Below are 72,089 nucleotides of genomic sequence, written 5' to 3'. Positions count from 1 at the left end.
TGCCTGGCATGTCCAGATATGCCCCCTCCACTCTGGGTGGGGAGCCAACGGGACGGATGGGGATGGGGCAGTTGCTGGATCAGGCTCAGTAAACACCATCACTCACTCCTGACCCTGCGCTGTGCAGACGCCCCTTCCGACCGTCGGGGGGGCTGCGGCCTCATGCTCAGCTTGCCCCCTCGAGCCGTTCCTTTCTTATAACTCATTCCCTCCCGAAAACCAAGCCAACTTCACATTTTCCTTTTTTCCCCCTCTCACACAAATTATTGCAAGTCATGGCAGGCTAAATATAGCCCCCAGTCTGTTTTCCAGATGCCGGGGCCTCCAGCCGCCTCAACATTTTCCTGATGTCCTTCCAGCGGCCTCTTTCTCTTGCTTTCCTTTCTCCTCCTGTCTCACCTTTTATATTTTATTTTTTGCTTTTCTGATATGCCTCTATCCCCCGCTTCCCAGGCTCCTCTCATCTTTCCTGCCCTTCCAGCTCAAAGGAAAGTTCTAGAGCAAGGCCAGAAGCCAGAAAACCTCCTCCCCAGCCGTCCACCAGGGCTAAAGCTGGAATAAGGACATAAATAACCTAGAAGAGAGGCAAGAGACACTGGGGTCTCCAGGACCCTCAGGAATGAGCTCCCATGGTTCACGCCTAACCCTCCCTTACTTGCTGATCCAGAGTCATTTAACCTCTTTCCTCCTCGTCTCTTTCTTCCTATTGGGTCCTGGGTGCCAAAGAGTGGCTGGACATTCCCCCCTTTTGACAACTTCTTGGGTTACTGGAAAGTATCTATTGGGACACGTTTGAAGCCATCACTTTCTTGAGGTTAAATACTGTCAATTCCTTTTGCCTTTCTTCATCAGACCTATTTGTCCAGAGTTTAATTGTTTTCATGGGTTCTGTCCATGCCGTGTCCATCATAGGATGGGGAGCCGGGCCTGCAGCCTCTGCACCAATAAGGGCTTGATTCCTGCTGCGTGAGTGTGTTGGAGGATTTCCCTGATACTTCTTTCTCACAGACCCTAATTTAAAAAGAAGTGCTCTGGTGGGGATGTGCATTCATTCCTAATCTTGGGGTCTACTCTAATGATAAATATACCATTTTTGTTTTCTGCATTGAAAGTAAGGCGTTTGGTTCTGGAACCTATTTTATTTTATCCTCTTTGATACACATGTTCATTATTGGTCAATATACTTAAGAGCTAATTTGGTGAACCAAGTCCTAGAGGTAGAAAATAGGTCACCATCAAGTAGTTCTGTTTGTGTGTGCGCTTTAAAAAATAGATATTGGACACCTCTGTAGACCAAGCCCTGGAGATACAAAGATACAAATAAGAATTCACCGCAAGAGACATGCAGCCTAGTCTAGGACTTCTTAACCTCAACCTGATTAACATTTGGGGACATATAATTGTTGGAAAGACTCTCCTGGGCATTTGGGGTGTTTAGCAGCATCCCTGACCTCCATTCACTAGATGCCAGTAGCACACACACAAGTTATGAAAACAGAAAATATCTCCAGACAGGGCCCAATATCCCTAAAGGCTAGCCTGGTGAGATAGGCAGACTAGCAAACGATTGTTACCATTCAAAGAAGCCCTACAATAGGGGCAGGAACACAGGACTGCGCATGAGTCAGAGGGAATTTGAGTTGTTCTGAAGGGTGGATCTCCCACAGAGAGACAGCGTTGGAAGGAGGACTTTCCAGACAGAAAGAGAAACATGTGCAAGGGCACTGGGGTGTCACAGAAAAAAACAACTCAGTTGCCTGGCATGGCAGGTATCTGGGCAGGAACAAGAAATGAGGATGAACTGGGTCTGTCCCCACTTCATAAAGGGTCTTGTGTGACTAGGAAACAGGGAGCTTTTTAAGCTGGGGAGCCTGACAAACCAGATGCATTTTTGGCCTGAAGGAACGGAGAGAAGGGAAAGGCAATTGGATAGCTCAGGAAGATGACCACGTGCATTGAAGGCAATGGTGCTTGGAAAGGGAACAAAGGGGACAAGGTTGGAGAGCTCTTTCTGAGACGCAACAGACAATAGATGTGGGGAAGGAGACAGAATAAAGTTGAAGGTGACCCCCGTGCCTCGGAGTTGATGGAATCCTGCTGGGCCGGTTTTGGCATGGAGGCCTTTTTCCACCCTGGAAATGTTGTGGATTTCGGGCTGCGTCCACCTCCTCTGAGGCGCTGGGATGTTTACGTTGGGGAGAGTCTGTGCTGATCTTTCCTCCTTGTTTGCTTTTAGGTCAGGCTCATGGGAGGCATCTGGTGGGCAGAACCCAACCATTAGGAACTGGGTTCAGGAACTGAATTTCTAGTTTTTCCACCAACCGCCTCCGGCATTCGAGTGCCTGAGCCTCAGTTTATCCATCTGTGATTGAAGAGAAACTCCCACCCCCAACCCGCCAGGATGTGGTGAGTGTGAATAGGGCTGTATCCGTGGGTGGCTCAGACCCCTGTGGGTACTTGGCATGCAGAGCCTGCAGTTGGCAGGGGCCGTGCGTGGTTGTAATCAGGCCTGATGGGAAGGCCCCGACTCCACCGCGGCCTTGAGCGGCTGCCAGCTCTGTGACCAGGCCTGCTTCAGAACTTGCCTGCAAGTTATTTTTTTTTTTCCAGTGTGTCTGGTTCCTACAAATGGGCTTTCTAAAATCTTCTCAGGCTCCAAGAAGCCCCTTGGGCTATGCATCCCCTGTCCTTCATGTCCCCTGGCTCAGTGGGAAACCTGGAGATGATTTCACTCCATTTGGCTGCATGTAGATACTCCCCTTCCTTTCCTCACTGCCTTCCCATTTATTGTGAAAGGAAAGAATAGGAGGTTGGAATGGAGGCTCTGTGGAGAGGCTGGCCTGGCTAGCCAGTCACAATGACCTTGGGCCTGCTAGCTAACTCCTTTCCCCAGTGTTTACCCTGGACGGGCAAGGTGAGTGGATGGTACCCAGAGGCAAATGGTGAGTGCAAGTGTGCGTGTGTGAGTGTGTGTGTGTGTGTGTGAGTGTGTGTGTGTGTGTGTGTGTGTGTGTGTGTGTGTGTTTACTGCTCCTCGCTCCCAGGAGCCTGGCGCTGATGGTGATCTCTCTCTCAACGCAGGAACAAGGGGTTGCATTGTTAGCTTGCCTATCTCTTGGTTTCTGATTCACCCTGGGCCACTGCAGCCTGAGCAGGTTCACAGCTGCTCAGGGATATACTTTCCAGCACATTTAGGACTTGGAACAGCCCCAGGTTTCAGGAACACATGGTGATGGGGGAGGGAGTGGGGCTCAAATAGACCAGGAAGGGGGAAGCAAGCTCCTTCTTTCTTTCTTCAAGATGAATCTCCATTTTCATCATCTGATAGCAGGAACAGCATGTGAGGACGGCGGATGAATTGCAAACCTGTGCAGGTCGGGGGAGAGGGCAGGCAAGTGGGGGGAGATGGGCAGATTCAGTTCATCCTGGCTGAGGTCTTCTTGTGCAGCCTGCTCCCCTCTGACTCACAGCTCTTGCTCCAGTTACAGCCTCCACCCAGCCCCCCAAGCCAGCCAGGGACGCTCCAGTGTACCCCAGAAATCGACCCCTGGAGTGAGTTTCCATAGCAATGCCAAGGGGGCGAGGGAGGAACTGGGGACTGTCCCTAAGATCTGGGGAGCTGGGGCTCATGCAGATCCCATCCCACAAAGTAGTGGTGTCCTTCCTCTTTGTTCCTGGTGGCTTTTTTAAGGAGGACACAGACATGGAACTTTCTCAGCCTCTGCCATCTCCTCTCTTTCTCTGAGGCAAGTAACTGCCTCACAACTGACAGGAACCAAGTGATACGGCTGTCTCTTTCCCATATTCAACCTCAGTCATGGACCCCTCCACCTAATCTCTGTTCACCAGGCATGGTCCAGGTGCGGGTTTTAGTTAGAGCAGAATATGGTCCCTGAACTCTGAGACCCCCCACGTTGATGGTGAATCCAAAGGAATGGGTAAGTCTTTAATGCCTGTGTGAAGGGAGCTGTTGCAGGACAAAACCTGACCTGAGCACTCTCAGTGGCTCTGAGGGACCTGTGACAGGGACACGTGGCTACAGGCAGCCTTCCCCTCTGTCAGCATCTACCTGGGCAACTTGGAGCAGGTTTCTCTGTGTGCCACAGCCCACCCGTGGGATGACTGTGGATGTTCATCTGCCTGCCGGGGTGGCTGCAAGATGCAAGGTAAACTGTGTGCACTACCCCAGGGCAACATAGAAAGCCTGTCTGACTCTCAGATTGCTCTTCTCCCCCTTTTCTCGATGTGGTGACTGAGGATGGAGGACTGTCCCATAGGAGCCAGGATCAGAACAGGAAGGCTGATGTGCTGCTGGAGCTGGCTGCCCCTTCCGGTCCTGCCTGCCAGGGGCAGTGCTGCACAGAGCTGGCTTCTGTGTGGGGCTCGGAGCAGCTCCCGGCTCCCACCCAAAGCCCCTTTCTCCTGCGCTCTTGTAGAGCTTGCTCACAGGCTCCCATTCAGAGGCTGACTGATTGAAGAGGCGGCTGTGGGTCGGCAGTGTGACCTTTGGGCCCGCCTTGGTGGGTGAATGAGTTAAGCCCCCCGAGGCCCCTCCACCCCAAAGGGACCAGCCAGGCCCTGATTCTGCACAGATCTAGCTAGGAAGGTGCCATATGGCAGGGAGGACGGGGCTGAGGTCCTGGCTTTCAGCCCCCATGGGTCACCCACCCCTTCTCTTCAATGTGCCCATTCAAAAAGCCAGGCAAATAATCACCCTTCTCTCTTCGTGTGGATTAGAGGAGGGGAGGGGCTGAAGGTGAGTTTGCAACTGAATCCATGTGAAAACAGGAGAGAGCCTTGGTACCATCCTGTTGCCTTGTTAACAGTTTTTTGGTTTGCTTTTTGTTTTTGGTACAAGGGACTGAACCCAGGGGCACTTAACCACTAAGCCACATCCTCAGCCCTTTTTATATTTTGAGTCAGGGTCTTGCTAAGTTGCTGAGGCTGGCTTAGAACCTGCAATCTTCCTGCTTCAGCCTCCTGAGCCACTGGGATTACAGACCTGCACCACTGCACCCAGTGGAACAATTTTTTTTGCAAAGATGGAATGTTCCATAGGATGCACTGCCCAACTGGACAGTCACTAGCCACAGGTGGCTATTAAGCATTGCAATGTAGCTAGTGTCACTAAAGAATGAAACTTTTAATTACTTAATTTAATTAGGTTTAAATAGCCACATGTGGCTAGTAGTGACATTTTATTGGACAGTGCAGGTCTAGTAGAGAGGGAATGCTGTATCTTTGAGGCCACACAAACCCAGGTTCAAAGTGTGACTCTGCAATATATACTTGTGGCTGCTTAACCTCTTAAGACTCAGTTTCCCCACTATTTAATATACAGTTGAGTAAATAATACTAAGTGAGCCTGGTCGGGGACAGGCTACTGTGCAGCCAGCCTCAAAACCAGGGTCCAGGTCACCAGCTCCAAGATGCACTTACAGCCAATCCTCCTTCCCTGCCTCAGCCAGTGTGAGGGTGCAGGCTGCAGAGACTGGAAGGAGGATACAGATCCAGACTTCTTCCCTGGCCTTGGCTGAGGGAGGCTGGTGTGCAGGAAATGTCTCCTCTCTCCAGTGCAAGGAAGAGTTGGCAGACCAGGTCCAGAAGTCTTGGGTTAGGCCGTCAGGCCTTCAACTCTGTGGCCCCCAGATGAATCTTCCATGAGCAAGTGTTCCAGTGGGCGAGCCTGGACCCAGGCTGGATGGCGATGCTACCAGAAGGAAGTGCCCTGCCCTTGTCCTCAGCTGCCAGCTTTTCCTCCTAGACTTCTGCCCCTCCTGCTTTTCTTCCTCCTATACCTGAGCCCAAACTTATCTGTCCTATGTCCCATCCTGGTGAGAATCTGCTCATTATTTTCCCAAATGATATCTGCATCTCCATGGTCCCAGGTACTGATGTCCTCCTAAGATCTGGTTTTGGTCTTTCCAAGAAGTGTGGACAACAGGGTAAAGAAAGGGAGGTCCTGAGCCAGGTCAGCAGGTGAGAGTGGGGAGGGAGCGCTTCCCAGGCTGCTCCGAGGGCAGTCACCCCCCCACCGTCTTGCTCTCCAGAGCCTGTGAGGCAGCTACCTGCAAACCCTGTGCCACCATGCCAGGTAAGTGGGGGCTCCCTGGAGCAAGGATCTGGGACCAGGACACTCAGCCCAGCCAGCACATGTTGGTCTGTCCTCAAGGTGCATGGCACCAACAGTTCATCTGGATGACAAGGTCCCCCTTCCCCAGTGAGGGAGAGTTGGCACAGTGCCAAGCATGGGTTTCCCCAACACACCTTCATCTCCCAGGGCCCACATGTCCTTGCCCAGTGTTATGTCACAATCCTGTAGTGAGAGGGAAAGAGCTCTGCCCCATCCATGGAAGGGGAGATCAAGTTTCAAAAAGCTACCTAGTAACTCTGCATGAGTCTCTCCCTCCTACCCACACTGAATTATTATCATCATCATCATCACCACCACCATCACTTTCACTTAATAAAGGCCAGGTTCTGTGTGTGGAGCCTGCTTTATTACATCATCCTTACTCTGGCTCTGAGAAGTAGGTATCATGGTCCCTATTTTATAGATGGAGAAACTGAGGACCAGAGAAGTCACTAACTTGTCTAAAAACCACACAGCTCCTTTGAAGCAGGAGAGAGAAACATGAGGCCCAAGATATCACTCTGTGCCCTGCACAACTGCCCAGGATGGAGGGGCTGGAGCGGGGAAAGGCTGGTGAGGTGGCCATCACAGGCCACTCCGTAACATGCCACTGAGCCCAGAACATGGAGTCTGCCGCCTGGAGCAAGAGAAGAGTGGATCTCGGTGGGAGTCGGGCCTGCAGAGCTTCAGGAAAACCCCCATAGAACCAGCTGCAGATCTTCTTTCCCTCCGCTCCACCCTCACGGAGACTTTTCCTCAAGGCCAGCCTGTTCTGCTGGAAAAACAATCTCCCCTGCCTGGGGACCCGGGCCGGCTGGGCCACCTTCTGGTCTGTCTTCATTCAGATCCATTTCTCTCCTCCCTGGAGCCGGGGGAGGGAGTCATGCTGGGGGAGGCACGGGTGGGGCTGAAGACTTCATCTGTCCCCCTTTAAGCCAAGCAAAGAAAAATAGCCTTTTGCCAAGATCTTTCATCTCAGTCATTTACTCTCGCAGATGTTTTCTGCAATATAAACAAGAAGCAAGGAATGTCGGGGAGGAAAGGAGGACGGGAGGCGGGCAGGAGGGAAGGAGAAGAATCAACAGCTTTGAAATCTGGGCCTGCAGAGGGCAGGAAACAGGACCTCAGCAGGGTCCCTGCTGCCCTGAGAGCATGGGCAAACCCGAGGTCACTGCACCAGGCCAAGCAGAGGGCGGCTGCTGGGGGTGTCTTTGAAAGAAGGCTCTGGAGAAGTGGGCCAGCCCTTCAGTGAGTGGTCACCCCAAACAAGCTCCCCCTGTCTGGAAACCTGCCCATGGGGAGACACTGCCGGGGCCTCGGCTTACCTGGAGTGGCACCTGGCTGGGGCACACCCTTGCCCACCTTAGCACACCCCAAAAGCTGTTCTGGACTTCAGAACTCTGTCGACTGCCCCAGATCTGCCAGCAAGACCAGTGGGAGGTGCGGCACCCACAGTGGCAATAAGGATTTGGTCATAGAGGGAGGAGGAAGAATCCTGAGCTGGGGGGTGGAGGGCAGGAGAAGCAGATCACACAGTGGGTCAAGAGCTAACCAGGAAGGCAGATGGCTCCCAGCTCCACATTTTGTGGGATTCCTACTAGTGTCAACAGCTAATAAGCCTGGGGTTGGTTGCAAACTCAAATGTCTATGCGGACTGACCAGGAGCCCAAAGGAGTGACGCTGAATGGGGACAGTATGAAGAAGAAAAGGCATCTAGAAGGGTGGCCACCACTCAGCTTTGCGCTACGAAAGATTCAAGAGAGCCCAGAAATCCACAGCTGTGTATAAAATTCCTGTTTTATTTTTGTTGTTGTTGTTGCTTTTCTTTTGGGGGGATACCAGAGATTGAACTCGGGGGCACTCGACCACTGAGCTACATCCCAGTCCTATTTTGTATTTTATTTAGAGACAGGGTCTCACGGTGTTGCTTAGCGCCTTGCTCTTGCTGAGACTAGCTTTGAACTGGGGATCCTCCTCCCTCAGCCTCCTGAGCCGCTGAGATTAAAGGCATGTGCTACCACGCCCAGCAAAACTCCTCTTTTTAACAACATCAGAAACACTATGTTGGCCACACGTAGAGTAGCTGTGAGCAGATTTTAGTTTATGAATCAATATTTGCAAAAAGTTGGTTGAGTGAATAAATTCTGTTTTCCTTGCCCTGCTCTCGACTTCACAAAAGGAATCGTGAGAAGAAGGTTGAAAAAGAAAAAGCAGGGGCTGGGATTGTGGCTCAGTGGTAGAGTGCTCGCCTATCACGGGCGGGACCCGGGTTCGATCCTCAGTACCACATAAAAATAAAAGCATTGTGTTGTGTCCATCTACACCTAAAAAAAAAGAAAAAGAAACAGCAAACTATCTTCCCACAATGGAGCTGGATATTCAGATGGATTCAGAGAATCAGAGCCTGGTCCCAGCCCTCAAGGATGTATGCTGTAGCTGGGAGAACTGAGACCCAGCCTTGACATTGGCACAGGATGTTGAGGGGAAGGGGAAGAGGAAGCCAGGCAGTGCTTCCCACCGGAAGTGGTGTTTGGGCTGAACCTTGAAAAGTGGATAGGAAGAGCTGCTTGTTGCAGGCTGGAAGTGAATTCTAAAACTGGGAGACGTCTCAGGACACTGAGATCTCTGCAAAACTAGGACCTGGGACCCCTGCCTGCTGAGGAAGAGTGCCTACCCTACTCTTGTCACCAGCTTCCCTCACTCGCTCTCACCCACTGCCACGAATTGTATGTAGGGTCTCTAAGAAACAATCACTTAGGGTCTCCAAGAGAAAGTTAGTGAATGGGTGGCACAGGCAGAGTTGCAGACCGTGTTGGAGGGCAGCCATTCAGGAAGGAGTGACAAAGTGTTCCTGATGGTCAGCAGCCTCATATTTCACATAAGGGCCCATGAGGATTGCTGGTGCCCAGGATTTCCTAGAAATGCCCCAAATATTGAGCTCCTTGCAAAGAAAAGATTGGGAAGGGAACCAACTCTGGGTTAGCCCCAGCTTAAAGTTCATGTATTTCTTACAATCTGCTGCATGGCAGTAATAATCATTCCTGCCTCAGAGAACAGGAGATAGACCAGAGCAGTGAGGTCCGTGAGGACAGGACGCCCCACTGACTGCACAGGGTCTGCACCTCAGAGCAGATGATGCTGAATGTCAGTGGCTCATCTGGGGTCGTGTAGCCAGAAGTGGCCAAGAGAAGACGCAAACCCAGATCTGCCTGGCCCCAAGGCCCACACTCTTCCACTATGCAAAGATTCCCAAAGGTCACTCATAGAGGAAGGTCCTGCCCTGGGTGCCTAATTACCCAAGTGTTGAAGACTGGCAACTGGGCATGCTCCATACCCCTTGCCACGGCTGATGGATCGATAGAGAAGGTGGTGCAGTGTGCAAACGTTACTCATGCGGCCTGCCTTTTGGAATGATGGGGATCCTCTGAGGCCGTGTGGCCCTCTTATTCATTCGATGCTGCTGGGTACCTCCAGGAAGAGTAGGCCCAGCTCTGCACATGCCACTGTGACCGCCCACGGGACAATCTCCACCCAGTCTCCCTTTAGCTGTCACCCACTGGTCTTTATTTCTGCTCTATGGACAAGGCTCTTCTTCATAACCATTTTTCACATACTCAAAGACCAGCCTTTGCCCTCTCTCTTATTTGTCTCTTCTGCGTTTCCTTCACATGTTCCCAGGTGACACACTCTCAGATCCCCTCAATATCCCTATGCCTCTCTCCAAACGGAGTGCAGTTTCTTTCTGCTGCTTCTTCAGAAGTGACACGGTAGCATCCCAGGTGGAACAGACAAGCGAAGAGTCCAGCAGGAAGACACACTTTCCTCATCCTCAAAGCTCTCTGTCAGTTAATGTCACCTCAAATTGTTCTTCAATCAATGTCACCTAAATCACACCAATTTTCTTGGTAATCATGGGCTGACTCACATCACATTTACCATCAGTACATGCCCCCAAGTCTTTCACATCTCCTCCATCCTGAATGTGTAGAGCTCCGTATGATTCAGCCCCAAGGTCCCGACATTATTTCACTGTGTTACATTTAGCCGCCATTAGTCCAATCATCGTAACCGTTAGGGATTCTAATTCTGATAGCTAAGGTGTGAGCTTCTCCTGCTAACAGCCAGTGGCTAAGCCTGATCTCTGATGGTTCTTCCCAGTTTCTGGTTGAAGTACTGAAAGGGAAGGACCATGAGAAAGTTACAGAATGTAGATGGGATCCTCTGTCCAGGTGGGACATCGTTTGTCAGCAACTTTAAGGACAGTCACTTAGCACCTCCCCTGCCACTCCACTTAGGCTGTCTTCCAGCTCTCGTTGATCTCAGCAGTGCCATCAGGTGCCTGAGATATTGCCTAATGCAATGCTATAGCCCCCAACGTAGGCATCCCATCCATTCCCTTAAAAACGTGCATCTGGTAGTCGCCTCTTTTCTTGGTGAATCCATGCTTATTCCTAACGATCAGCACTTTCTTTCCTAGGCCTTCAGAAGTCCTTCCTTTGTCTGTAGATGAAAAGCTCACCCCTGAACCCAAAGCCCAAGCCCTCAGACAACTGGACTTGTTAATTCATTATTCTTGGCATGCCCACTTCCCCTCCAGATCCCCTCTCCATCCTTCTCCCTCCGGCACTGTACCCAGGGGACTGACCTGGACTCCATTACTGGGCACCTTTGTCCTCTGGTCTCATCTGGGTTCAGCCAGTGGGGAACACCAAGACATGGCAGGTAGGACAAAGTCAAAGTCAAGAAATTTATTCTCTTGGACCCCTCCTTGACTGTCTCTCAACTGCCCCTTCATCTAAGGTCATAGGCCCTGTTGGGTGGCTGTCTCCTGCATACTTTCTCTCATGCCTCTCTGACTGTACCCTCAGGGTCCTCACCCCTGTGGCCATAGAGGACCTTATCATGCTTTGTTAGCTTTGTTTAACCTTGCCCATATCTTGTAAGTGATTCAATTTCTAAATTCTGCTCAGTCACCCCATTTAAGTGTGCCATCTCTTCCTGCCAGGATGCTGACTGGTGTGCTCATATTTTGAGTCATGCTTCCTAAAGACAAGCCCCAGCTGTGCTCAGGTGTGGGAGGGAGTGGAGGTGTTGATGAAAACAGTGCAGAGTTTAAGTGCACAGGATCTGTGGTCTCACTGAGCAAGAGTGAATTCATTCCCATCAGTGCTCTAGCTGGGGCCATTTAAGTTCTCTGAAACTCTGCTTTCTCTTCCATAAAATTGATGCAGTAACTCCTCCTCACAAGTTCTTCATCAGGATTTGATGAGATTATATTTGAAAAACACTAATTGGCATCAGGTGTATTGTACACCCTTAATAAATGTTAATTATCGATTTTTATTAAGAGAAAAATCTAACTATTGAGGGTATTGCTTTAGTGCTAGAATATGCTAGCAAGAAGCTACAAGGTCTGACTCTATGGCTACCAGGTAATCTGCCCCACCCTACAGGAGAAAGAAAAAAATGTGTTGTTGTTATTATTATGTTAGCTAGAGAAGAAGTCTATTCTATTACTTATTTTTAAAAAAAAAAAATTTAACAATGAATACTTTTAGGAGGCTGTTCTTACATTCTACCTGATGTCCCTTTCCTATTGATTTTCTGTGTGGCCTTAAAAGTCTCCCAGCCTCACAGCTGTGCATGATGCCTACTTGTTTAAACTAAGAAAAAATGGCACCCTTCAGCCTGCCCTAACAGAGCTCCTCCCACTCCTCCTTCCTCCAGATGATGTTCTTACCAAAATAAGGTTCAGAACAGAGTCTCTTAACTTGGTCCAAAAGCTAAATCTGAAAGAGGTCAAAGATTCTCTGGTCAGTCACATTTCACCCAACTATTTTTAGCTGGGGTAAGGCGAAACAAGATTCCCCAAAGATCTGGGTCCTGTCAAAGTTGGAAATCGTGCCAAGATGGAGGAATACAGCTATCTGTGTTGGAAAAGACAAAACAGTTCCCTTCTTCATAGCCGCAGGATGGCTGTTGGCTGCCAGTGAATCTACCTGCTCTGTCTTGCTTGCGTTCGATCACATTGGGTTCGTCCACTTATTTGCTATTTGTCCCCACCTTTACTACTGAGCTTGTCTACCAAATGATCAATGTGTTGACCATCCCCTGGTCCATCTCATGTCATACTATCCTCCATCTCCTGTGTCAGAAGCTTGGCAGATCTTTGGCTATCTATCCTAATAGAAATGCACTGCAAAGCATCATGGATTCTCCATCTGGACAAACTCCTTTCCCAGCCTCTTCTGCCAGTGCCCCTACTCCTATTTCTCTCTACTCAGAGCACAAACTTTGCCATGCTCTTCCATCCTTTTGCTCCTTTCTTCCTCACTCACGTCGCCCTACCAAGTAGCAGTCTTCATGCCCGGAGACATCTGCCCTTCCCCATTCTCCTACATGACCCTCCACTCTCTGACCTCTTGCCAGAATCCCTTGAATTAGAAAACCGGAGATATTTCCATGACTTTTAAGGCTGTATTGACAAAACAGCAAAGAAAAGGGAAGAGGGACCAAGCTCAGAGTTTCTGCCTGACCCCGAATTGCCGGCCGCTGAGGGCAATGCCATGGGAAGGTGACCTCCCCAAGTCCCAGGACCATCCCAATGGGCTGACACAATTGGATACTCAATGGCCAGCTCTTCTGCTGCTCTGCTCCTCTGGCAGGACACCAGGCAGATGGAAAGTGAGTTACAAGTTCAAAGATGTGGATAGAGCATCGTTCAGTGATTTATGGCCTAGGTCATGCTTTCCAAAGCTATATAAAAAGAGTTATTCCTGGCCGAGTTTCTTACTGGTCACATGTGTGAAATGGAAACATCAGCTTTGTCAGAAATATACTCCCTCCTCCCATCCCAATCTGTGTCTATAATCAGGTTCTGGGTGGAAGATACTGGAAATTCGAGCTGGGTGCTGAGAGACGAACTCAAGGGAAGAACACTTTACAATAAAAATATATCACCCAGGCAGTGGCAATTACCAAGCATGCTCAGAGGGGCCAAGCCAACTTCATATAAGCTCCCAGAGATGCTTTTCCATAAATGACTAGATTATGCATCTTAGGCTTTCTTTCTTTCTTTTTTTTTTTTTTTTTTTTTTTTGTTGTTGTTGTTGTTGTTGTTTGTTTTTTGGTTTTTTTGTTTGTTTCATTTTGTTGTTCTTTGTTTTTAGTACCTGGGATTGAACTCACAGGCACTAGACCACTGGGCCACATCCCCAGCCCTATTTTGTATTTTATTTAGAGACAGGGTCTCACCAAGTTACTTAGCACCTCACTTTTGCTGAGGCTGGCTTTGAACTTGCGATCCTCCTGCCTCAGCCTCCCGAGCCCCTGGGATTACAGGTGTGCATCACTATGCCCAGCCTCTTAGGCTTTCTTGTTTGTCATTTTAACTATTCAGCACTCATTCACTCTCTTCCGGTATCCATGCCCCCACTTCTTCTTGGGGTCCCACACTGTTCCCTGTTCTCAGTCTCTGTAACTCAGTCCAGCAACTTCACCCCCACCTCAGGGTGAAGCATGTGATCATTTCTAAGCCAATAAGAGCATTACATTCTCTACTGCATGGTGATTGGTTTAGGAACGGATGTTGGATAAATCAGACAACGAGATACCTTGAGTTTTTCCCTAGGACTTCTGGGAAGGAGACTCATTTTTTTTTTTATCTTTGAACCTCATACCTAAGAGGTTTAGAGACGGTAGCTATGGTCCTTTTTCCATCACGTGAAACTTGAGTCTGAAGCCAGCATACCACAGAGCAGGGTGGAGAAATGGAGAGTAACCAAGTCCTGGTAACATTATTTTAGCCCTGAATCCAGTTTCATCTGATGCTAGCTCTAATTTGAGATCTTTCCATTGCATGGACCGCTAGATTTGCCTTTTGCTAAAGTGGTTTTCTGTCTTGGGTGACCAAAAAGTCCTCGTTTACAGCTGTTATTTAAAAGTACACGTGTCGTTTAAATGGAACTAAGAAGAAGGAGACAGGCCCCCACTTGCCCTGGACTTTGCAAGCTCAGGTGTACAGAGGGAGGCATATCACCTACTTTAATGTCAGGGAGTTACACCAGGAGGCCCCCAGACAGGGAGAGGGAGAACTCCAAACAGGAAATTCAACCAGCCAGCACCATCTTTTAGAACTGAAATTGCTAAAACACCAGTTTCTACTGAGTTTAGTTTTTGTAAAAACCCACTTTGTGTATTTTCCACAATAGTAAGCATTGCTGCTGTAGTGAAACCCCATTATTTATACCATCACAACGTGTACTTCCCTGTTACTCCCTTTCCTATAAATTAACAAAAATATTTATTAATAAGGTGTTAGAGAAATGACTTTCCCTAATGTAGTCTGCTTCCCCCAGTGTATTACTCTAACTTCCCCAGAGACACAGAGTCTTTGCCTGTTGTTTAGATCTATATATCTACACATGAGCAGGCCTCCTCTGAGGCTGCTACCTGGCATCGTTGGCCATCGCCCCTGACACCTAGGAAACATTCTAGAAGAAAACTCTCCAAGTGCTCTGGGAAGAGTGGTTTGTAGACTGACAGGGACTGAGACTTGAGCTCATAAGAAAGGAAGGAAAGAGAGGGTTTCAGGCCCTGAACAGTGCTGGATCCCTTCCATTTTAGTTAAAGTCAAAAAGGAGATATCCTTACTTGGGTCCAAAAACAGAGTCCTCTCTGTTGAGAACGTGTACAACTTAAAGTTTCCTTCATTACAGAGAGCCCGCCGGGCCCGCCGCGTAGCATGACCCGTGGCTGTGGGTGGGATGGCTTGGTATTTTCATACTGATGGAAACAGTGGCCTTGTTGATCTCAGAGAGTCCCAGATTAAGCTGATCTCGCTATTTTTAATCTTTCCGGAAATAAGCAAAGAAGAGAAGTCTAATTGCAAACAGACTGAACTTTACATAGGAAATATGTAGGTCCCTCGAGACACCTAGAAAGTGTCTGAAACCCTAACTGCCCCGTGCCTCCCTGCTCCCCTCCTCAGAGCACCCAGGGAGGGCCTGCGGCTGAGAGAGTTTGCAATCAGGAGTCCAGCAGTGGCCTTGGACTGGCCAAACCAGCCCATCCAGTCAGTGCACAGGGCCTGAGGGCAGGGGCTCTGCATGAGAAACCGGAAGACGTTTTGCCCACAGCCAGCAGCATGGCTTTGGGAGAGTTCTTTGTTCTCTCATCCCCATTATTTGGGGTTTTCTGGTCTTTCTCTATTCTGTGCCTGTCAAATTCCAGGCATGGAAGGATTTCAAACACTAGTATCAAGCCCACCACACACACACACAAACACACACACCCTTCCCACCCCATTGCATTCCCACCACAATCCCATTTGCCACAGAGCCCTGAGATGTGTAGCCAAGAGGGGCCCCAATGAAAGCTTTGAACCGTTCACATGGCCCTGGGCCGTCCATGAGCGCTCCAGAGTTAAAGTCCCAGCCAGAACCCTGGGCCTTACTGGCAGCTGTGCTACTGGATCTCTGTGGGAGGTGAGACAAGGCCCTATGGCCTGCTGTGCCTCAGTTTCCCTGCCTGTCAGTTTAGACAACCATGACCACAGCTAATTCTGAATTGTCTGCCTGCTGGTGGGACCAGGCACTGGGGGGGCTCAGATTTATGGCACGGAAGTCCCAGAATGAGTCAAAGAAGAGAGAGACCAAAATAGATCGGGAGCCCAGCGCCCAGAAAGGCAGCCAGAGATTAGACACGCTGCCGAGAGAACCATCCGATGACTTTATTGAGGGTTCTTACTCATAAACAGCCACTGTGTGAGTGTAACTTCCACAGACCAGGCCGACCCTGCCTTGTGACGGGAAGTTTGGGGTTGGAGCCGTCCATGGGCCCTGCTGTTGCTGAGGTCACCCTGGGAGCTGGGGCTCTTCCAAAGGAAATCAGCATGGGGCTCTGGGGTTTGGCGTAATGGCTGGACAGATGGACAGTCTTTGAGTGAAAAAGTCATGGTTATGAGGCAGGGAGGAGCTGCGAGGGCCCCCTGCTGTAGCTCTGTTGGTGGGAATAAGTCTTTCATTATGCGGCATTTCTGCCGCAAAGCACTCTATCCCTTGTGTCTGCTTCTTGGTCTCATGAATCCACATTCATGGCAGTAGGCCAGGAGCATGGACACAGAAAGGGCCCAAGATCTGCGACCACGGTTCCCATCACTGGGAGCCCCCAGTCCCCAGCAATCCCCAGCAATGGGTCTTTGGCTCACATCTTGACCCCTCGCATCCTCTGGTTATAGAGTCCATCTTTGTCCTTCCGGCCATTCGCTCCTTTTAATCTTTCTTTCACATACAGAGCAGCTCAGTTGGATTCTTTCTACCCTCACCATCCCTTGGAGTACTTCTGGCAACCGTAGAAAAACTTGATTTTACATTTGCTAGCAACACTGGTCTAAGGCCGGAACATGTGCATTAATAGATAGGGGCTCACGCATGTCACCATACTGAAGACCCTTTCATCCCGACCACTGATGCCTCTCAACCACCCATCCATCTCCTGCTCCTCTCTGCTGGAAACACCACCAACCAAGGCGAGCCAAGCCAAGCAGGTGTCTGTGGGCTCTCAGACCCTCCAAGGACGAGGGTCTCTTCTGTGGCTACCAGATTGTACCCTGATGCCAGCCAGCTCCTGGCGTCTGCCACTGGCCCTCCCAAGATGATTGCCTGTGGGGACACAGCCCGAACACTTGATCTAGCCTTTTCCCAGGCCAGCTCCATTGGCAGAATGAAACTCCCTGCCCTGGGAAAGCCAGCCTGGACTGTCTGTGGGGCATTCACAGTAACTGGACTAACCACCCATCCTGGGTTGGCCCATGTGCTGTAAGACTTACCCTCTGTGGGCCAGTGTGAGGAAGGAGATGGGACAATGTGTAAGGAGGTAAATGTCCAATTTTTGGACAAGCCATTGCTGACAACATATTTTTATCTAGAAAATAGCACACAGGAACTTAGAGTGAAAAAGAAGCTTTTAATACCTTCCATAGTGTAACTCTTAACTATTCCCCCATTTGCTCTACCATGAATTTCCCTTAGCCACACCTACCAACCCAACACATCTCCTACTTCACCCTTGCTCATTCCTTCCCTTTGCTTGCAATATCTATCTAGATTTCACCCATCTTCTGAGAGGTCCAGCTCCAATAAGGCCCTCTCTGAAAACTCACCCCACTTCCCAACAGACTTCTGGGAAGCCGGGAGCCTGTGTTCCGGCCCTTCTCCACTCCCTGCACTTTTTCTCTACTCTCTCCAGATCGCTTCTTAATTGAAGACCATCTTACAGGTTCTCTGTCGAACATGTGTTAGCCTCTGTCTCTCTAATGGATCTGTATCCCCCAAACTTGTCCAGAATTTTTTGTATGCCCCAAGGGCACCTCCACAGTGCTCTGAACATTGTTGGGTCTTAGGTAATACTTACGGATTTGATTGGTTATCCAAAAATGAATTTAAATGACCCAAACCATGGATAGCCAGGAAGGGCTATAGAAATGTTTAATGAAACTGAGTGTAGGCCCAGGTGGTTCCTTTTGGGGGGCAGTGGTGTGACTGGTTTTCCTTTCTAGGCAATTCCCCTGATAGTCCTAGAGTGCCACAGAGGTCAGGGAAGGTGGTGGCTGGGTGAACAGTGTCCTGCAATCAACAAGACCATAAAGACAACACCAGAGAAGCTAAACAATGTTAGCTTCACAACTCCAGGTGATGAGAATGGTATTTATAGACTCGGTGACATGTTTGAAGCCGTGAGTCCCAGAGGCTAATATTTTAAGCTGAACATCCTGAGACCCTGGTGTTCTGTTTTTGTTCTCCTCCCCATCCTTCCCTCCTGGAGCCCCTGGAACTTTCCATGCCATTTAGACAAAAGCATGAATCCTCTATTGTTTCTCAATCCTTATTCGAGCTAGGGAAGGATTTAAAAAACTGCTTTGTGAAAGGGTGATTTGTGATGAGTGGAAAACATTCTGACACCTCAAAAATGACATTTGCCATTACACCAAAACTTCCATCAGAAAATTTCAAAATTCTAAGCAGAGACAGAGGCAGAGACAGAGTGGTGAAGCTAACATTGTTTAGCTTCTCTGGTGCTGTCTTTAAGGTCTTGTTGATTGCAGGACTCTGTTCACCCAGCCACCACCTTCCCTGACCTCTGTGGCATTCTAGGACTATCTGCCCTCAGAGAATCCAAGGGCAATGGGGCTGGGAATGCAAAGTGAGTCCCCACCGAGAGATGGACCCATGTTGGTCCAGAGGTTCTGGAGAATTCAGGTCCACCTATTTAGAACTTTCTTCCTCTTAATATTGGATAATAGTGCCTGAGGCAAATCTATAAACAGAGGGTGGGAACCTAAAACTTTGCTATTTATATGGCCCAGGGAAAAAAAAATCAGTGTTTTCCTTCAGCGCAATCTAGAAAGTACTAGCCAAAGAACAAATTACAAACAGCTACACAAGCATCAGGGAAGTCCCGTAGATCATAAGAGATGGAAAATAACCATGAGATCATCACGTTCATCTCCCTCAGGGCCTAGACAGCCAGGATACAGCTTCGCAATCCCATTACCTCTCTCTTGCTTTGCACTGTGAACAGCACTCCTGATTAATCTCCCATGCATCCCCCAAAGACAAGACAGCACCTACAAAACATGTTTCTCATGCAAGGGAATTACGTCCAGAACATTCTCCACTAAGTGCTTTTTTCACTATTTATAAACAATTCTAGATACTCATCCACAATTCACCTAACCGTGCTGACCAGTTCTGAGCACTAGCCAGACCCAGCAAAGCTTAAATGCACATCCAATCCTATAGTGACCGGAGAGGCCAAGCCCAAATTTTAGAAGTTATCAAAGCAGGAAATCAGCTGTACCTTTTTTCATGTTAGGAAAAGTACATAGCTAGCCAGGCGCAGTGGTGCATGCCTGTAATCCCAGTGGCTCTGGAGGCAAAGGCAGGATCGTAAGTTCAAAGCCAGCCTCAGTAACTTAGGAAGACCCTAAGCAACTTAGTAAGATTCCGTCTCAAAATTTAAAAAATAAATTAATTAATTAATTAAAAGGGCTGGGAATGTGGTTCGGTGGTTAAGTACCCCTGGGCTCAATCCCTGATGCTGAGAGAGAGAGAAAGAGAGAGAGAGAGAGGGAGGGAGAGAGAGAGAGAGAGAGAGAGAGAGAGAGAGAGAGAGAGAGAGAAGCAGATGGCTAATCCACATGAGGAAAACAAATGAAAGTAATGAGTTAGTTATAAGTAACTTGAAAATTTTTGTTTTCACCAAAGAAAGCATACAGAATAACACACACACATACACACTGTACATACACTCATACACATAACACAGGTTTTTTCCCTCTTAATTACAAAAATAATAATCAATGCAAAACACTTAGAAAATACAGAATAAATACAACTAGAAAACTGTTGATAATATTTTGTTACATTTTCTTTCCACTATTTTTCTATGAAAAATCACCTATATATTCTAATGCATGGTATATGTTATACATATTACATTCACATTATATGTTATATAATGTAATATATAAATGAAGAGGAATATAGAATTATTTTCATATATACTTATATATGAATATATATTTGTTATATTTCATTCAAATTTTCACATAAAATATATGAAAACATCAATTTTGTCTTTTAATTTCTATTCTAAGGTAACATTAATTATAGAAAAAAACAGAAGATGTATATGCACTAAAAGAAAAAGATGAAAGTCACATTCATTCTTACCATTCAGAAAAGGGCACTTTCACTTACTCTATGCCCTTCTCATTGATTCTAAGTACATACACATTCATATAAATGATATGTTCAGTTATACAGAAATGGCACCAGAATCTATGTTCCATCTTGTAAGTATCCTTAAACTACGATACCTCCCTTCTCCTCTAAGTCATCCTGTGCCGTGTCTTCACAGCCATGGGCTCACCCCTCCCACCCTGCTGTGGAAGGGGACCCTACCTGGGATGATGGGCCACCGCTCAACCTTGAGGGTCCACTCCCACTCTCTTGAATTTCTAGAAGCTTTGAGGGAAAAAAGACTCTTGCAAATTTAAAAATCTTCCTTTTACGTAACAAGTGCAAAGCCAGGCCATCTGATAATGGAAATTCACTATAAACCACAGTATAGAAAAGACAGTAGGTAGCCTCAGGAAATTTCCCTCCAGATGGAAAGGGAAAGGGGGATGTTCTTCCAAAAGGAAGAAAGCAGAAGAGGAGGAGCAGTAAGAAAAACAGACCTTTGCTGCCCCTCTTCCTGGGGATCACACCTTAGGGATCTGGTGTTATTAATATCCAGAGAGAGTTGGGGATCTAAAAGAACCTGGGTTGGGCCCTGCTTTTCTGCAATACAGTTTGAGGAGATTTCAGGTCTCTTGGACTTTCCCGTCACAGAACCCAACATGGTACCATGGGATGATTCTGAAATGATCTCTGGGAAGTGGCTCAATGTTTAGACAAAGTGACATGGGACAGTAATCCAAATCTCACAACAGGACTGGGTCTCTAGGGGATTCCTTATTCCTTGATGGGCTTAGCATGGCAACAGAAGTACGGAGAAAGGGCCTGGGGAAGAAATAGGAAGCACAGTTACTCTTGACCTTCTATCCTTCCTCCAGGGAGGAGGAATACAGTTAATACACTAATTTTCAAATGCAGTTCAATTCAATTCAGTTCAATTTAATCCCATTGTGTTCCCACCTGACATCAGCAATGCAAAGTTGAAACCCCCTTTTTAATGAACTCAGTATCTGCAAAGTGGAATTCATTCTATAGCATTGTGATATGTGGTGATGTAGCTACTGGGGGAACCCAGATATGCAGGAATTCCACTGACTACTACATTGGGCTGTGGGATCTCTGAGGGGGTTAGCGCAGGCACTATTTCTGCAGCCTGTTTTCTATGGCCTTTATGTTCTCCCTGCCTTTAACCCAGCCCAGCCATGTCCTCTTCTTAATCCTCCATCCCTACCTGTGTCCTATAGCCCCTCGCCTACATCTTGCTCCCTTGAGTCTTTCAGTGTTAATGACAGTAACAAACATAGGCCAGACCTGGCTGGACTTATGATAAGAAAGTAAGAAAAATGGGACCAAAATGATAAATGGGGTGGTAAATTGATAGTAATACCTCTCACTATTACTATCATTGATCACTTAAAATTTCACTCTGCGTCAGGAACCGTACAATATAGTAGGATCTCCCACATTTGTGTAACTCCTAACTCAATTGCATGAATTCATACTGTGTATGTCACAACTTTTAAGGTGGATGCAATTCTGATCCTTCTTTAGAGATGAGAAAACCTGGGCACAGAGAAGTTAAAGTGACTTTCCTAGGGTCACACATCTACCAATTGGAAGCCAGAACTCCCATCCTGGCTTACTGTCTCTAGATTCTCACAGTGGGTCACAGTTGAGGACACCAAACACTCTGACCTAGAACAAGGCTAGTGCTATATTTGGTCTGGGAACACAGGCTGCCCCGTAGAGGCACCAGAGAATCTAAAACCACCCGTAGAGTTTTCAGAAGATGCCCCAGTAGCCAGGGGTTGAGAGAGTCTAAGGCTCCTGCTCGGCTGCGCTGGAAAGTAAGACCTGGGGAGACTGGGACTATGTGACATGTCACAGAGGTGGCTACAGGAGAGTGGAATCTGCACCTGCCTGCTCACTGTCGGGGCAGAGCCAGCTGGGGAAGCTGTACGTGTCTGCACCTGCACAGGTGCTTCTGAGGAGCCGGGTGTGGCGAGCCCCCTGCTGAGGAATGCAGGCACGGAAGGCAACCTTTGTCTCGCTCTGGTGGCTTTCAAGAAAAGAACCCAGAGTCCTTTGCAGGCAGCCATTCATGCGCTTAGTGCCTGAGCTGCACTGACAATGACAAGCCTCTCCGCCCAGCATCCAGGGACTGTGTCTCCACATGCAGGCAGGGCCAGCTGGAGGTCAGGATTAACCTGAGAAGCTGCAGCTCTTCTCCTGGGGCCACACTAGGCCAGGGGGCCTGATGAAGCAAGTGGTCTTGGAAGCACAAAATGTGGAGCAAAGTTCCTCTTAGAGTAACCCTTGAAAGTCCCTCTCGTACCATGGGACCACAGCTTTTCATGGAAGGAAAATGACAAAGCCCTCTCCACTTGCCCTGTGGTTCCTCCTGGGTTCTCAGCCCTTCTGCCTCTTATGTTGGAGCATGGCTTTGGCCTTGGTACCCTCCCCCTACTATGTTTTCCTACATATAAAGGTGCATTTGTAATTACTTTGCCAAGGGAAGAAGGTTGTTGGACACCACACGCACCCAAACGCATTGGTGTCATTCCAGCAGCTTCTAGATCCAGCTACAGCTGTGATGGTGACCGCCAGGCCTCAGCCAGGTCCTCCCAGATCAGCGTTTCTGCAGTGAACCCGTTTGCACTGTCTCATGCCACCCTGAGGGGACTCGCCTGTGAATGCAGAAGCAGAGCTCTGGCTTTTTCCTGTCCCCAGCTGTGCTCTTGCGCCTGCTGGAACTCTCCACCTCCACCTCCACAAGGTGATGGAGACTCACTCCCTTCCCCCATGCCAGGCTCTGAGCTGAGCACTAAGCACTAAGCCATGCTTTATCTTATTCATTCGCTCTACAACCTTCTCAAGTGGGTATTTTTATCCACATTTTACAGATAAGAAAAATGAGACTCAGATAAAATAACTTGCCCAAGGTTACATAGCTAGTAAGTGGCAAAGCCTGAATTTGAACCACCAGGTTCTTAACCACTGAGATCTGTTCAGTTCATATCAGTAAGTCAAGATCATGCTCAGGGACACCTGTTTCTGCAGGCAGCTCTGCCCTGGATCTATAACTCCCTCATTGCCATGGTTCAAACCTGTAAGAACTGAATCAAATCTTAGTTTGTTGAACTTGATTAAAAAAAAAAAAAAAAATATATATATATATATATATATATATATGAAGTAAAATTTCAAGAGAAAGTGAGAATAATGATCCATTTCACTCTCTTGGGCAACTACTTACTGAGAGCCCTATGCATTCCCAGCAGTTGCCTAGATCCCAAATGTAATAATAAAAAGCCCTGCCTTCATGGAGCTTACAGTCTAGTAAATGATACAGCATGCCCTGTGGTGATAAGTGCTTAGGAGAATGATAAATCTAGAAAGGGAGGGCAAGAGCAAGTTGGGTGTGGAGCTGCCCCTCTGTCCTGCTGAGGAATAGCTTGAGGCCTCTGCTTTCTGTGGGGTTGGGTGTTCCCCCCAGGCAGAGAGTGGTGGTGAGATTGTGAGAGGTTTAGGGGACAGGGGTGCCTCTGGACTCCCTCATTTCTGCTGGTGATAATGCAGAGGCCCAAGTCTGGGCAGGACAGCTCATCTGGTAGTCCAGTTCCTGTTGCATGGAATGGCCTTGCTGAGCACCATCATGCATACAGATTATTCCAGTTACCACGGGCAAAGGCGCTCTTTACAAAATTTTCATGCTAGGCTTCCATCCTCTTCTGGCTCCCTCCTTCCATCCTCCCTGCCCCTACCCTTAACCCCTCCAACTAGTTTGGCCTAAAGCCTTGCAGAGTAATTTTACTTAAAGCAAAAAACACAACTAGACAAATAAATAGTTGAGCCAAAAGAATCTTATACTCAAATTCAGTGTAAGAAATGTCGAAACTTCCTAGTGGGAGGGAAAAGGAAATGAACTTTCATGGACAGCCTCCTAAGAACCAGGTCTTTTACACCTGGCATCTCATTTCAACTACCCTCACTGCAAGCTTGTGACCAGGCATTATCATCTCCATGTTGAAGCTAAAAAGAACCAAGATTTAAAAGATAAAGCAAACTTACCAAAGCCACTTTATGTCTGACCCCCAAATCTGTGTTACTTGGGTCTCCATCAAGTCTCAGCTTAGTTATGTATGTAGAAAGAGAAAACTTGGACAAACTCCTTAACTTCCCAGTGCCTCAGTTTCCCATCTATAATTCAGGTATGGTGCTGGGCGAACTTACCTGTCTTCCTTATGATTCTGTTCTGGTGATCATGTACCTGAGCTTACATAGAGGAAAGGCCTATAGGCACTGTGTATATGCAATATTAATGCTCAGCTTGAATTTAGAATCTATCCCCGAACCTTGTTGGTATCCGATGGTGTGCATCAGTTTAGCCTATCTGGATCATTTCCCTCATTCCTGCTCTTATAAAAGTATCTGCTGCTGCCCAGTGGCACACACCTGTAATCCCAGTGGCTTAGGAGGCTGAGGCAGGAGGATCACAAGTTCAAGGACAGCCTCAGCAACTTAGTGAGGCTCTAAGCAACTTAGCAAGACCCTGTCTCTAAATAAAAAATGTATTGACACAGTACACTTCCATAAACAAAGAACTGGAGATGTGGCTTAGTGGTTAAGCACCCCTGGGTACAATCCCCTGTCAAAAAAATTTAAAAAGTCAATAATGTTCTTCCTTCTGGGACCCCAAAGGAATGGTTCACCATGCTCCTTTCCAGCAGTGTGCTGGTTAATGTTTAACAACTGGCTTTCCAACTGCAGATGGATGTTGGTTGACAATTTGGTTTACAATAATGAGTAAGAGAAAAGTCAAACAACGAAGAGGTGCAGTCATGCCCCACATAACAATGTTTCCATCAACAAAAAGCTGCATAAAGGACACTGGTCCCATAAAATTCTATCATCTAGTGACATCAGAGTCACCTTAGTTTGTGAAACTTCACTCCATCATGTTCACATATTGATGAAATTGCCTAACACCACATACTACATGGCAAGTCTCCATCATTCAGCTTCATATGACTCTGTTTTAGAATTTCACTTATTATTCTTTGATGTGAGCAACCCTTTGCTGAGTCAAATAGTAGTAACTATTGAAAGCAGGAAAAACTTCATCTCAATATTTTGTTTATTCACAACACAATGTAATGAGTATTGACATAGTACACTTTTATGTTAACTTCATTGACTTTATTAATATTTCCTCCACCGATTCTTAAGTCTAGATAATGAGGAAAAAAATCAAGCCCCAGGCATAAAGTTTTCCAATTTCTGTGGTGTAAATATTCTTACCACAGTCCATCTCAAGCTACAAATGTGATGTTACTGAATGCAGAATTGGGAAGAGATTGATAGCAGCATGCCAGTCTATATTATTGCATAGATAGAAAAAGAGACAGACAGACAGAAAGATAGATGTATACCTCAAGAGCATAGATAATAGTAAATTTTCATAAAATAATTAGTGTGACCTGTTTTTAGCATTTCTGACTTTTGTTTTTAATGTGATTTAATTATAAGTTTATGTCATTTAGTTTTTAATAGTGGCTGTGTTTAACAACCAAAATTCCTCAAAATTTAACAACCATCTTTCGCAAACTAGCTCCAGCACACTACTGTCCCATCCCTCTTCCCATTAGCCCCCAACAGCCCCATGCCATCTGAGGGCCACACCCTTTGTTAAATAGCTGTAGCTAGTCTAGGTCCACAAGAATCACAAGAACATTAGTCAATGCTCAGCTTCTCTAAATAAGCAAGGTGGAGGGCTTCAGTCCAGTGGAGTGACTTAATGATCTGTTTCCTTCAATAAACTGTGATTTCTGAACTCAATTCAGATACCTGAGTGCCATCGTAAGCTTAGAGCCAGGCCCGAAGGCGTTCATGATGTAATACGCTAGGTTTAAACTTGGCAAGCAGATGACATTCTGAGAAATGGATTTTCTTAGACTGATTTTGGGAGTTTGGGGTGTTTTTTTAAGAGTTAAGCCAAGGCAAAAAATAACCCTTGCAACACATCACTTCACAGCTGGTCAGCCTAGGAGAAGCTATTCTGGGATCTCCAAGCTAAGATGCCTCTTTAAACTCCAAGCAATCTGGAAGCAGGTTGTGGGGTTTCTATTTCTGTCTGTGTCACTGACTTGCTGTATAAACTGACCAGTTTGTTCCCTGGCTCAGTTTACCCTCTGGCAAATCAAGTCGACTATCTTTATTGATAACATTAGTCTTTTGAACTACAGAGAGTGAGAAGCTTCCCAGAGAGTTCGGAGTGCCATTTGAGATGTTCTTACTCAGTGAGGACTCTGGGAGAAGTATAAATGGAATTATGGAAAAGAAAATGACCAACACACAGGGTATAACAGAGAGGAGGAAGAAAGGGAGTAAAAGAAAGGGAAGGAGGAGAGAGGGCCTCTCAGCCGTACCCCACGAAAGGTTGGGTGAGTGGCTCAACTGTGCCCAGGGTTCAGTTCCTTGGGCCAATGTGTGCACAGGATGAATTAGCACAGAAGAAAGGACAGGAAAAATGGGGTTCATGGGCGCCTTTTGTCTGGGTTGAACGAGGAGGGAGTTTTCCCAGTAGGCATGGAATGTGATGGGTTATGAGACCTGCATGAACCAGACTGGGAATGGACAAACTCCAAAGTCATATCAGCCTCCCGGCCCTGGGCAGTAATGTGGGGGTGGAGGGGGCTGCTGTTTCCTCTTCATTGGTAGAACCACAGCCCTCATAGCAAGCTCTCTCCTCTGCTCAACGTATGGGCCAACTCCTGCCTTCTGCTCCGGTCGTCGCTCCTTCCTTGCTAGCAGGAGGGACACTATGCCAATTTTAACATCCAAGGAACTAAGAACTATGGATATTAGAAGACTTGTTCCATCCAGTTCACCGCTGAGACTCAAACCCCTCACCTGGCCACCAACCCTGTGCTGTGTCTCCACCACTCTATCTGAATGAAACCTTAACTAGCTAATGAACTTTTCCCCACCCACAGGCCAGATACCTTTTTAAAATTAAAAGCCATCTGATCTCTAGAAAAACAGAAAGGCCAGCTCTAGTTGTTGAACACCACAAGCTAGAATCTCTTCCAAAAGTTGTCCGGGAAGTGCCAAGATTCAGCATTCCAAAGCCAGTCAAATTTGGATTTTCCTCAATAAAGAGACGGCCCCTCCCTGTTCAGAACATACCCTTCCTCATTAAGTCCCATGTTTTCTAATAACTTTTGCTTACACCACAAAATTGTCATAGATTATGGAAACACAAAGGCCTTGGGAAAAAGGCCCTGAGCCCCTGGAAGTCATTATCCCTTCCTTTAGCAATTGCTGAGTTAAGCACCATAAATATGGTTCTCATCCTGCTCCCTTCCCCCACACTCCTGCCAAATGCACACACACACACACACAACACACCACACACACACACACACACACACACACACACACACGGTCTGCTGGACATATGTTCAGAAGAAAACAGGGACGTGGGGGTGGGAAAGAAGATTCACATGTCGTCAGTCAAGAGCTTGAGTATTTGAAAAGAAGAAGTAGGGAGAGGGCGGGGAGTTTGCAGCCCTGGAAATGGAATAGCCAAAGGATTTATTGCCTTTGAGTATCTCACAAGGCTTTTTTTAATGTATAAAAATCTGTAGCTTATGGCACTTTTTTCTTTCTTTTTTTTTTTTTTTTTTTTTTGGTATGGGGCAGTAAACAAGAGCTCTGAAAGGGGAAGGAAGCCAGGAGAAAGCCAGCTCCATTAGTCACGCAGCTGCATATCCTGTCACAAAGGACCCCAGTTGAGTAATCGCCCAAAATATGCCTGTTATTTTTTTTTTCTGTCAGAAAAAAAAAAAATGGGGCCTGCCAAAATGTACTGTAAAAAAAGAAAGAAAGAAAGAAAAAAATCTGATCTCTGAGTCCCAGAGGGGGAAAGGAAAATAAAGAAGAAACAGGCCTCGCTGCTGCTCAGCGCTCTCCTAACCCTCTCCCCAACTTATCTTGAAAAGAAAAAGCCTTCAGACTGTTCAGGGCGATGGAACCCGCCTGGCTTGAAGAAAGCCGGCTGGTGAGACATCCCAAGTCCCAGCGTCCTGGCAACTGCATGGGCCAGAGGGGCAGTAGGAGAAGGTGGGAGGAGGGCGGTTCTGGAGGCAGAGGGAAATTAACAGAAAGGGGACCACGAGATTGAACAAGCCCTTTGATGTCCCTTCAGTGGGTGGCTTCATGGTCCCAGAGGGAACCTGTGGCCGTGCACATCAAGTCCAGCAGCCCTGCAAGAGCCCAGCAAGAGCCCAGCAAGGCTTCCAGCAGGGCCTGGGCCTGCTTCCTCCTAAGCTTTCTGATGGCCTCAGCAAAACCAGCCCTGTGACAGGCCTCCACCCTGCCTGTGCAGCTGGGGACACACGTGGAACCACAAGCACTGGGGTGGGCACTCTGAAGAACAGGGGCCAGGGTGAGGACTGATGGTCAGGCTGTCTCCACCCCCAGGTATTTTCCTGGATCAACTTCCTGAAACCCCCAGGATGGCGGGTTCCGGGTGGAGAGACTGAAGCATGGCGAACAAAGGGGTTCTGAAGCCTTGTCCAGTAGCTGCCTCTGTCCCATGCGCCTAGTCCTGGCTCTCAGAATCAGGGTACAAGGTGGTAGGACAAGGATCTGTCTCCTCCAGAGACCTAGGCCCTAGCATTTGGCTGCTTGGACACTCTGGGCACAAAGACCAAGTCAGTCCCCCTGCCAATTACTACAGGAAGGCCCAGTTTTGCCCAAACCAGGGAACTCTGCAGCCCTTCAATACCTTGGATCCTGTCTGAGGCACAGTCCCAAAGCCAGTCCTGAGCTTCAAAAGCCATGCCTGCTCTGTCTGCCACTTCCCCTGAGTGAGCTCATGGACACCTAAACCCACCCAGAGGACACTTAAAAAGCGTTTGCACATGGCTTCCTGCAGAGAACTGGCCGGCACGTGGGAGGGCAGATTCTCCTCCTGGCTTCTTCACAGAGTTGCTATGGAATTTCTGGGAACTCTGGGAACTCCCTGTGACTATTTCCCCCTGCTTCAATATTTATCAACTACAGTCTTTCATGGCTTAACAAAGAGGATGGATTCGGAAGAGTGTGTCTTTAGGTGATTGGGTCAATGTGTGAGCATCATAGAGTGTATTGGTACAAACCTGGACGGCATAGGTCAGTCACTCAACGTAGCCTTTGGATGCAAACAAGACACCAGTAAACACAAAATGTATGAGGCCATGGCTGCCATGACCTCTCATACTGTTTTATAGTAAATTTGTTTTATTTTATTTTATTTTTTGGTACTGGGGCTTGAACCTAGGGGTGCTTTATAATTGATCAACACCTCCAGTCTTTTTTTTTTTTTTTTACTTTGAGACAGACCTCACAAACTTGCTGAGGCTGGCCTCAAACTTGCAATCCTTCTGCCTCAGCCTCCCAAGTAGCTGGGATTATAGGTATGTGCCACCTTGCCCAGGCAGTAATTTTTTTTCTTTTTAATAAATAGAAGGAGTGCAATCTAAAATAATAATAAAAGCTATGGTATAGATTAGTAAATCCATGAACCAGTAACAGAGTCATTTATCATCATTATCAAGTATTATGCACTGTACATAACTGTATGTGCTATACTTTTGTATCACTGGCTGTGTAGTAAATTTGATAATAGCAGCATTGCTACACACACAAATAATGCAGTCTGGTATGACACTGTGACTCCTACAATGGCACTGACTAATAGAAATTCTTATTGGACCACTTGCATATACATGGTCTATCACTGACCAAAACCTTGTTATGCAGCACAGGATTCTATTAATTGGATTCTCTGTATGACTGCCACATGCAAAGTCCTGGGGATTCAGTGGTGAACAATACAAAGCCCCTTTCTGCATATGAAGCCTGGGCAAACTTTTCATTCCTTCTACATTTTTTCTTCCTTCCTTCTTTCTTGAGTTCACTGATGCCAGCTCCTTGGATGGGTGAGCCAAAGATGGGAAGGGGGCAGGAGGGTAATTAATACATCAAAAAATAAATCCACACATACTGAAAAAAAAAAATCCTATGCTAGTGCTTGTATTTCCAAAATGCTTATAGGTACAGAAAAGTTCCTTAGCAACCTGATCGTAATGAAAATTCCACAAGGGCATCTGGAATTTACTCTGTCAGACATTCCAGCTGATCAGGAGAGGGAAAGTCCCAAGACCATCGTATAATGCACAAACTATGTTAATATTAGTGCTAATGTCTATCTCCTAGCTTATGTCAAACTCCATTACGGGACTGACCCATGGGGCTGCTCCTCATCTTGGCTTTGATTGCATGAACAACCTGGGGACTGCTGTCTTCCTCAGGGCTCAGCTGCTTCTTAAGGTGAGTCCTTCATATAACCCACAAGTTGGATTGGAACTGTTAATTCAGGCCCTTTGATGGGAGTTCTGGGATAACAGTCCTTGTGCATGAACTCCAGTAATGCTAGTATCCCCTAAACTGCAGGTGAGGAGGTTACTGGGAGTGCCCACCCCACACAGATTTCCCTTTGTGGTAGCAGTGACATCTGAGTCACTGAGAATGCGGGCCACTATTTAGGGCCCCCCTTCCCTTCTTGTGCCCCAGAAGGATGCTGAGGGCAGATTCTCACAGCAGAGAAGGCCATACTTCCTCCAAGCTCCAGACAGATCCCAGCCATGTCAGGTCTTGCAAGCCTATGATTGGCAGGCACCGAGGTGACAAGGTCCTCCTTGGCCCATTTTCCCTTGTGGCCCTTTGATGTTTCAAAGCTGACAAGGTCAGCATCTTCCAGGCCGCAGGGAACATGCCTGCCAGGTCCACCTTTCGAGCAGCTCATTAATCTGTCAAGAGGACTCTGGTCAGAGAAGAGAGCCTGAGGGTTGCTGAAATTCCCAGTTAGCTTTGTCCAGGGGCCTCGGGGGAACTCGCCTGTCAGCAAGAGACCTCCAGCTGAAGGGTACAGAGGTGGGTCCTAGAGGGTGAAGTTCTCTGGCCTACAAACCACATCCAAAGGACAGGAGAGATGGTGGGCTGCTTCACCTGGCAGAGCCCCAGAGTCTGAGCCCAGCCTGCTTAGGAGTCAAAACCCAGCAATGTGCATCCATCATGCAGAGGAGAAATCTGGCTGGACCTCCAAAGCCTGCTTACTAGCTTGTGACTAGATGCCTCCAGATCTCTTCTGGGGACAGTTTAATGAGGGCTTTGGGTGTGTGAAGCATTAGTGGCCTGACAAAGCACTTACTGACCAAGGAAAATCAACCTCAGGTGCAGCAGGAAAGGTCTGGTACCAAGAATGTCTGGGGTTTTAAGACACTGGAAAAGATTGCCTAATAACTTAATGGGCTCCCTTCCCTGGAAATATCTGAAAATAGGATAAATCCTCTCCAGTTTGGATGGGTCAGAGGCGCCCGGGGTAAGAGATGGTTACAGCAACCCATGGAGAGCCCTCGCCAGCATCTCTGCATCTGTGAGATGACACATTTTCACACAAAGGGAAAAAAAATGTTTCTATGTGTAATATAACAATGACCATCTTTACCATGTTTAAATGTGCACTTTAGGGTCAGTAAGTGCACTCACATTGTTCTATGACCATCACCACCAGCCATCTCCAGAACTTTTTCATCTTCCCAAACTGAAACTCTGTTCCTGCTAAACACAAACTCCCTAATTTCCCCTCCCTCCAGTGTCTGGAAACCACCATCGTAAAGATAAGACACCATTCTGGTCTTTATGCATTTGACTACTCTAAGTATCTCATGTAAGTAGAATCATACAGTATGTGTCCTTTTGTGACTGGTTTGTTCCACCTCGCATGATATCCTCAAGGTTCATCCCTGTTAGATCATAAGTCAGAATTACTCTCCTTTTCAAGGCTGAATAATACACCAGTGTGTGAGTGCAAGTGTATGTGTGTGCTCGCGCGTGCGCGCACACGAGCGCACACACATGCGTGTCTTACCCATTTTTCTGTTTATGGACACTTGAATTGTTCCCACCTTTTGGCTATTGTGAACAACAGCTGCTGTGAACTCAGATGTGCAAATAGGTCTCTGCTTTCGTTGTTTGGGTATATACCCAGAAGTTGATTGCACAAAGAAAAATCTTTAAAAAGGTCAAACCATGGTGTCCCAGGAGAAACGATGTCAATCAGTCTCCAATACTGAGAACAGACACCTAAAAAACCCAAATTACAATAAGACTAGGTAAGACAGGCCAAGGAAATATAGAAGTTGCCTGGGGATATAGCTCAGTGGTAAGGTGCCCCTGGAATTTAAAAAAAAAAGGAAGGGAAGGAGAGAGGAGAGGAGAGGATGGGAAGGAAGGGGAGTGGAGGGGGGAAGGGAGGAAGGAAAGAAAGAGGAAGGGAGGGAGGGAGGGAGGAAGAGAAAGGAAGGAAGGAAACATGGAAGAAGGAGCTGGTAGGTTTCTGGAACAATCAGAGAAGTCTTCACCGAGGAGATGAAATTTGAGCTGGGTTCTGACAGATGACCAGGAGTTTACCTGATAGGAAAACAAAAACAAAAATGGAGAAGGGCAGAGAGAGAAACAACCCTTTAAAAAAAAAAAAAAAGTCTAGACGAAAGGTTAAATGCACCACATTTTGACTCAGCAGTTTACTGGTAGGGATTCTTCTGCAGTTATCTTCACACACACACTCAAGGCTCCTGTGCAAAGATTGTGCCACCAATGTTTGTAAGCCTTATGAACTGGAGGCAGCCCGTGCACCCACCCCCTACGGTAAATAATTGATGCTCCAGCCCCTTGTGGTGTATGCAGCCATTAGAAAGAGCGGAGAAGGTCTCCATGGGTGGATATGGCAAGAAGTCAAGACAACTTTTAGTTTAAAAAGAAGATGCCCAAATTCTTTCCCTGGAAGGATCCACAACAAACTGTTACCAGTCACTGCCTTTGAGAGGAACAACTGTGGCTTGAGGGGAGAGAAACTCAAGTTTCATGTTATACCTTCTAATACTTAAAAAAAAAAAAAGGCATGTGCATGTATTGCATTAAAAGAAATGTTAACAGGGCTCTCAGGGTGATGGGATTATGGGACATTTTTTATATTCTTTATGCTTTCCTTATTTAAAATATTTTAAAGAGGAAAGCAGCTATTTTTCTGGAACTGTTTAGTCCCAATGGCTCCTAAAGGCAGAGAGATGGAATTGACATTTAAAGGGCCAGCCTGGCAGAGTTTCTCTTAGAAGAATTCCTTTCAAAAAAAGATAGCGTCCTCATCTTCTGGCAAGAGAAATATAGAAGCAGTAATGAGAGAACTAGACCAAAAGCTAGGGCAAGGGACGCGTGGAGCCAGGAGCTCCCAGCATGCCTGGCCAGCTGTCTGCAGGACCCCACCCTCCCACCTCTTGGGTACTTTTCTGTTCTTGTGGGAACCCATGTCCTTCAAGACAGAAACCCAGCCACACAGGGTTAACCCTTGCGCTTTGCTTGACTGAGCATGATGGAGGAGGGGTGGTGAGAGCAGAGGGGGCCTAGCCCAGCCCCAGCTCCAGGCGGCATTAATAAAATGCAGGTGTTTGTACAGTTGCTTTAGAGAGGAGGGAAGAGAGTCTCTAATGCAGCAGGCGTATAGAAACGAGAGCGCCGGGCGGTAGGGGAAAATATGCCTGCCAGCCATGAGAAAGCATCTTGCAGAGCGGGCTGGCTTTGGAGTGAGAAGGAATGCAGCAGTTTCTGGCACAGGCCTACCCTGTAGCTCCCCTGTGTGTGTGAATGCGTGACAGCCTCCCTATTCTCACACACACACACACACACACACACACACACACACACCACCATAGGTCTTTTCCCAGCCACACCTCTGACAGCCCAGAGTTTGGCCTTCCCCGGCTGTGACCCGGGATTGGTTCTGACATCCCCCTGCCCATGGTCCGCCATCACTCTCTTCCCTTGGAGGCCTTTGGATGGCTGTCTCTCAGTTGTGCCTGCCTCTTATTTCTTCATTCGCCTTGGTTCTCTAGTATTTGGGGAGCTTGACTCCCTCCTTCCCTCCCTCCCTTTCCAAGTCCCATCTTCCTTGTAGCAGAGAGGAAGAGCAAAATGGCACCTCTGCCCTGAGCTTCTAGAGAGCACCACAGCTCAGACCTGGTCCAGCTCCTACTGCTTCAGAGCTGCTGAAATACTCCAGGAGCCACCTGAGACGCAAGGCGTGAGAGATGCCGTAAGGCAGGCAGGGGAGCCTTCTCTTCTGCCCACCCCAAGGCCAGGAAAGAGATGAGGAGGTACCAGAGATGACTGCAAGGAGGGCAGCAGCTCTGTTGGAGTTGGGTCCTGCCCAGGGTCCTCTGCTCTCCTCCTCCACATGCCCCAGAGAAGTGGAAGTGTCAGGCAGCCCCTGCCTTCGAGGCAGTTGCTCTCAGTTTGCCCAAGTTGACTTAAAGCAAGTTACCTGTGTGCCTTATTTAATTTGACTCCTTGTCTAAGACCCAGTAAGGAGCAGGACTAAAAGCATGTTCTGATGCAGGACCAGGATTTGGGAGATCCTGGAGGAGCTCACCCTAGGTGGGCTGGCGTTGGAGTAGAAGAGTGATGGTAAAGCTCCTTCAAACGAATGTAGGTTCCTGATTCCCATGAGAAGGGAGAGGTGGGGGAGATGTGCTGGGGTCTCAAAAATGGCCCCTATCACTGGTCCTAAGCTGACCCTGAGTGATGGTATAGGTGAAACCCTAGGCCACAGACCCAGGACCTATGCAGGGCAAGAGGCTAACCCAACTGCCTGACAAATATGTTCCCCAGAATTTAACACCCAAAAGTCAGAGGGTGGCAGGGCTGGCCTCTCCTCTGACCTGAATGAAATAGGAGGACCAAGCTCCAAAGCTCCTCAACTCCTAGCCTCCAGCCCCTCCCCACCCAACACCAAAAAAAAAAAAAAAAAAAAGGCCAAGCAGGGGTAAACAGGGGCAATCAACTATCTCCCCTCATCCCTGCCCACAGGCTGGCCCAGCGGTAGCTGTTTGGAGAAGGTAGGACTGACCACCAGTTCTGGGAGTACTCATTCAGAAGCTCTGAGGAATCTCTCCAAAGTTCCTGAGATGGCTTGTCCCAGACCCCAAATTGGAGCATCCTGTCAGACAAGGCCAAGGCTTTGACTGGTCACTTGTGGGGGTCACAGTGGAACCCACCCAGAAAATCCAGATGCAGAGTCCCCAAGTGTCCAGGGTCCCCTGTGTCAACACACCCACTTCTCCTTCCTTCTGGGAATGAGATGGGGGACCCTCTTCCTCAGAGGCTCACCCTGTCTGAAAAATCACTTGGAACTTTCACAACCTCACTCCTCCACCGCCCTGTGACGGAGGTCGGCAAGCAGCAGATGTTTCTAATGAAGGGCGCAGACCTGGCCGGAGGTAACCGGCCAGCCATCCATCCCTGGCTCCCATGAAGGGGCCACAGCCCCCAGACCTCTGAAAGCACAAGCCGCCCGGTGAATGGGACCCACACGCACTTGCATTCCCCAGCTCCTTTCAGGAAATTGCCAAGTTAGCCCTTGGCTTTCTCCTACGGGGCGCCCGCCGGGTTTCCATAGCAACCGCCTCCCCATCCTCCAGAGCCTCTCTCAGTGCTGCCCACCCCCTCCTCTCCACCGCCCTCCACGTCTCATCTGTCTGGGTGGGAACTAGGATTAGAGTTCACTGGGGCGGGGGATGCTTTTCCCAGGGCTGCTTTGCCTTCGTGATCCCTTTGCGGCTGCCGGCTCCTGCCCTAGGCTTTTCAAGTCCCCAGACTTAATGACCGGCCCTGGGTTTCCTCCTCTTCTCTTTCTCTGCCTCCAATAAAGCCGGAGAATTAACCCAGGTTTTAAGTGCCCCAGTTCCAAGCTGCATATCAAAGGGGGCTTCCCCAAGCTGCTTCTGCATTTCAAAGGGGCTGATTTATCGCTTTTCACTTAAACCGGCACATTTTGGGGTAAGAGTTTTATCCAGAGGTCAAACTCTGGAAAAACAAATGGATCCCCATTCACCCCCTCCTGGGGTGCAGTGGGCTATTAGTATATAAACTGCCCGCGGGGAAGGTGGGAAGCAGGCTGGCACTCCCCCTCAGCAAGGGCCCCCATCACTCCTGTCGCTGAGGGAAAGGGGGAAAGGCTTGGGGCTGGTCCTGAGGAGAACCTCGGTTCCTCCAGCTCCTCCTGGCCTCAGTCTAAGGTCTGTTTTTGCTTCCTTGACCTCTTCTGGGCCCCCAGCCCAAGTCCTGAGCAACCAAGCCTATGTTAGCAAGGAAGGGCACTCTGTCCCCATAAAGCTGGCTCCTATCTGCTGGTGCACTTCTCCTTACGGTAAAGCCTTTGCCTCACTTAATATCCAACTGCCACAGGCTGGACCAGTAACCAGCACTCCGAGCTCTCCTACCTCACAGGGAAACCTCACCCGAATCCTTCCTTCCTATCCACTCCCCCCGACACACACACATTTGCTCACTCTCTTCATGGCCTCTGTCACCACCCCCACACCCCCTCCCAGCCAACCTCAAATCAGTTGTCACTATTATTTCCCACTCTTCAAGGACCTTCTCCTTCCCTTTCATTCCCCAAAGCCTGGAACGTTTCCTTCTACTTGGTGAGGTGTCCTCAGCAGACTCCAATCTCACTGCGGAACCAAGGTTCCTCCCATGACTTAGCACAGACCAGATTCCCAGCTTTTCTCCAACATCAAGTCCCTACCCAACCCAAACGTGCAAGTGCTGCCTTCAGTTGGCCCAAGAATCCACTAGCACACCACCAATGCAGCAATCCTTGGAAGAGGCCAGGCAGACGCACAGCATCATTGAGGAACATTTTAGCTGTCACTGAGCAGCAAGAGCAGAAGAAACAGCACCCAACAGCCAACTGCTGGAGGGAGCATTCTGAATAAGGTTGTGAGAGGCACCACAAGGCAGTGTCCACTTAAGCCACGAGCCTCTGTTTCCTTTCCTCGCTTTGCACTAGCTCATTTATTCACTCACACATTCATGCACTCACAGGACTACTGAGCGCCTATAGTGTGTCAGGGGTTAGCCAGTAGGGCCAACAATTAATTACAGTGCAATGAGACTAACCCTCTGTCCCATAAGGAGACTAGCAATGTGCCTAATCATCACCTAACCCTTTCCATGAGGATCCAGGGAAGATTCCAGACAGCGGGTATTTGATCTGAGCTTGAAAGATGGGCAGGAGCTTAGTAGAAAGACAAGTGTATTGCGGGGGAGGGAATGGCAGGTACAAAGGCACAGCGTGGTGGCGGTGGCAGGTCAGTGTGTCCAGCAGCCAGGAATGTGGAGGAAGGTGTTGTGTGATGAGTCTGGAAGCGCTGGGGCCACTGTGCAGGCAGGGAGGGCGAGATTGCCAGTGCCCCGCCAAAGACCTACCACCTGTGCTATGTCACCCAAGTTTGATCTCACCCAGTGAGACCAAAGTCATACTCCTGAGATACACTAGTGGGGAAGTCAGTGCCATGTCTTCCTGCACCCCAAGAGCAGCACCCAGGTCTGTCTCCAAAGAATCAGTGACTAGAAGAGCCCAAGGATCACAGTGAAATTAACCATTCAGAACAAACAGGCCACAGAGGCACCTCTGACTCTGCGATGATCACAAAGCCCTCAAGGACCCACCCAGAGATGGAGAGGAGCAGAAAAACACCAAGCATTGCCGCAACATCACTTTTGATGAGACCGTCCACATTGCCCAATAGATGTCTAGCCAGAGAACTCTCTGGACTTCAAGAGGTCTTGTCCCATCTGTGGACTGTGATATTGATGGCGACACCCTTACAACTTCATAGATGACATCAACTGCGGTGTCGTGGAGTGCCCAGCTGGGTAAGAACTACATAGGAAACTGTTTTAAAGAAGGATCATTGACAACTAAAAGAAAACGAAAAAGACAGGACTGAAGGGAAGAGGAGACGGTGCTGCATGGAGCTGGCAGGGCCCAGGGGTCAAAGGCCGTGTTCTGAGTTCATAGCCTCCTGAAAGCCCTGAGCAGGAGCTCCTTTGCCCCTGGCCCCCACCCCAGGGAAACACTAAGTGGACAGGCCCTTCTCCAGGATTCTTTGCTGCAAAAATCACTCATCACTCCACCTGCTGAGATTAGGCAAAGAGCGTCAGTAGGACCTATAAGTAGAAGCTTCTCTCTCCCTGAAGAGACGTGAGGGACCCAGGGAAAGTTTGGCCTAGCAGTAGAGCCAGCGGTGCCTCCCACTGGGTCCTGCAGTTTGTGGAAGGTCCCTCTTAGGCCTGGGCCTCCCCACTTGTCTTCGATGGCATCTTCTGCTCCCACCAAGCACCCCAGCCACTCCCAGGGGGTCCTTCTCCACACCCTCTTTTGAGCAGGCAAAGTTCAGACACCTGGAAGGTGTGAAGGAAGAGGAGGGAGGAGGGAGAAGAGAGAGAAGACTCCACCCTGCTCTCAGCTGCTTTTCTGGGAAGTGACAGAGCCCTCAGGCCATGGGGAGTCCCTGCTTGCCGCCTGCCTGGAAGTCCAGGAGCACCACACAGGCAGTGCTTCTTTCACCAGGTACCAGGGCGCTCTCGAGCCTGATCACATCTTTTCTAGGTCACCTTTAAGGCTGCAATGCAGACATGACTGAAAGCTGCCAGTATCCAGGGAGTCATTTCCTGCTTTCGCCCTGCCACCAACCAGCTTGGGAGGGGAGGGGTAGAGAGAAATCTAATCTTGTTCAAGGACCCCATTTTGTATCTGTTCTCTCCGAACTTTCTGGGCCTCCACCAAAACACTGCCTGTTCCCAACTCTCTCTGTGGACTCAATAGCCTTCTCACTTGGCCAGGCCCGCTCTAAAGTCTCAGTTCCCACAACATAACCGGTCTCTCTAACCAGTCTTGACACCACAGTCAAATCACCGTCCACCAGCCAGAGTCCACATCTCTGATTCAGCCAAGAGGCAGGTGTCCAGGGACACCTGGCTTAGTCCACTCATCGGAAACCAAAGGAAATAATATTGGTCTGATTCAAGGCCTTCAGAAGTGAGTCAGCCCCGAGCCCATCAACCGTCACAGTTATCTAACATCGTGCCTGCGTTACTCGTGAATTATGTCTTTGGTTTACTAGGCAGCAGAGCCCATCCAGGACCCTGGGAGCCTGGGGATGATTTATCGGTCTGCTGTGGGCTCAGCAGCAACTACACGCCTTATCTCTGTCCAAAAACTGCAGTGCAAAGCTCTGAATCAGGAAGGCTCACATGTCAGAGTATCTTTCCAAGGCCTCTGGTTACCCCTGAGTGGACTATTCTATACCCCACACCTTAGAAGAATGTCCCCCATGAATACAATGAATGGGAAGAGTCCTGGAGGAAAGTGGGGGAAGGTGGGGGCCAGCAGGTGCTGCACCCCTGCCCAATCTACCCTTGCCCACATTCTTAAACTGGCATCTCCAGCTAGAGTCTGTATCCTATGAGCTAGACCAGAGCCATCTTTGTTTTTTATTCCATCTATGGAAGACCAAATTGAGGAACTACTAAGTTAGAGTTGGAACTGGAGAGCGACTTTCTTTCATACAGGGCAGAAGGGGATTTGGCTGGAACAATGCTGTAGCCAGAGATTACAGCTTTGGAGTCCTTGAGATTTAGACTCAAGTTCCAACCTTGAGAATTTGTACCAGCTCAGCAAGTGACTTCATCTCTCTCAGCCTATTTCCTCTTTTATAAAATGGGAATTATAACATTGACAATCTTGTAGAACTCTCATGAGTTTGGAGTGTCATGGTGTCATAAACACTTGGCACATGGTAGTGCTCCTTAAGTGGTGTTCTGTTGTTGCCACTGTTATTATTTTCACAGCTACAGTCATCGTCACCATTCTCCCTAGGCCAGTCTTTAACATAAGGACACTTGTCTTATTTATTTCTGCACCCAGGGCATGAGGCACAGTAATGCACAGTAAATGGGAGTTATACTGGACTTCAAAAGGTGAGGGGGCCCCAGACAGAGGGATACAGCCCAAGCCCCTCAAAACCACTTCTCGGAGCTTTTTGTCCCTTTACTTGTGCCTTGTCCACAATGTCATATCCATGGAGTCATATGGTGCAGAGCCACCAGGGTCTGATGGCTTTCGCTTAGCCTAATGCTCTTGAGATTCGTCCACGTTATGGCTTACATCAGAAGTTCATTTTTATTGACAAATGGTATTACACTGTTTGGATGCCTAATAGAGTGTTTATTCACTCAGGAACTAAAGGATATTTGAGTTGTTTCCAGCTTTGGGTTATTATGATTAAAGCCATTATAAATATTTGTACACAGGTTTTTATATGGACCTGTTTTCATTCCCATAGAAATGTATGCTCAACTTTATACTAAACTGCCAAATCATTTTCCAAAGTGGCTGCATCATTTTACATTTTACATTCCTACCAGCAGGGTATGAAGGTTCCAGTGGCTCCCTACCTTCCCCAGCACTTGATTTTGTCAGGTTTCTGTCACTCAAAGGAGTATTAGTGGCTTCTCACCATGACTTCAATTTAGTGATTAACAATGTTGAGCATCTTTTCTTGTGTTTATCTGACATTTGTATTTCCTCTTTGCTCAAGAGTATGTTCAATTATCTTGCCCATTTTAAAAACTGGTCTTCCTACTGAGTTTTGGAATTTTTTAAATATATATATATATTCTACCTACAGGTCCTCCATCAGATATAAGCTTTGCAAATATTTTCTCCCAATCTATAGCTTGTCCTTCCATTTCTTAATCGCTGTCAAGAAAATGTGTGAGCAGGGTGTGGTGGCACCAGCTACGCCCGGGGTTGAAGAAGGAAGATGGCAAATTTGAAGCCAGCCTGGGCACCTCAGTGAGACCCCGTGTCATAATAAAATAGACAAGTAGCTCAGTGATCGAGCGCCTGGCTGTGGGTTCAATCCCCAGCACTATAAAGACAAAAACAAGAAAATGTGTGAGCACAACCTCTTTCCCCCACTTTCCCTGACACAGGCAGGGGTCAGGGCCATCTGAAAAGCTAGATGCTACTACTGAGGCCATAGTAGATTGCACAGCTGCTGCTTTCAGGAGCCCGTGCTAGGGACCAAGTGACAAGTCAGCCCTGGGAACAAGTGACCCTTCCTACCGCGTCCATGTGTACCATGCAGGAGCTCAGCAGTGTGGGTCTCCCTGCTGACGCTAGAGCATCAGGGCTGGGAGCTTATCCCTGAATGCCTCAGGGTCCTTAGGCAGAGACGTGTCAATGACAGACTTCTCTGATCAGTGGGGAGCCAGCCAACTTTGAAGGGGGCTGGGTGTGGCCCAGCCCTGGGAAGCAGAGCTATTTGTCCTTGAGGCAGAGTCTCCCTGAGAAGGTGGTCAAGAATGAACCAAGAGCACCACCGATTTTGGTTTTGTTTTGTTTGCATTTCTGGGACAAACAGCAGCCCTTCAAGCAGAGAGAACTATCTGGACATAAGAGCCACGGGAGTGTAGAGGGAAGGGGGAGGGATGTGAGGGCAGAGAGGGCCTTGACTCCTAGCTCCCCTTCACCGTGGGAGTCACTTCACTTTCCTGGACGTTAGGTTCCTTACCTCTCCTAAGATTGTGCCACCCTTTAGGGGACACCTGTATGCAACAAATGGCGGAGCAGGAAAGAAAGCTGTGTGTCCGGCCTTACCAAACCACACCCCAGGCTGGCTCTGTGCTCTACCAAGGTGGGACCAACGGTCCTGGGAGTCTCAGATGGTGCAAAGGCTCTCTATGGAGCAAAGAACCAAACGAGGAAAACCACTTCAAGTTCTTGGAGACTCTGTCACCTCCCACAGCCCCTCCCACTCCAACTGTAGAGACAGGCCTGGCTCAGCCTTGCATGGAAGGAGCTCCCTCCTTCTTGCCCCATGGCTCCAGACTTCTTAGGTCCTTCAGGTCCCTCCTTCTAGCCCTAGGCAGAGCTGAGGAGAGCTGTGGGAGCCAGGTCTCTGGCAGGCCGGGCACCTCATGATGCAGAGCTGGGAGGAGAGGGTGGCAAACAGAGCCTCAGGGAGGAGGCAGAGCATTCTTGTGAGTCCATTCAGCCTCTCAGCTATTTCCTGCCTGCTCCAGCACCCTCATGCTCCACCTGCTCCTACTTAACCATTTCCTGTTTACCCGCCTGCCTCCTGCAGCCTTGGAGCTCCCAGGCAGCAGGCAGCAGCCCAATAAGAGTTCCCCGGATGGACAGGTTCAGAGACAATGAGAGGCTGTCCTGCTGTGAGGCTGGGGGACTGGAACAGCACTCTTTGATAGGGACGCAGGTCCTTGCCCTCAGGCAGCTCAATCAACCACTGGTTTAGGGAACACTGGCAGACTTCCCCAGGGCAGGAAAGGCTTGGGAGGAGGAAGAAAGGTTTCCCAATGAAGGCTGACTCCCAACCAGCAGCCTTGCCCATTAGTAGCCTCTTCTCTTCTAGAGGCCCCTGTCCCCACTTTACCTGCTGCAGGCATCTCTCCTGGCCACCCCTACCCATACCCACACCATTCAGACAGATGCAAGAACGACCCCCCATGTCACCTGTCATTTAAAAGGCTCCTCTATGACATCAGCTCCTTGCGGGAGAAATCTTTAAGGGTTTCTGATGACAGATTTGAGGGTCAAAGACTCCATTCCAATCTCAGCACTTCCCTGTTCTACCTCTGTGACTATCTGGGTCTCTAGGGTTTGGGGTTTAGTTTTTGGTTTTTTTTGGGGAATACTCATCACCTCTCAGGAATCTGAGCCCAATCACCTCTATCTGGTAGGGTTGTGGTAACAATGATATCCTATAATGTAAGTGAAAGTTCCTGAACAAAAGAAGTGATTAGGGCTGGGAATGTAACTCAGTGGTACAGCGCTGGCCTAGCATGCATGAGGCCCTGGGTTCTATGCCCAACACCACTAAATAAATGATCAATGCACAGTCGTGTATGCTATTGTTACACAGGGAAAATATCCCTGTAGGTAGCCTTTTGAAAATAAAGGTAATAAATCCCTTGCCCCTTGTGCCTCTGAAACTGGGCTGACATGGAACAAAAAAATTTAAAAAGACTTTCTCAGCATCTCATATCCACTGAATGTAGAAATGGCCCCCAACCCAGCCAGCGGGTGAGGATGGGTAGTGGGGAACAGTGTTGGCACAGAGAACAGTGCTCCATGTAAGGGCACTGAAAGGGACAGAGACAGCTACACATGTGCTCAAGAACAATTCATGCCCTCTGTTCCTGAAGAGTCCACTGGAGCCCACCTCTCAAATGGAAGACACCCCATCCCAGGGGTCCAACCTCTTGTTTCTGTGGCAGGGCCTCTCAGCCTCTCAGCATTTGACATTTGGGACAGATCATTCTTATTGTGGGGCTATCCTGTGAACTGCAGGACAGTTTTGTGACAACCCAAAATATTGACCAATGTGCCCTCCCCCAACCCTGCTGCTGCCGCCACTGAGAACCACTGCTATGGGCACTAGAGAGAGAGTGAGCCCTCTGTCCCCCACCCGCACTCGTCCCCCACCTCCCTGCCTTCTGCTGGGCCCTCCTCCCCTGTGTACCTCACAGCCAGGCCAGGCAGGGATGGCTCCCTCAGTGGTCTCTGGAAGAAGCAACACTGAGCAGCAGCCCACAGCATCACAGGAAGGAAGGCAGCTCGGCCCAGCTGCAGGCACTCAGAACTGACCAGCTGACTCAGCAAGAAAGGCCAGCACCGGGCCGGGGAGTGGTCATGGAGGAGTCTGGGGGACAAAGAAAGAATCCACCACCTCAGAGAGAAGGCCATAGGTGGCCATGTGTGGGTTCTGGCTGGGGCACTTTTGCTCAGTCAGCAGCTGGGGAGGCCACTGGGAGCTGATGGGGAACTCAGAGCCCCAGCAACTGGACACTGCCTCTCGGCAACCCTAAAAAATCCACACCAAGGCTAGTCCCAAAGCATTCAGGGGAGCTCAAAGCCTCACATGGGGTTGGGGACACAAAGTTTCTAGGATAGCAGGTTATATAAGCACTTCCTTCCCAGCAAAGGGAACAGAAAAGTACCAAGAAGAAGGTGTCAAAGGAGGAAAACCGCAGGCTTCACAGCAAATTTTGTCAGATAGCAAGGAATTCCCCAGGCAAAGACAATGGAGGAAGAGCATCCTGGGAAAGGGTGCACACAGTTCCTGCAGAGGTGAGGGGCCCTGAGAACAGGAAAAGGCCAGTCTATGCAGCAGGCCTGCTGCCCACCAGGGCCCAGCCCTTGGGCTGGAGGGTAGGCCGCTGCACTGGGAAAGAGGCTGGCTGAGACATGAGACATGGCATGAGGATGAATGACCAGTTTGCCGGGGCTTCTCCCCATTCTCCACACCACTGAAATTCAGGTCATCTGGAGGCTGAGGTCACCCTGAGCTGTGTGAGCAAGCTGGCCATTGTACCTGAGAGGGATCTGAGCCCAAGTGCATGCTGGCCTTGGTCAGTTCCATGGAGAAGACACTGAGGCTCCCCTGCCCTGTAGGGTGGCATTAAGAGGTAGCCATCACTAGCCAAGACCTGCAGTCAGCGGACAAACAGCGTTAGCTTGACATAAGATCTCAACACCCTTGATTTCACTGAGTACTGCTAGGCTGCTGGAGACCCTGCCCTGGCCTACTGGGGCACACCTTCCCTGCAGGCTACTCTGGAAAGTCACAATGGCTATAAGCCCAGCCCTCCATCTCCCAGGGGAGAGAGATCAGATGGAGCCAGGGTACCAGGCTCAGCCCTGGCTGGAGGAGACTCCTCCCCCTGCCCTGCCTCCAGGGGCCTGGGCTGCCCCACCCAGTCCCAGGAAAGGGCTGGAACGGTTTCCATTTCCAACCTGTCTGGGCCTGGCCTTTCTTGCCCAGGTAGCTCTGCTGGGAAAACGTAGAACAGCTGGGCGGGCTTCTAAGGACTGGCTGGACGCCAGGGCCAGAGCAGGTATGAGCTGGCCAACAGCATCCTCTCATGAGCGAGGACTTTTCCCTAGAGGATCTTGAAATCTTTTACCAGAATTGGGGTTGTCTCAGCTGTGGGAGGACTCAAGAAGCAGGGTCCCATGCCAAGCTGGTAACAGCTTTGGCAGCAGAGTGGATACTTAAAAGCTTTGCTCCAGAGAAGCAAAAATGAAACCCAAAGGCTGAAATTGCATCCCCGATTAATATTATTTGGAGTTGAAGAAGTAAGTTAGCTTTTAATGGAAACCTATACAAACCTAATAAGCACAAAGTAGGGAGAGAAGAGAGAGAAAGAGTGTGTGTGTTGCGGGGGGCGGGGATGGGGGAAGAATAGAAGAAGTCAAGGCTCTTGTTCTTCGTGCCTCTACCTGCCTTCCTGAGGTGACAGATTTGAGAGTGACCCTAACATGAAAATCTTCCATCTGAAATTCTATACCCATGACTGCAGCAGGGCCCAGATCTCCCACTCCTGCTCCTATTGGCTTCCTGCTCTCTTGATGGTCACCTGCATGCCCTACTTGAAAGATGAGGCCATTCCTTTGGCTTGCCCTCTGGTCACCCTTCTTTCCCCTGACACAGACCCTGAGGCTCAACTCCCCACCTCCATTCACTCTTGTCATTCCCATTGTTTTACCCTCTACCACCAGATTTACCTTCCTAAATCCTGCTTTGATTGGCCCCTCATGGTTGTCTAAAGGACATTGTCCAACATCTCTAGCAGGATATTCAAGACCTTTCCAGACTGGCCTTTCATCTCTGGTCACCCCCAGCATGAGTCTCCTCTAGACGTTTCCCTGTCTGCTGCTGTCCCCACATTGCCTGGACTCCCTCCTCTGAACTCTCACAGATCCTTCCCACCTATCCAGGAACCTTCCAGATCTATTACCCAGGACATCATGTTCCCTCCTTGGGTTTAAATCCAGAACTCTCCCTTCTCCAGCCAAAGCCCTCATTGTCTGTAGGCACTCCCCCTCTGCCTTTATTAACACCCGCCCTGGGTTAGGAGCTGTCTCTCCAAAGAAACGGTCGCCAGACTCAGCAAATAAAAATCAAGGCTCTGGGTTAAGTTTTAATTTCAAATAAACAGCAACAACAACAGAAAGTGTAAACCTATCCCATGTTACATTTGGAACATGCTCGAATTAAAAATTTTGGTTTTTATCTGAAATTCAGATTTAAATGGGGATCCTATGCATCCTTACAAAGAAAGCATAAGGTCATGTCGGATGCTCCCCATCCCCTCCAAGGCCTGACACTCAGGAATTCCTTAGGTCCTATTCTTTTGTAATTCAGCCAAGAATTGCTGGCTTCATCTGCTGTGGGCCTCAAGACCCAGAGACTACTTAAAAGTCTTTGGTGCAGTCTGAACCCCTGTAACAACTAGCAGGCCACCTATGAGAATAGCTCATTCTTTACTGCTTCATGTTCTCCTCAAATACCCGTCTGCAAGACTGCACTAGCAACAGATGGGTTTCAGGCAATAAACTCTTGAGTACTTCTTGCTAGCATAGAAAGCTGGCGCTCTGGAGCCAGCCTGCTTGCTTTCAAAGGCAGAGGGGCTGGAGGCCTCAAGCAAGGGCTCCAGCATCTCTAGGTCTCGATTTCACCATTTATAAATTGGCAATGCTAATAGTTCCTAATAGGGCCATCAAGAGAATTCAATGAGATAGTGGAGGATGAATATGGGGGAATACACAGACTCTTCCATGAAAAGCACTCAGTGTGACCTGACATGCACTGTTTGTCAGTGCCTACAGGCATTAGCACAGTCTCTCTCTTTTTTTTTTTTTTTTGGTACCAGAGAGTGAACTCAGGGATTTGACCACTGAGCCACATCTCCAGCCCTGTTTTGTATTTGTTAAGAGACAGGGTCTCACTGAGTTGCTTAGCGCCTCGCCATTGCTGAGGCAGGCTTTGAACTCGCGATCCTCCTGTCTCCACCTCTCCAGCCACTGGGATTACAGGCGTACGCCACCTACAGTCTCCTTTTGAAGACTCTTTAAATAGCTGCTCAACAACGTGGGGATCATGTGCTATTTGTGTAGCAACAAAACTGGCAGTGTCATAGAGTTCCCCCAGAGGAGGAAGTTCTCCATGGGGATCTTCTGCCTCTAGGTAAGGCCAAGAAAGATATACAGTGGCTCCCTCTAAGAGGATAGTATGTCCCTTCTCCAATTAAATTACCCTCCCTTTTTAAGCTCCTAAAACCATGGGTCACACATCTTTAAAAGATTGATAAGGCCTGCTCTTCACTGTGGTGAATGGCTGGCAAGCTCCAGACCCAACTGGATATGGACGGAAGAAAACAGCCATTAGCCTTCTTAGGATACTATGGGTGGACATCAGGCCTCAAGGGAGAGAAATTCCATGCACAGCTCCCTCTGAATCCTTCCAGCTCACCCTCCACCTCCTAAGCCTCTCCACTGCTTCTGAGCCCAGGCACTGGGGTCACCTGGGGCTTCTTGAGGTTACTCTAGGTCAAGTCAACAAAAGTTGAATCCCAAAGGATCGATCTGTCAAATGGAAACTCTTTGAAATCACTAAATGCACAATTTCACAAGAACTTCTGGAATATTCTCAATTAGTATATTTTTCTTAACAGTCATTTAAGGAATATTCAATTTGCTGAAAGCTCAGAGGCCTAGAGCGATTTCATTTTCTTATAAATACATTGTCTTTATGGATATAGTCTTCTTCTTCTTCTTTCTTTTTGTTGATGCTGTGGAAGTAGAAATGGAACCCAGGGACTTGTGCATGCTAGGCAAGCCCTCTACCACTAAGTTACATTCCCAGCCCTACATATGTTATTTTAATTAAAATATTTCATTTTTTTCTTTGACTCCTGAGTAAATTGGCTTTCAGAGAGAACTGGTCTGCTTCTCATGAGAGAAAATCTGTTTTTCCCTCTTGTCATCTGTTTGCAATGTGATTCTGAGAACTTCTCGAACAGTGATCCTTAAACATGAATATGCATTAGACTCACTGGGAAGCTTAGATGAACTGCTGATTCTTGAGTTACAGCCCCAGAGGATTCTGTTGTTAGTGGGGTGGGGCCCAGAAATCAACAGGTTGACTTCAATTTCCAAGTCACTGGGATTACTGCAGACCTCATACCTTGTTTCAAGAATGAGGTTTAGGGTGATGGGGAACTGGTTAATCGTGAGGAGCTGCTTTGAAATTCTAAAATAAGGTTTATTTCTTTAAAATCATGTTAATACTAATTTTGTATAATAATAAAAGTACCTATAAAATCCCACAATTCTACCATCACTATTTTTTTAAAATAGCCCTCAATGTGTATGCATACTTTACTGATTGTTAAAATGTACACAGTTCTTTATATTCTACCTTTTCCATTTACTGCCATATGAGAACCATTTTTTACCATTCTACAACAGCATTGTTATTATCTGTTTTTGGTACCCAAGGGTGCTTAACCACTGAGCCACACAGGGTCTTGCTAAGTTACTCAAGGCCTCTCTAAGTTGTTGAGGCTGTCTTTGACCTTGTGATCGTCCTACCTCAGCCTCCTGAGCCACTGGGATTATAGACTTGCACCACCGTGCCCAGTTTGTCATCTTTCTTTCTTTCTGTCTGTCTTTTTTTAGTACCAGGGTTGAACCCAGGGTTGAACCACTGAGCCACATCCTCAGCCCTTTGAAATGTTTTATTTAGAGACAGGGTCTCGCTGAGTTGCATAAAACCTTGCTAAATTGCTGAGGCTGGCTTTGAACTCATGGTCCTTCTAGTTCAGCCTCCAGAGCCACTGGGATTACAGGCATGCACCACCGTGCCCAGCTTATCATTGTCATTTCTAATGATTGTAAAATATGTCAGCACTATGGTTTGGTTGTGGTTTGTCCCCCAGGTTCATGTATTGGAAGCTCAGTGTGGCAGTGTCAAGCTGGTAGGAGCTTTAAGAGGGAAGGCCTAGCAGGAGGCCCATAATGCCCTCAGAAGGGCCTGTGCGACCCTGGTCTCTTACTGACTCCTGTCTGGTGGTATGATCTCTTCCTACCCCATGAGTTCCTGACATCGTATTGCCATCCACCATGTGGTCCTCACCAGAGCCAAGCTAATGCCAGCACCATGTTCTCAAACCTCCAGAACTGTGGCTAAAGAAACCTTTTTCTTTATAAAAGTAACCAGCCTCAGATTCTTTGTTATGTAATAAAAACCAGACTGATACATTTGCATACAGATTTACTACTTTTTGTTCAACTGGTCCTCTAATATTGATATTTCCTCTGTGTTCAGTTCCCAATTTTGAGTAGCAGTGAGCATTTTCAAGCATGCAGTTTTTTGCTTCTTTGGAATCATTTCCTTCAAATTCATTTCCCAGGGATGGAATTCATGGTGTGGTAGGCAACGACACTTGTTCCCTACAGTGAGAACATAGTCAAATAAAGACCAAAGGCCATTTCTAGGATGACATGGAACATGATCCTTGTTATCCTCCATGAAGGCAGTTTTATAAGTCAGTGCTCCGGGATAAGGGTCACAGTAGGTTTTACAGTTCAATTTAAGGGCAGGTTATTAAAGAAGTTGGATAAGTGGGGGTTATGAGTGTATAGACTTACGATTTTATTGTAGCATGCCTGGGGAAGGCCTGAGATACTGTAGGTACTTAATGTATTTCAATATTTGATCATAATAAAGATACAACACTTAGCTCATTATCAGTCCTAACTGAATTTCATCATCAGCACTCCTGGCCATGCCCCCAACCCATCTGGGTGCTATCCAGAGGCAGTCCACTGAGACTCAAGACCTTGAATGATAAGTGGAGTCAACTCCTCCAATTCCCATCCTGCTGTATCCCCAGCTGCTACACCAGGTGGAGGTCCAAATGTAATGAAGACCATTAACTGAGTCTCACTTCTACCATAGAGCCCATGTTGTGACTGTGTCCTGATAGACCAGGGAAAACTGGGAAGAACAGGATCAGGTTGTGACAGTGTCCCGATAGACCAGGGAAAAACAGATGTGCATTGTGAGGAGGTTATTCTGAGATTGCTTCCATGAAGACAGGATCTATAGTACGTGCTCAAAAAACAGTTGTCAATTGACAAAATGAATGGATGGCTTTGCCTAGGCACACAGAAGAGGTGTCCCTCAGGCTGCCTCTTTGTGATGTGCTATGTGAGGAGTTCTTCCACCATGGCCATAACTCCAGCCACCACCTGGGATTCAGCCACCTGTGTCTCCAGCCTCTCCTCACTTAGTGCTGACTTTGATTTTATTTATCTCCTGGATCTGGCCTCTTGGACACTCAGCAATGCTCACCCTTAATAGGTTTCCTGAACTTGATGAAAGGGAGTCATATGTCAGCACATCAGAGTAAAAACTAAGGGCTAGTAGATCTCCTGCCTAGCATGTGCAAGGCCCTGGGCTCTACACCCGGCATCATAAAAATAAAAAATAAATGCACAAACCACGAGCTTCGAGCAGTTATTACCTGGTTGACATTCCAGTAGCTACAGAGTCCCACTTTTTATTTGGGGGGTGGGGGGAGGTACTAGGGATTGAACCCAGGGGTGCTTAACCACTGAGCCACATCCTCAGCCCTTTTTAATATTTTATTTGGAGACAATTCTTGCTGAGTTGCTCAGGCCCTCACTAAATGGTTGAGGCTGGCTTTGAACTCATGATCCTCCTACCTCAGCCTCTGGAGCCACTGAGATTACAGTGCACCACCTGCCCGGCCTGGAGTCCCACTTTAGTGGGGCACTATGGGAGACACCTCTGCCTGAAGATTCAAGCCCTATTCTTCTTCCCTGACTGTTTTCTCCATCTTGTTCCAGCCCATCTGAGTTTCCTCCCTGGTAATCGGTCTCTCTTCACATCCTCTCCTCTTCTGACAGCCAGCTACCCTTTGTAACCCCAGAGCCAAAGATGTTTTTCTCTTCCCTGGATCCTGACTCCTCCCAGGCATAAGCTCTCCTTGAGCCTCACTCAGGACTGTCCAGAACTCATCTACTGTAGCACCTGAAGCCCAGCTCTCATTTTATAAGTCAGGAATCATTTCCATATACATTAAGAGTAGAGCTTTGGTCCCACCAACAGCAGAGTATGTATCTAGGTGGGGTCAGTGGAGGGGGAACCGCTGGCCTTCCCCCTTCCAATTTCCCTGCCTGGGATATGAAGTTCAGGTAAAAAGTGGAGAAGACAACTTCCTGTCCCACTCAGCTGTCAGGAGAGCAGCCTCAATGGTGTTGGCCCAGGTGGAGGCCGAGACAGTCACCTCCTAGTTCCCACGCTCAGGCAGCAGGCCTGAAGCAGAACTGGTTTCATAATCCATAATCTCACCTCTGCTGCTGCTCTTTGCATAATGACCTGCCATTTGGTTCCCACATCACAATCATACTATTTATCTATGCAAAACAGCACCTCATTAAAAAAAAAAAAAAAAAAAAAGAACACATCACTATTGGCCCAACCCCTCATTAGAGTATAATGCACAGACCCGGGCACACCTAGGGTGGAACCAGAACCCTAGTAGGGGTTTAGGCCTATCTCATTAGCTCTGTCCCCACCTCATCTCATTCCTCCTGAGTGAGCTATGCTGTCCCCACATTTGTATGGTGAGAGATACCCAGAGGAGCCTTTGGGTTCACCGGGGAACCTCTCCTCCAAAGGTCCTTCTCCCCCCAACAGTTCTATTTAAACCCCTTCTTCATGCCTTCAGCCCAGTATTCACAGACAACTGACCTATCTTGACCTGTTTCTCACAAGAATGAGAGGGCCATGATATGGGTGTGGTGGCACATGCCTTTAATCCCTGCAGTTTGGGAGGCTGAGGCAGGAGGATCCCAAATTTGAGGTCAGGTTCAGCAACTTAACAAGACTCCAACAATTTAGGGAGACCCTGTCTCAAAATTAAAAGGGTTGGGGATGTAGCTCAATTGCAGAGTGCCCCTGGGTTCCATCCCCAGTACCCAAGGGGGCAAAAAAGAATGCGGAAAGAGAGTGCTATGGTAACATGAACCATATTGTGTTTCCCAGAGTCTAAACTAATACTTAGCATGTAGTAGACCTTCCTTAAATAATTGCACAATGGTCAATTAAATTTTTTTTTTCTTCATAATAAGAAATTCCGCAACTATTCTCTGCCAAATTGGCCACCCTCCGTTCCCACCACCCTTTCTGTTGCTCTATGCAATCCTTTTTATCCTAGATAGTCAGGGTCTCAGAAATAAAAGTTAACCTGCCTTCATTTTGAACAATAATCTTATGCTTTTTTTATTACCAGAATTACTTTAACTTAGTGAGTGATATTTAAGATATACAGAAAAGAAATAAAGGTTGTATATTTCAGCCATGTACTCACACACGACCCAACTGGAAAAAGAACCCAAGCATCACCATCACGACGTAAAGCCCAGGCTATCCCAACACCACATATCCACCTCCTTCCCTCCCGTGCAAGGAAAATTATTTTCCCAATTTGGTGACCATCTGAATTTCTTGCAGTCAAGCTACATGAAGTTTGTCATTAGTATGTCCTACAAGCCGGGGTCAGACCTGTGTTCTCAGTCTCAGCTCCACCCATCCACCGCACCTGCTCTGCGCCCCAGTTTCTCTATCTGCTAAACGGTGATAATAATACCTGTCTCTTCCGCACTTCTCAGAGTGTGCAGATGGGGGAGATAAACATGAGTGCTTAAAGCCTCAGGGAGGAGAGGTGCTAGATCACCCCACAGGGGAGGCAGTGCCCAGAACAGCAGCAGGGATCCACCTTGGGTTTCTTCCCACTGGGAAGGGCACGCGGGACACACTTGCTTTCCTGTTCCCAGACCCCCACGCCAGCCTGTGCACACCACTGGCCAGCTCTGCCTGTCTCCACGGGACAGGAGGACCTCCAAGGGTGATTACAGGATCCCAGAGCCATGGCAGGAGACAGCTAGCATCACTCTCTGGCCACCAGGAACTTCTCTCAAGCATAGAATCAGCAGTTTCTTATGGGGTCCTTCCTGTCTCCCTTCCTGCCCGCACAGCAGCCTCCTGAACACAGTGAGGATCAGGTCAGCTGGACTCTCAAAGAAATGGAAAGAAATGGGGTCTATTTGCAGACATCTTCATGGCACCCCACCTCAGCAACAGTAGTATCAACGGCAGGGAGATCTACCAAGGTTCAGGAACCCTGCTCCCAGGACCCAGGGAAAGAAACAACATTGAAAAATACAAACTTGACATAAAATAAAAACTAAATAATTCTCATCTAAGACATCTACTCATGTTCACAAGCATGGGAATCATGTAAGGAGAAGCAGAGCAGGGTCTGTCTCCCTGGTCCCTGTGGCTAGAGAGGGAGAGAAATGGAAATAAGGCTACATGGTGGACAGAGGCCATAGGCTGTGGTTTGCCTAAGACACCATCGTTGATGGAACCCATAGAGGCCTCCGAAGCAGTGTGACAATGTGGTTAAAGTAAGTGGCAACTTGATAGGTAAAAGAGTTTACTAACACAGATGTTATCTACAATGGAGAAGTCACTGTCATCAGAAACTATCCTCCACGTGCTGAGTGCCAGAGAGGCAGTTCAGAATGCTGAGGTTGCAGACAAGCAAAGAGGGAGCTGCTATTGGCTCCCATCCATCCCTCCATCCCTCCATCTCTCCATTCATCCCTCCATCCCTTTCTCCATCCCTCCCTCCAACACTTCATCCATCTATCCATCTCTTCATCTATCCCTCCATCCATCCCTCCACCCATCCCTTCATCCATCCCTCCATCTCTTCAACCCTCCCTCTATTCCTCCCTCCATCCCTCCATCTCTCCCTCCATCCCTTCATCCATCCCTCCATCCATCCCTCCATTCATCCCTCCATCCCTCCCTCCATCCCTCCCTCCATTCATCCATCCATCCCTCCACCCATCCCTCCATCCATCCTCCACCTCCAGGATCCACTGCCTACTCCAGGCCCCCATCCTGTGCTTAGTACTCAAGACAGCCCTGGAGGTGGACAGTGTTCTAAGAAATATCCCAAAGATATTCCAAGGAATGTTGAATGGGAAGCTTGGCTGTCCCGAATCCTATCAGGAATTGAAGCAGATAAGAACTGAGAGCCTTGGAAAGCAGAGCTGAGGAAGCAGAGCCATTACCAGGAAGCTTCCTGGTGGAGGAGAAAAGGGCCGGGGCTGGCGGCTGAGAGCACTGAGTAATAGACCCAGCCACTTACTATCTGTGTGACCTTGAGTGAGTTGTTTCATCTCTCTGAGCCTCTGTTTCCTCATTGGTAACATGAAGGGGTTGGGCTGAGTTACAGTAGTCCCCGTTTCCATGGGAGACACATTCCAAGATCCCCAGTGGATGCTCAAAACCACACAGAGGAGAGAACCCTATATATACTATTTCCCCCCAAACATACATTCCTATGGTGAAGTTTAATTTGTAAATTAGGCACAGTACAAGGTTGACGACAATAACTAATGATAAAATGGAAAGATGATAACAAAGTACTGTAGTCAAAGTTATGTGAATGTGGTCTCTCTCTCTCTCCAAGATCTTCTACAGTTGTAGCCTTTTCTCTCATAACGATGTGAGATGACGCATGGCCTATGCATGAGATGAAGGGAGGTGAGTGACCTTGTCCTTGTGATGTAGTGCTAGGCTGCTGTTGACCTTCGGATGATATAGCAGGATGATCACCTTCTTCACTTAGGGTCAGGACAGTGAGAGCTTTCATCATGTCACTCATTGCGGTACACAATTATTATTATTATTATTATTATTATTATTATTTACTGGGAATTGAACTCAGGGGCACTCAACAGTCCTATTTTGTATTTTTATTTAGAGACAGGGTCTCAGTGAGTTACTTAGCACCTCACCATTGCTGAGGCTGGCTTTGCACTCTCGATCCTCTTGTCTCAGCCACCCAAGCCGTTTGGGATTACAGGCATATGCCACTGTGCCCAGCTTCCTTTTATATTTTGAGACAGGATATTGCTAAGTTGCTTAGGGCCTCCGTAAGTTGCTGAGGCTCACCTCAAACTCGTGATCCTCCTGTCAGCCTCCAGAGCTACTGGGATTACAGGCGTACATCACCCCACCCGGCTCACAATTTTAAAGTCAGGGTTATTTCTGGAATTTTTTATTTAATAGTTCCAGAATACAGGTAACTGCAAAAGCCAAGTAACAGATGAAAGGAGATCAGTGGAACCGTAAGGTCCTATCCCACTAACATCCTAAGGACATCATCAAAGGACACGGAAGAGACCAACAATGGACTATCTCTACATGTAGCACTTAGGACAACCTGGGCAAAACAGGTTCAGAATTAGAGCTCGTATTTGGGAAGCATCAGGGCTCTTTGGAAGGCTCTCCCACACTCACACAGCATCCTGACCTCATTGCCCTATGGTCCCAGTGTGAGCCAATGGGTGCCACGTTGGGTAACCCAATTCTGAGTCTAGTGCTTCTGCTGGCTGTGTGACTTCAGACAAGGCACTTATCTCTCTGCCAAGCCTGTTTCCTCATTTCTAATCATCTTGGCCTCCTCCCTGCCCCAGAAGCAAGCTGTGAGAATTCACTGAGTAATGTCCACAAAGTACTTAGCTTGCAAGAGAAGAGTCCCACATAAATAGAAGATGATGATGATTGTTGTGACAGCTGCTTGATTCCCTTAACCCTTCCCCAGCCCTTCATTTGCTGCTGGTGGAGATTAACCCGTTGAGTCACTATGTCTTGTTCTCAAGGTTCAACTAACAACATCCCCTTGAGCACCAGGTTCACATCTAGCCAGCCACATGGCCAGTGGAGGAGACATCAGAGAACAAGGCTAAGAAAACAGGATGTCACAACATCCCTAACACCTGATTCTACTTTGTTTTTTAGCCATAAGACTATAATTTCATGAGGGCAGAGACATCTGAGCCACCATGTTGCACACCTACAGGGGCCACTATTTGCCAATGATAAACATTTGTAGAATGAATGAATGAAAGGCACAAAGGCCCAGATAATATTTGGGTAGAAACTAATATTTTTGGATGCCCATCATCATGCATAGAGCATTTTATATTTCTCATTTCATTTATTCCTCTCAGCAGCCCTATGGAATCAAGATTTTTCTTCTCATTTTATGGTTGGGGAAAGCATTAAGATGCCAAGGTCTTAGGCTTTAAGAATTTGAACCCAGGCCTGTTTGACTGGGCTCCAGCCACAGTGCCTCGAATATGAAAAGCAAGCAAACCCCTTGAATCAAGGTAAGCTGAGATGCCATCTTCAACAGGTATTTCAGAGACACCAGCACTGGAATAGTATCGGAAAAGTATTGCCCATGAGCAACACAGAGGCTTCGTCACAGCAGGCTCTTAGGAAGTAAAGGCTGGTTGAAAGAGTCCAAGTTTCAGTAGGTTCTCAGAACTTCTGGGAAAACCTGAGAAGCTGGGATTGTCCTTCTCCCTTCTGCTCTGCCTATTAAATATATATATATATATATATATATATATATATATATATATATATAGACCTGCCTATTAAATATATATATATATAGACATGATAACTTTACTTATGTACTGAGGGTTGAATCCAGTGCCTTATACATGCTAGGTGAGCACTTTACCCCTGAGCCACAACCCCAGTCCCTGTTCTGCCTATTTTTACCTCCATCACCCAAATCCCATCATATATATACACCTCAAACCCACCCCCACAAGGTCCCCCCATTAACACAAACACACAGGTATACAATGTCAATTCTCCTTTACTATTAAAACTTGGTTTCTAGAATACTGGTGAGAACTGACAAGCAAGATGTTGGGTAACATGAAGAACATGAGACTGTCCTTTACCTCAACACTGCTAAAACTCGAGAGTATAAGAAGCAGGCCTTTTTCTCCATTCCTTGTTGGGGACATTTTCCTAGTGTGAACAGTTTGAACATGACTCCCCGAAACCCGTGGATTGACCCATATTCAGCCCCTCCATTCCTGAGCTTGGTTGACCTTCATTAGTCCTTTGATATAGGAACAATGATCTCTGGTCTGGTATCAGAAGGAACCTGTGCTTTCAAACCCCTACAATGGGCCTTGTTTGAGTAGCAATCATTAGGAAAGCCCACAGGGAGCAGTGCATATTTACTCAGGCCTTTGGCACCGATAAAGGAATTTTTGACAGTTGAGAGGCACTGGTACCTGAATGCTCTCACCTGGGGCCTGATAACTGCAGGGTGCCTGGCAGTCAGCTGACTGCCCACAGCTCCCCTAACCGCTGCCTGGAGTAGGGTGATGGAGTGGAGTGAGCGCATAGAACTCCTCTTCTTCCCAGAGGCCGACCTTACTCAGCATCCCCCAAGAGATGGGGTTGTCTAATAAGAAAATTTCACTGGAATTTTATTCACAAAGATAAGTCCCACAGGACAACTTCTCTGACCAGGGACCCAGGATTAAAGACTTGTGCTTAAATCCTAGTTTGCTAGGGTTGCCATTACCAAATCCCAAAGATGGGTTGCTTCAACAAGAGGAACTTCTTGTCTTACAGTTCTGGAAGCCAGAGGTTCGCCATCAAGATGTTGGCTTGGTTTCTTCCGAGGCTTCTCTCTTTGGCTGGTGGATGGCCACCTTCTTGCTGTGTCCTCATATGGTCTTTTATCTGTGTGCCTGTAGCCCTAGTGTCTCTTGGTGTCCAAGTTTCCTTGGACACTGTTACGGTTTGGATATGAGATGTCACCCAAAACCTCCTGCTAATGCAGGAATATTCAGAGATGAAACGATTAGATTATGAAAGCTGTAAGCTGATCAGTCCATCCTGGTTTGAATGGACTGACTGGGTGATATCTGTAGGCAGGTGAGGATGGCTGGAGAAGGCGGGTCACGGGGGCACAACCTGGAAGGGTCCTTCCCACCTCTCTCACCTTCTGCTTCCTTACTGCCATGAGATGACAGCGTCCCTCTGCCGTACCCTCTGCCATGATGTTCTCCTTCACCGTGGGCCCAGAGGAATGGAGTTGGATGTCTATGAACTGAGACCTCTGATACTCTGAGCCAAAATAAACTTTTCTTCCTCTAAGTTGTTCTGGTTGGGTATTTTGGTCACAGTGATGCAAAACCTGACTAAAACACTCTAAGGACACTAGTAAGATTGGATCCAAGCCCACTCGAAAGCCTCATCTTAACTCAAACAGCACTTTAAAGGTCCTATCTCCAAATACAGCCACATTTTGAGGTACTGGGAGTTAGGATTCAAAATATGAATCTTGGGGGACACACTGTGGCCTGTAGCACCTGCCTTGGCCAAGTCATGTTCCCATTCCTGGTTCCCACCCATTTCCCAAAGAAGACAGCATGTCATAACCTTAAGGAAGGCCCGTGGTCAGTGAATGTCAAGGGCAGAGTAGGAGAGTGAGGAGATGGCCATGAGCTGTCCTTGGAAAGCAAGCTGTGTGGTCAGGCATCACCCAGCCAGACCCAGGTCAGGAATCACCCTCTTTGGAGTTCTCACTCCTTACCTCCAAAGGCTTCAATATAGATTCACACGTAAACACTTTCAGGGGAACTCTGGCTTCTGTCAGTAGAAGAAAGAAAGAAAATATCTGTCTCCCTAAAATATCTGATGCTGCTAATTTTTGATTAATTATTTCTGGGCCTCAGGGCTAAAGAATGGAGGTAATGGTACTCATGGGCTTGTCTCGTCACCATGCTGACCGTGTGCTCCTCTCCCCAAAAGTCACTACACAAACATGTTGTTAGATGTCCTTTAGATGTATACGTGTAGATTCTTGTAAGACAGATGGTATTATAGCATGGGAGGGGGTTGTAGTTTTACTTTATAAACAGTATGCTCTAAGTAGCATTTGGTTTCTTGCCTTTTATTTTTCTAGTTCGAAGACATTGTCCTATTATGGTATGTGCATATAGTTCCCTGCTTCTCAGAGCTGTGAATGTTTGCCCACCACCGTTAACTTATCCAGGCATTGGGTGGTAGAAACCTTGGCTCCCACACAAAAGGTTAAAGCCAGCACCCGTGCAAGGCAGGCTCTGGGTAAGAATACCAGGAGGGATCTCTGTGCTCCAGGTGGACATATCCTCACTGCACCGAGCCCTTCTAGATTGCTCTCTGACCAAGCAGGTTGGTTTCACAGAGCCCTCGATAACCAGATCAGCTATTAGCAAGAGAATTCTATACTGGGGCAGAGGGTTTAATCCAGTTCTGCCACATGCTGACTGTGGGAACTTATATAAGTCACCTCACATGTCTGGGTCTCAGTGTCCTCTTCTACCAAATGAGTATGCCAGTCAAAGTCGGCTCAAAGTCAACTCCACCCCCAGTGGGAGAGCATCTGAGAGGCAGAGAAGATAATGAAAGAGAAACAGCTTTGGACCTCAAGTGCCAGCTTCAAATTAGTGGAGAAACCCATTGCCTTGCCTCCTTTTCTTTAGAAGTATATATGTAATGAGAACTCTTTGGTAAGTAAAGGAAATAATGTACATAAAGTATCCAGCACACTGAGAAGCAGATATCAGTTCTCTTCTTTCTCTTCCCGACCAATACCCCTTCCCTGTTTTGTTTTTTCAGTAGAGAAATTCAACTTTACCATTCATTCTCTTTTTTGTTTTTTTGTGGGTTTTTTTTTTTTTTTTTTTGGGGGGGGGGGGCGGTCTTTTTCTTTTTCTTTACTTTTCTTTCTTTTTTTTTTTTTTTTGGCACTGGGGATTGAACTCAGGGGCACTCAACCACTGAGCCACCTCCCCAACCCTCTTTTGTATTTTATTTAGAGACAGGGTCTCACTGAGTTGCTAAAGGCCTTGCTAAGTTGCTGAGGCAGACTTTGAACTTATGATCCTCCTGCCTCAGCCTTCTGAGCCACTGGGATTACAGGCATGCACCACCACACCCAGCTCATTTTTTTTTTAATGAGGTATAAATGCCTACAGCAGTGTGTACTAATCTTTTATTCATAAACAACTCTATTGAGATAATCACATACCATAAAATTGGTACTTTTAAAATGTATAACTCGTGGTTTTACTATATTCACAGAGTCATGCAGTCATCACCATTGTTAAGGGTATTTTCATCCCCCAGAAAGAAATGCTCTACTCATGAGCAGCCACTTCCCGTGTCCTCCTCCCCCAGCCTTTGGTCCACTGTCCTAGATGTCTCATATAAATGGAGTCATTCACTATGTGGTCTTTTAAAGAGCCTCTTTCCCTTGGCATGTTTTCAAGGCTTATCCTTTTTATTGTTGAATAATATTCCACTCTATGGCCATAATCTGTATTTTGTTTCTCCCTCTATCAGTTGATGGACATTTGAGTTGTTAACCCTTGGGGCCTATGTTGAATAAAATGTCTATGAGCATTCATGAAGATTTCTGTATGGATATGTTACCAATTCTCTTAGGTATACATACCTAGGAATAGAATTACTGGCCATATGGAAACTCTATGTTTACCTTTATAAAGAACTTCCAAATTCTTTAAAAAAAAAAAAAAAAGGAGCTGGGTGCAGTGGCACATGCCTATAATCCCAGCAGCTAGGGATGCTGAGGCAGGAGGATCTCGAGTTCAAAGCCAGCCTCAGCAACAGCAAGGCACTAAGCAACTCAGTGAGACCCTGTCTCTAAATAAAATACAAAATAGGGCTGGGAATGTGGCTCAGTGGTTGAGTGCCCCTGAGTTCAATCCCTGGTACCAAAAATAAATAAATAAGTAAAATAAATTTTTTTTTTTAAAAAAAAAGGGAAAAAAGGCCAGGAATAGTGGTACATGCTTGTAATCCCAGCAGTTCAGGAGGCTGAGGCAGGAGGATTCCAAGATTGAGACCAGCCTCAGCAATTCAGCGAGGCTCTAAGCAATTTAGCAAGATTCTGTCTCAAAAGAAGAAAGAAAAACTAGGGATGTGGCTCAGTGGTAGAATGCCCATGGTTTCAATGCCTGGTACCCAAAAAACAAAACACTTTACAACCCCACCAGCCCTATATGAGGCCTCCAGATTCTCTTCATCCTTGCCAACACTTGTTATAGTCTGTCTTCTATGTGTTAGACGCCCTGGTTAGTATGAAGGTTTTGAAGGGCACAGAGCTTATGTTAACATCTTGATGGAATTTTGCTAATGTATATGCCCATGAAGTCACCCTACTAGTTGAGGCACAGAACATTTCTCTTGCCCCACCTCCCAGTGACTACCTTTCTACTCAAGGTAATGACTAGTCAGTGTCATCATAAATTAATTTTCCTGTTCTTGAACTTTACATAAATGGAATCATAGAGTGTATACTCTTTCACATGTGGCTTCTTTCCTTCAAAAAACATTGTGGTATGGTTGTTTGGTGGTTTGTTCTTCTTCATTCCTGTGTAGCATTCCATTGTATGAGTATACTACTATCTATTTATCCATTCCCTTATAAACATTTGTGTTGACTACAAACGTTCAGTATTATTATGAATAAAGCTGCAAGAAACAGTTTTTATTTCTGGAAGATGTATGAACTCAATTCTCTTAGGTATATACCTACAAGTGTGACTGGTGAGGTAACTGTAACTTTACTAGATGTTGCCAAACAATTTCCCACAGTGATTGTACCAATTTACACACCCACCAGGCCTGTGTAAACATTCCAAGCTACTCTTACACCCTTGGCACTTGACTATGTCAGTCTTTTTAAATTTCAAGTTTTCAGGTTAAGATTTATTGGGGCTTATGAAAGTATCTCAGGGTGGTTTTGTTTTGTTTTTGCAGAGCGAGGGCTTGAGTCCAGGAACTTGTGCCTGCTAGGTAAGTGCTCTATACCAAGCACACCCCCTGCCCTCCTGGTGGCTTCAGTTTTCGGGTGACTAATCATGTCACGCACCTTTGTTCATTGCTTTTAGTCTGAAACTTAGCTGCAGAGGTCCAATAGCCAGTGTTCATCTCCCCTGGAGATCTAAGGATGGGAGCACCCCCAGCCCCTGGCTTTCCATCCCACATCCTTGATCCCACTCTCCTAAAGGGAACACTAACATGACATCATTTGGTCTGAGTTCACTTATTCCTTTTGAAATCGTCAATATTTTACTTCTAACATCTAGAATTCTCCTTACCACACATTCTTAACCCAAGAGAGGGAGAAAGAGTATCCTTCAAGTAACTAAAAAACCAAAACAACCAAAAAGCTATCCACCTTCAAGGCCAAAAGTGGACTATTTTTAAATAAAAGAACTTTCCATTTAAAAGTTAAAGTTGGATGAGGTTATAATCTGGTATTTAATGGATGTTGAAGTTTCTCTCTTTTTTAAAATAGAAATGTTTATTCTTTATAATAGCTTAATGGAAGGAGTAGTTGAGAGTCCGTTATTTTTCAAAGAAAGTTTACTCTGTCCTCAAGTCAGGGAGAGGCAATGTGAGAGGTAACGATTCAGAAGACTCCTTGGGATGATCAGCTGGGGCAGGGCTCTGAGTGGGGGACACGGTGCTGTGGTCATTCATAGAGCGACAGTTGGCTCCAGATGACATACACTGAGTCCACTCCCCAAGACCAGGGTAATTCAAATGCCTAGTCCTTTGGTGGTAGAGGATTTCAGAAACTGGATGTGAGGCTAGATATGGATCCCCAAGCCCCACCAAGCCAGACCCCAGGGAACAGGACCTTCCCGCCCAAGTATAAACTCCAATGTCTCTGCCCAATAAATATCACTGATGTGTTTATGTCATGTTAAGCCACTCAGGCAAAGGAGTAAGCCCCACACTAAAGCAAACTGCACAAACTATCCCACAGACTTAATCAAATGCTAAAACCGTTCACATGGAAAATTTCTTCTTAATAGGGAAATGGAAAATTACCGATATAGAATCTGATAATCTTAGAGCTGGAAGGAACCCTGGAGGTCATCAGCTGGACCTTGTGCCTACTTGTGGAATTCACATTGCAACACTCCTGCCATCCTCCGCTCAGACGGGTCCCTTCTCGGTACCTCCAGGAAAGTTTTCCATCCATTGTTGGATGATATTTAGACAGTTCTTAGGTTGAACCAGATTCTCTTTCTGGAAACTTCCACTCTTCAAGAATAGTTTAAAGAGGTCTATTTCTTTTCCTCCATGACCAGTTCTTTGGGTATTACGTTGATAAGCCTGATTCCCCTTTCCGTTTCTTTCCCCCAAACTAAACATTCACAGTTTCTCCAAATATAAAATAATCCAGTATAAAATTTAGACATGATGACCTCGAATCACTGTTATATAGCTTCCTAATGCTTTCTTCTCATGTCTTGAAAACCATATTGGGGACCAGGGCAGCACACCCAGCTCGGGGGGTGGCCGAAAGGCACAGAAAGTGCTTTGGTAACACCTTTGCAAGTTCTCCCAGTGGAGGAATTTTTGGGAGAGAGGGTTTACCCAAGGATTGAACCCAGGGCTCTATCATCAAGCCACATCCCCAGTCCTTTTTATTTTTATTTTTTTATTTTGAGGCAGGATTATGCTAAATTGCTTAGGCTGGCCTCAAACTTGCCATCCTCCTGCCTTACCTCCCTCAAGTCACTGAGATTATAGGCATGTACCACCATGCCTGGCTTATTAAAAAATTTTTTTAAAAAAGGTTTTAAGAAATTTGAGTACTTTTAGGAAATAGAAGTGGCACCGCTGACTCCAATCTGGGATGAACCCCAGGAGTTTTCCCAGGACAAATATAGTGTTTTGCTAGTTCAGTCACATAGATTAAGTATTTTCTAGCCACCCTTACAGACAGCAGAGTAATCCTTCAGGAAACTACTGGAGCATCCTCAGTCCCAGTTTTACACACCTGGGCAAAGTGGCCCAGCCCTGTGCAGGAGGAAAAGAGGCCATGGATACCTTACCTCAGGGCGAGAACTGGGCAGAAACAACCCAATACAGGCTTTCCCTGACATGCTGGTAAGTCAGCTGCTTTACCATCCCATCCTCTACAGCTCAGAGCCCAATGGGAAGTGGTATACTTGTGAGCATGTGCACAGGAACACACACACACACACACACACACACACGAACACACACACCCTCAAGGTCTTGCTCATCAGTGCCCCCACTTGTATTCAGCCATCCATCAGGAGCAGAAAACAAAACCCAGGTCTCTACAAGTGGGGAATCCTGGCCTCTCCTTGGAGGTTGAATGATTTTATGGTGGTGGCAATTTTGAGCAGCCAGCAAAACAAGACAAAGGTCTTGTTTGGTTTATCAAGCCCGGTTCCACCCATTGTTCAGTCAGCCAAGCGGTGTTAATCAGTACCCGGATCTTTGAATAGAATTTTTACTAAATAAATCTGTGAAGATATTCTTATTGCATAATGACACAAGTATTATATCTGGTGGGAAAGCAGAATCACTACGATGTCAGGCAAAAAAATCTCTCCTTGCCTATGAAATAGATAGCAATGTCTGCCCCAGAGATATAAGCACTTTTTAATTCTTTGAGGGGAAAATCTGTAACAGCTGCTAAAATGATGCTAAACGGGTCTTTCTGGAAAAGAAGGCATTGTGAGTAAAAGCACCAAGAGAAACCCCTCTCCCCAGTCCTTTTTATAGCTCCATGCAAACACACAAGGGGAAAAATTGCACAATTTCAATGTTTTAATTTTTAAAAATCATGTATCAAAATTCAAGAAGGCAAGAGTGTTCTAATTACAACATTCAGGGGGAAGGTTATGAAATCCTAATAGTAGTTGATAAGTGCACAACCTACTCAGTGAAACACACAAATCTTTGACCCGGCTATGTTAGAAGATCACGGGCAGTGTGACAAAAAAACCTCGGGACACACCTCCGAAAAGGCAGAAGGTCATTAGAGCCAGGTGTCTCCCCACTGACACTCTCTGAGAAGCCCGGCTCCAGCAGGGACTACAGATGACCAGTGTTGTTCAGAGAGGGGTTTGCCTTGATAGTCCAAGATTATGGTGCAGCCCACTCTGCAGGGCTCTCATCCTCCCGCCTGTTGTCAAAACAAGGCTGTGCGTTCTCAGGAATGTAAGATGTTCTGTTTTATATGGAAGATGATCCTCCCAAGACCTGGGCAGAAATGAAAAAGCAGATTTCCTCTGCAGTATTTATGATAAAAATGGCAATACAAAGTCCCAAAGGACTCCAAGAGAAGGGAGAGTCGGATAGGAACAGGTTCATAGGAAAGACTGGGAATTTGTGACTTCAGATGGTTGCATTGCTGTTTAGTTGCAGGTGCCTACAGGATTAAATAGACTCCGAGGATGATTCAATTGAAGCTTCCCTCACATTCTCATCTTTTAAGGGTCTTATAAAGATGGGTGGGAACTGCTTAGAAGGAAGGTGGGAAGAGAAAGCACTGGGATTTTTCTGATGCGTAGAATTACTACCCTTAGTGGGTGGTGCACACCTCTAATCCCAGAGGCTTGGGAGGCTGAGACAGGAGGATCGTGAGGCACTAAGCAACATAGCAAGACTCTATCTCTAAATAAAATACAAAATAGGGCTGGGGATGTGGCTCAGTGGTTGAGTGCCTCTGAGGTCAATCTCCAGTAACCCCCCCTACACCAAAAAAAAAAAAAAAGAAAAAAAAAGAATTACTACTCTCAACAGCAGGAATGAACTTTATGGAGGATTGGCATACAATGAAACCTGCTGCACCTAATTGGGCTTTTCTAAATCTCAGCCCCTAGACTCAGAAGTTGTGAGATCTTAATATCTCCAAATCTCCATTTCCTCATCTATAAAAGGTGGCTAAGAACCTACCTCAGAATTGTTACAAGAATTAGTTAAAGGAAGTTCAGATTTCATCCCAGCATATGGTACAAGGCATCCAGGAAACAGTAGTTATTATTATGTAGTTGTCTTTTCATTGCTGATTCTAAAAATTTTGTGCAGATGAATCAATATTATGGGGGCTGGGGTTGTGGCTCAGTGGTAGAGCACTTGCCTGGCACATGTGAGGCCCTGGGTTCAATTCTCAGCACCACATACAAATAAATAAATTAAATAAAGGTCCACTTATGACTAAAAAATATTTTAAAGAATCAATATTATGAAAATGAATATATAAGTAGGCAATGCCCAGTTTCCCAGTTTTGTGATAAAGTGCTGAACCCCATGTGACCCTTGCTCGTGCAGTTCTAAACAGGTTGGAATCCCATAAGATCCAACTGGTAAATGTCCACCGTGATATAATGGGAAGGGCCAGGAGGTCAAGTCGGGCACACCCACGTTCCAGTTCCACAATGACAACCACCTTGCTCCGTAACCACGGAAACCTCACTCAGAAAATAGCATAGGAAGTTTGTAAAGCATTTCCATGTTTTGATAATTTTGTGACGTCATGTTTTCTTTCTATAGTCAGTTATTTTTTAATAGCAAGACCTGCCATTTAAAAAATAAAAATAAGAGCCTGTCCCCAGCAGCCAGTCCTGTTGGATGCCATCCATCCAGAAGTCTCTATCAAGAGACCTGATGAAGTCAGGATGTGGCATGCCTGTTATCCCAGCGGCTGGGGAGGCTGAGGCGGGAGGATTATGGGTTTGAAGCCAGCCTCAGCAACTTAGTGAGGCTGTAAGCAACCCAGTGAGATTCTGTCTCAAAAATAAAAAGGGCTGGGGATATGGCTCAGTGGTAGAGCACCCCCAGGTTCAATTCCTGGTACAAAACACAAAAAGAAAAAACTTGATGAAAGGCAACCAAAAAGATGGGAGGGGATATATAAGTCAGCCGCGGGGAGAAATTGTGCGATATGCTTAGCTTATTCCTGTACAGGAAGCCAAATGCTGAACAGGGACCTCCATGTAATTAAAGAGACAATAAACCAGCAGACACTCACCATTTCCTGAAATAGATGGGAAGGGGACACTTAGTGAGAAGAGTTACATAAAGACAAATCATGACACTGCTTCACACAAAATATAATAAACCTTAAAGCTCTTTGCCCTAAGAGGAACTTCAACTGGAAGTTGAGGTAAAATACAGGAGAGCACCCAGTTACATTTTCATTTCAAATAAATAAAATTTTAGTGTAAAAATCATATTGCCATGTTATACTACTATATTTGTATTTACTGTTAACGAAGATTACTTTTTTATTTATCTGACATTAAAATTTACGTGGGTGTCCCGTATTTCATCTAACTCCAGCAATCCTATTGGAGGGGGAAGCCAGACCGAAGGAAAAAGTTCCCAAGACTGAACAATAAAATGCACAGAAGTAATAGTAAAGTATGAAACATAACAAAAAGGTTTGTGTTTTGTGTATACATGTGGCTGTGCGTGAAACCCAGGGCCTCGCCATGTTTGGCAAGTGCTCTACCACTGAGCTACACCCCCAGCCCACGTTTGGGTCTTAAATCATAAACAATGAACTTACCAGTGTTTAAAAAGAGAATGTAAAAGGGTTCATCCTGAGCCTTTCTAAACTGTAGGATAATGCCTTTCACAGGGAGCAATTCCCTTTCTTTAACTCTCTGTCTCTGGGGTGTTTTTTGGTAACAAACCTCAGGCCATGTGGGCCAAGGTCAAGGCTATCATGAGACTTTCCATGCTCTGAATCATCTGCCTGTCCACCTTCTACTCTCCCAGAGGCCATCCCCAACCAGGAAGAGCCTGTGTAGCCACTACTGAGCCCCAGGATCCACATAGACAAGAACAGTAGCAGGAGGCAGGGAAAGCTGAATGAACACCTCAATCAACCCCTTCCCTCAATAGCCTGCCCCCAGCATTCCTTACCTTCTCCATTTGCCTTATGAATCTCCTTAGTTTCTCTCCACCTGACACCTGGACCCAGAGACTTAATGCATGTCAGGTCGTCAGGACAGAGATGGAAACTTTTCCAGGGAAAACAACCATGTCCCCTTGTCTCTAAATGCTTCTTACCTCCCTGTACATATTCCGGTGACTTTTGTCACTTTGGGAGCAAGGTTTTCCCCATGGGGGTTCCATGTCAGAAATCTTTTTTTTTTTAACGTGTGATCCTCTACAGATGGGTGAGGAGGGACATGTCCAGCACACACACTGACTTTGGCCTGTATAAGTTTAGGCATCTGATAGTGTTTGGTCCTGTCCAGGAAGTAGCTAGACCGTGAAATCAGTTATGGGGAGGAAGTCAGTTTACAGAGGGCCCCTCACAATAGAGTCTTCAGGGAGTCGGGGAGACGGGAATGCCACTAAGCTGAGGGGCTGTGCATATAGGGACAGCCAGAGGGATCCTGGGCCGACACGCATCCCTCTGCCTTCAGGAATTGAAAGTACCCCACTCAGGTATTACCACAAGTCCAACCAGAACTACAGAATTACTCCATCCGCTTTAAGGAGAAAGATGCCCAGGGAATGTGTGTGATTCTCTAGTTCTTAAGGTTTAGCCTTCCAGTAGTACGTGCATCTATTTAATGGACTAAAACACATCAGTTAGCACACTGATGTCAGAAAACTTCCATGACCATTGTGACAGTGGACACGAGATGGGGAGATTATAATACCACCACCACCACCCCCACCACCCCACCCTTACTCACAACTAACAAGGGCTTCTTAAGTCTTTTTTTTTTCCTCTCCCCTTGATGCTTTGTTCGTGGTAGGTACTTAGCAAATATTAGTTGAATGTCTGAATGAAGAGACGAATGAGTAAACTGGAGACTCGAAAATCTTGACTCTATGAGAATTGTACCTGAAACCAGGAAACGAGGCAGTGTGGGAAAAGTCCCAAAGCGGACTTAGTTTCATTCACCACACTCTCGTCTTGTGATCGGGACAAGTCATTTAAACTCCATGACCTTCAGCTTCTGTGGCTGTCAATGGGAATAATCTCTGCCTTAATAAGTGGTTTGGAGAAGCAAGGGAGATTTCATATCTGAAAGTGCCTTTGTGACTGACAATAGACCATTGTATAGATGTAAGATAATCAGATGGGATTCCAAACCCAGGGCTCTCCATCTTGGGCTCTGTGATCTCACTCAAGTTAACCTACCCAAGCCTCAGTTTTCTCATCTACAAAATGGTAGAAATCATCCCACCAACTTCACTGAATTGCCATAGAAGTTAAATGAGGCCATATGCACACCAGAGAGAGTGCAGGTAAGTCTGCTTCTCTGGTGAGTTTCTTTTCTCTGGGACGCCATTCTCTGTATTTTCTAAATGGGTTGCTCTTCTTTGTTGCCTGGACTTGTTTCTCTGCCAACTCACCAGTGGGTAAGTAAATTAATTAGGTGATAAGTGATTCTTTGATCTTCCTAATATTATTATTATTTGATGATGACTGTTAAAGCAGGTGGCCCTCAGATTGGCCATAGGTCACGCAGGCAGCAGCTGCAGTGGTAACTCGGGATTGTTTCCTTATCAGGGACCTGCCACCCAGGTGTTTCCTCATCTTCGGATCCGCCCTCTAGGTTTCCTCAAATTGTGTCTTTCAGATAGTACGTACCCTTCAGAGCCAAGCTTTGAAGGGACTGACCCTGGAGAGCGTGAGGAAGTCCTTCACAGTGATGGCCTAGCCACCCTCTCAGGAAAATGCAGTGACCTCTCCCCTCCTCCCTCTCCACGCCCAGATCCTCAAGCAACAGCAAAACCAAGGGAGCCAGCCCTGCCACTAGAACCCAGTTCCTGTCACCTCCAAAAACAGCCCGGTTGTACCAGGCAGTTTGGTTTTTGTTTTGTTTGGGGGGTTTTGTTGTTGTTGTTTTTAAATCATTTTAAGATTCTTGAACAGTATGGACTATTTATTTCTCTTCCTAAGCTGCCATATCAATTTATAGGCTGCTTCTTTTGTCCCGTTTTGCACAGGACACACTCTTATGGGCATCATAGAAGATGCTCCTGCCAGTGCTCGGTTAGAAGCCCTCACAAGACAAAGTCTCAGAGAGGGTCACACCAAGGGTGCCATGACCTCTGTGCTCGTGACGATATGCTGGGACCTCTCATCCCCAAGTCCTGGGACAAAGTCTCCTGTCCTTATCGCTTGTTTTCACTGAAGCTAAACCCATCTGCTTGCTCTGTGGACAGATTTTAAACTCCTCTCACAAATCAGTGCTTGGGATGAAGCCAGCCCAGGTTCTGCACTTTGTCCGGGTCTCAGCGCCTCTCCCGCTCCATATTAAAAATAGCTGTGTCTAGTCCAGCAAGATCCAGGAGGCAGGCGCCTGCTCTCCTAATCTCCAGTTCACAAATAGCTCTCGATGGGCTCGAGCCTCCATCAACACCTCCAGGGGCTCCAGTTATAACCCAGGGCCCTGCCTAGTTACCTCTAAAGGTAGGCTCTGCTCAGCTCTCCTGGGCCTGCCCCTGAGGTCAGCGTGAGGCCCGCACGCGCCCATTCCTACCAGGGGCCACTGATGTCCTACAGAACAGAGAAGCCGTTTAGAGCACCCCCAACGCTTAGGGCATCCTGTATTTCCCAGGCCAGAACCTACAGAAACTCCCCTTGACACTCAAACTCAACCAGCCATGGTAACAGGCTGCTCCTCCCCCTTCCCCTCCCTCCTCCAGCTCCCCTACCCCGCCCCCATTTCCACCTCCCTTCCTCCCCAGGCCCATCTTGTACTCCTTGAAAAAACCATAGGACTTTGGTTGCTACGGGAACCAAGCCTTTTATTCCATTCCAGTGACTGGCTGGTTGGGGCTGAGGAGTGGGGCAACAACTGGTGCCCAGGCCTTTGGAAGTCCCCACCACCCCACCTTTTTTCCAAAGGAGGAGGGGTAGGCTGCACCCCATTGCCTTTTCACCCAAGCCCAGCTGGGTGGGACCGAGCCCTTGGGCTCTCAGGAGTTCCCTGGCTGTGGCTCAGGGAGATCAGTGCTCCCCAAGCCCTCCTCTGGCCCTGGCCCTTTCCAGAGGACAATAGCCTCCACGCAAGGGAAAATTCCATCGCCCAGGGTTCAAGTCTCCAAGGAGTTGCTGGGGCCTCTGTTTAGCCTGGAGTGGGCTCTGAGGAGCCGCTGCAGCTGCCTGTCACCACCCCCTCACTGAGTTTTCTGTTTAACCCCTCAGCTGCCAAGGATTGTCTTTCCCCAACCAGTGCCTGGGAACTAAGAGAGGAAAAGAAATAAGGCTTTGTTCCTTTTGGGAAACTAATTGGGAGAGACAGGCAGTGTGGCCAGCTCAGCACCTTAGGGAGTGAGGCTCCTGCCCCCCAGCTGCACACACATCTTCACCCTGACCCATGCCCAGAAGGCTGGGAGTGAGGTGGGTGCTTCCCAGGCTGCAACTGCACCGGGGGTTTGGAGGAAAAGCAAGGGCTGCTTCGTAAGTGCCAGAGCAGCTGAGAGCCATTTTCTCAGGCTCAGAAGATGTTCAGAAAATAAGATGTTGGGAGCTGCAACTTTTTCCTATTCCAATCCCCCAAACCAAGGCCTGCTTTTCTTTTCTACTATTTCTTCCCAGATCTGCATAAGAAACTCTGGAACAAAAGTAAGCAACAGGAAAATTAAGACATGATAAATACTAGGTTTATAAATGAAAAATAACTAGCAATCCCTCTTAACAAATTATCAAAAAAAAATTGTTGCTGTAGTTTTAAGAATTTTCTTCATTACAAATCACCTAGAAGTGAATAAAAAGTTTGGTGCATGGTGATTTAAGACTGAATGAATTCCAGGTACAGATCCATAAAGAAATGAAGGATTATTTTGATCCCAACTAGAAAAAGAGCAGATTGCTAAGAAATCCTCCATCACCCGTGCCCAGTGCCCACCCAGGGCACTCAGGTAATGACTGTTCCCTACTCACCAGGGGATTTGGGAAAAGAAAATGTTCTCGTGCAGCAGACAATGGCACAATGGCCATCTCTGTACTGGGATACATCTGCTTCACTCCTGGAAAGAGGCTCTCTGACCCAGGTAGGCAGAGAGGTAGGGAAGAGGACAGCTATGGGCTGACACAGAGCCCACAGGTTCATATTGGTGCTGGAAGAATGCAGATTGGTGTGGAACACAACTCAGCTTTATTAAAACTCAGTGCTGTTCAGTTCCCTATGTGTGCTGCTGTAGCTCGAGTTCACCCCCTAGTAAATCCTGCGGACACAGGGCCCACACTGCAACGGTCCACCCTTCCTCTGATGTGGCAAGTCTACATTTTTAGGAAGCTGTTGGGCAGAAGGAGGCAACTCGAAGGTCAAAAGTATCTACATGCCTTTTAGAGTTGAGGTTTAGCTCCCACCCTTGGAATGTCCCAGGAAAGACATTGAGAACTAGAGCAGCTGATAAAGGTGGAGTTGGGCTGGCACCCAGCACCTTTGAACCTGGCCAGGGCTCCCATTCCCATTATCCGACATTCTGCTCTGCCTTAGGTCCAAGCATATGGAGCCCCCAGCCTGCTCCTCAATCCATACCTTCAGTACAGCAGCCAAGCCAGATGGGACACGGGAAAGGTCTTTAAGGAGTAGACACTACGCACAGCCTGAAACAGGCCATCTCAGGGTGGGTTCC

At 47.3% G+C, this 72,089-nt stretch overlaps 1 long non-coding RNA gene across 1 annotated transcript; it reads left to right on the top strand.

Annotated features, from left to right (window-relative positions):
• The first annotated feature begins 27,719 nt into the window (after window positions 1–27,719).
• Window positions 27,720–69,317, top strand: LOC114087881 (uncharacterized). Its single transcript, XR_003581918.2, has 4 exons — window positions 27,720–27,937; window positions 30,139–30,252; window positions 61,455–61,490; window positions 69,080–69,317. It is a non-coding gene; the product is annotated as an uncharacterized lncRNA (long non-coding RNA).
• The last annotated feature ends 2,772 nt before the right edge of the window (window positions 69,318–72,089 follow it).

This window comes from Marmota flaviventris, chromosome 2 (genome assembly GCF_047511675.1).
Source record: "Marmota flaviventris isolate mMarFla1 chromosome 2, mMarFla1.hap1, whole genome shotgun sequence".
Classification (NCBI taxonomy): Eukaryota; Metazoa; Chordata; class Mammalia; order Rodentia; family Sciuridae; genus Marmota; species Marmota flaviventris.
This window is presented reverse-complemented; position numbering and strand designations above follow the sequence as displayed.